A 72,089-nucleotide genomic window follows, 5' to 3' on the forward strand; every position below is an offset into this window, starting at 1 on the left:
GACTGTAAATATATTGGTTTCACGGTGTCATGGTTTAACACTAGAACTCCCAGGGCAGTCAATTTGACGGTTTTGAAAGTTTGACATGACATAACTCTGGTTTATTAAACTCTTATCTTCCTGGCATCCTGACTTTTTCTAAACCTGTGTCTTGTGTATTCCTATGTCTCTATTTAAAGATCTAAGTATTTCTACCTCTAACTACCACAGGCACTATTTTGACGGCCCTATTATTTACATTGATATTTTTTTTTCCCCGCGGCTGAGTATACGCGCGAGCGTTGCCTAGCAACCGCCACTCTAGAACGCAGTCTGTGAAGGAGATTGTTGGCATCCTACAAATAGCTTCTAGAAGGATGTTTTCTGAGGCATTGGAAATGCTTCAAAAATTAGATGATCGAGTTTCTGGGGTCGAGAGGGATTCTGATGGCTCTTGGTCAGCATTCAGTTCCAGTGACAGCGGGTCAGAGAGTGAGCCTCCCCCGGCTAAAAAACACGAGTCGTCCCATTAGCAGGAGGTTGTGGCGCATTATTTCAAGGTAGTAAAAGACTAGCCTATGTAACAATTTTATCATTTTAGGCTATAGTTGACAGATTAGTAAACTAATAATATATAAACTATAGCAACAGTGCCACAATCAGCGCTGGTTCAGAGACAGGGAGACGAGCCAGGTGATCAGTGCCCAGCTATAAACCCAGCAATCCAGCTGGCAGGAGAGAAACTACAGATCAAGATACTGATGATGGACATAGAAATAAACAATAAGTTAGGTCATAGATATAGTAGCCCAAGAACAACAATCTCTTCTGCGCTTTACTGCGTTTTCTTCGCGAGACGATCGCACACCTGGGAAGGAGGAGGAAATAGGAAAGGATGGCGCTGTGTGGACAGTAGTAGGGGAGGAAGAAAGTAGAGTGAGGCGTCAGAGCCAGAACACGTTGACAGAGCGCCAGATCCAAGATGCCCAGACTGCGTTCCTCTGCTTGGAGATGATTCCTCCTGGGACATGAGTGTGGATGAGCTGAAGGCATTTTTAGCACTAGTTTATGTCCGCGGAGTGAAAGGGGGGCGTAACATGGAGCTGTCCAGCTTTTGCTCAGATTAGTAAAGCTTTTTTTTTTTTTTTAAATGTACCCGCTACTCTGTATTATTTTTCAGTACTATATATAAATAAAAATAAAACATAATAGGTTTTGATCAAATACTATTAATTCTTGTCAAAACCATCATTTTATAGCGTGCAAGAAAACCTTTAGCATTCTGATCAATGTAATGTGATGACATCATCACCGCCTCGCATCCAGAATGCTCGCCGTCAAATTGACGGGCTTGGGAGTTCTAGCGTTAATTACCATATTCTAAAACACAAATGTATATAGTGATTTAAATGATTTAATTTAAAGCTGAAAAAGAATAGTTATTATATTGTTGATAAAAATAGCATATGTTTATTAATTTATACATAATATATAAAGCTTTTTGTTATTTTTGAGGATTTTCAATTACTTTGAATGCTTTTATTAGAAGCTTCATGCTTGTGATTGGTTATGATTTTAATCAGATTTTCTTGAATCTCTTTACTCCTGCCTTACATGTTTTCATCATGCTGAGCTGTGCTTTACATTAGATTATAAATGCGTTATCTAACCTCTTATCCAACCAGGTCCCTGAACAACTGACCATTAACAGAGTTTATCTACAGCCACTTCAGTGATATATTTCTTCCTGATTGGGAATAATACTCTCCTCCAATCGAGGATCTCCTTTGGAAACAAGTCAATGACGCTGAAGTTCGTTCCCCGTTGCTCTCTGCCCCGACTCCTGACCTGCTCTTTCTGCTTGTAGTGCCTGAATTTCACTACAAATGGCCGAGGCCGGTTGTTGTCGGGCTTCTTACCTCCGAGCCAGTTAACACGATGGAAAGTGATGTTTTTAAACTCGTCACTTGGGAGTTTTAGCTGACTTTGGAGAAATTCCCAGATAGTGGATTCAGAGTCCTCCTCTGCCCGTTCTGGGATGCTGGAGAAGACAAGGTTGTCCCACATGCCCCAAGCTTGTATATTCAGGATGGTCTCCCTCATTTCTTTGTTTCAGACAGCTGCATCATTCCATCGGTACATTTCTTTACCTTATCCCTCAGCGTTTGTTTCTTGGCTGTGAGCGAAGCTTGTTGTTTGTGGCTGAACTCCGGAGATTCCCTCAGATCTTGAAAATTCCTTGTGGAGAACCTCCACCAGGGTAAGACGAGCATCCAGGCTGGGTGACTTCTTGCCAATAGAGTCCAGGATATCAGCGTAGCTTTTCTCTGGAGAGATAGTGAAGGTGCTGGCCGAGCATTCTGAACTGGCGTATCTTGATGCTGTTGTGGTCATGAATGCAGATTTTTGTGTTTTGCCCATTACTATGTGGTCAAAACATTCATCTACCTAGCTCTCCAGGCTGTCTAAGGTTTCCTCTTCCAGTTTGTTTTATTGGGATATATGAGACAGTGGTTAGTATTTTTAAAAGTTTCTATGTTGAGCTTCAATTTACTGACTTGTTTTACTTGAGTTATTACTTGAGCACAGCTCTCACGAGATCTCAGCCACTCATCATGTCCTCACATTCATGCTTCTCACTTAATACTTCCAATTATTAAGTGCAAGCAGCCAAACAATCACATTTTCATAGTTTATTCTGAATATCTAAACACTCTGGGTGATTTTGGATATGAATGATACATTATATATTAATTATGATTGTTAAATTCTATTTTTTTCTAAATATTCATAATCAAATCATCATAATTTCACAACATGTCATTCTAACAAACACACACACACACACACACACACACACACACACACACACACACACACACACACACACACACACACACACACACACACACACACACACACACATCCTTGTACTTCTATCTTCATGAGGACTTTCAGTTACTTCCATTCATTATCCTTGATTTCTTGGGCCTAAACTCAATTCATGCCCTAGTCCTAAACCTAACCTCTGTCCCAAAATCGGAATTTGAAAAAGTGAGGACCAGGAAACGTCCTCACTTTGTCAAAATGTCATCACTTTATGATAAAAATACAAAAAATTGTTCTTAATCAGCAGCAAGTACAAGTACACACACACACAAGGCCAGTACATCCATTCATCGATGTGGAACCTTGGGAATAAGCGCCTCTTGCCCAAGGTGACTTCTACCTGTAGGAGGTCTGGAGCTAGAATTATATATCAGGATAAATACTATCCCCAGCATGTGCATCAACTCTAGACCAACAGTTTCCTGACAAAGCTGGTTGCATTTTAGCCACTAAATGTCACAGCAAGACAGAGAAAGACTAGAGGGGCTTGATTTCTGACGGCCGCCTCAACTGAAAGAAAGAAGACCTGTGAGCCAAGCTTTGACTGATTGATTGAAACTTTATTAATCCTCAAAGGGGAAATTCATTTGTCCCAGCATAAAAACACCCATAAAAACAAACAATATGCACTAATAAAAGTCTAAAAGACACACACAGAACCCCACTCCAACATGGGGCTGGTGAGCAAACTGCAGAGGCTTCTGGGCCACAGGAAGAAATACTGCTGGAGTCACTGGATTTGAAAAGCATGACAGTTATTTTTAATTAAAATTAAGGAAATTCAGTGCCATCCATGCCCAGATGTCACTAAGACAATCAAGGAGAGGCTAAACAGAAACATTATGTTTTAAAGGGAAATAGACTTGACAGTCATCAGCACAAAAATAAAACGCAACCTCAGGGCTCCAAGAATGGAGCCTTGAGGTACCCCCCAGGGGAGGTAAAATCATCCACCATGACCCAGAAACTCCTATCAGAGAAGTAGGACCTGAACCATTAAAGAGCTGGGCCAGTGATGCCCACCCACTGCTCCAGTCTGGAGATGAGAACGTTATGATCCACTGGATCAAAAGCAGCTGGTAAATCTAAAAGCAGTTCCCAGAATCCGTTGCTAAGAATACATCATCAAAAATCCCTAAAAGAGCCGATTCAGTGGTAAGTTTTAAACCCAGACTGGAACACTTCCATAATCATATATTTATCCAGTAAGGCTTCAGCTGGTTGTAAACTGTTGTTCCAAAATTTTGGACAGAAAAGGGTAACTTGGAGATCGGCCTAAAGCTTAACAAAGCAAAATGATTGAGGCCAGATTTCACAATAGTATGTTTAAAATTGTTCTGCTCCACGCTGGAGGTCAAACTACTGATAATAACTTTAAGGATAAAGAGGCCAAAAGAAGAAGAAAACTCCTTAAGACGACATGGAGGAAGAACATCACAGGGGGAGCCAGATGGTTTTATACTGATAACCAGTGTCTCTAGAGAGGAAAGGAAATAAGGCTCCCAGTGATCAAAGACAGCGAGGCAGGTGGCCAAGATGGACGGGTCATAGGAGGGAAGAGAAATACAGGCCCTAATGTCAACCTTGTCCAAGAAATTAAGAAACTAATTACAGAGTTTTCTGGAAGCTTCTAGAGGAACAGGTTCATGCACATTAAGAGCAGTGTTAAAGGAGACATCTGCAAAGTCCACTTTTTTACCCTTTAAATACATTTTGTTGTGAACTTTGAGTCTGTAGGAGAGCAGAATAGTTTAATTTAGTCTCTCCAGGTTCTGCGTAGATATCTTTATAATCTGTTTGCGTCGTATTTTCCCGGCAGTTTCAGCTCAGGAAACGTCTCATTTCTTCCTCCTTTTTCTGAAGCTAATCTACTGTTGATCATAAAAGACAACCAGATGCACCAGACTGTTAGCTGCCAGACAGGAGACACACACACAAACAAATCCTTACTCTTGATAGGAGCTGCAGTTAATGGAAACCTGGTATCAGTCTCCTCCTTCACAGTGAGCTGCTCTCCTTCCTGACTGGTCCAGAGTTCCTCCTGTTCCTCCTTTATCTGGAGGGGCTCTGGCTCCTGCTGATCCACATCAGGACTCTGTTCTTCAGGAGCCTCTTCTTTAACATCTGCTCCCAGCACTGAAACACATTACATGCATTATGAACAACTTTAACTTTATGTTTCTAAGCTGGTAAAGATTCACATTAGAGACAAATATCTGATCAGCAGTTTAGAGAAAACTGAACCTCAAGAATTGACAGTTTAGGTCATGTGCAGAATCTCATATTTAACCCCTGAATTAAATCACTATTATATAAAACATAATTGTCTGAGTTTTGCTGTGAAGCAGATGGTTTGTGAAATAGAGATTGTTAATTGAATATAGCACAGACAGCTGATATAGCAACATTTAGATATTTCGTATGAGGATAAGACAAAGGAGGCATAATTTATCATAAATCAACCCCTGGATTGCAGCAACTTGTTACCTAAACAATTCTTGGTATGTGGTAAATACGTATCAAGCGACATTAGTGGACAGTGCCTGAGAGAAATGCATCAGATTTATTCTATTTTATGATCAGTTGCAGTTTTAATTATCAATTAACACTATATCAATGAGGGTTATTATTTAATGTGTTACTCCATGCTTGTGGCTTTATGTTCAGAATATTTGATGTGCGTACGATAATATAAAATGCACTGCAGGAGCTCTCTCCACATCAGCAACAAGAAGATTACAGAACAGTTTCTGGTTATTCTATTGAACTTCATATTCAGCGAGATGTTTGAGTACAAACAAGTGCAATGTGCTTATTTGTTTTACAGCAGATTAGCTCATTCCCATTTATACTATAGTGAAATAAAATATAAGTTCTAATGTTTCCCTTTTGTTAGAATAGGATAAGAAAGCTCATCGACACACATTACAAGGATAAATGGCCCAAGGTCCGTCATGAATGACCTGTGGCTCAGTCCACTGGGTTTGATAGTGGAGCAGCCGGGAACTGGGTTGATTAGAAAGCTGCAGTAACATTTAGATTAAGGATGGACACCAGCTACTACACAACCTACCAGATAAACACCACAATGGTGACACATAGTCTACTGATAATCACTGGGGGAGGGTACATCCATTGCATTGGAGTGCCGGATATAAAACTACATGTGACCTTCTTTTGGGGCTCTTCGTCATCCTTTCACAGATGGCGACGGTCCGAGACGGGAGCCTCAGCGCTGATCTCTGCAATCATTCCTCTGCCTAATTTAGATTAAAGGAGCTAAAAGTTAGAAACTGTTTGAGAGTCGTTCCTTTAAGAGTCAGTGTTAGATAGAGTGTGATCACTTCTGGAGACCAAGGACAGGAGGGACTCCGAGACGTCTGACCACCAACAGGGTGCGGCAGCTCAGACAAAATTTTGTGAACAAAACAACATTTCAAGACACATTCAAGCTCTTTCAAGGTCCTGTGGTGAACATCTACCTTGACCAGAGCCCAAACACCAGCACTCCTTAGGAGATGGAAGAAATAGACATCTACAAATGATCTTTGCAAATTGAGGAAGTGTGTTAGAAGTTACTTTGAATGGATTTTCTCCATTTAGATAGCAGAGAGACGGTTGCACCACCTACCAGGAGATGGAGGTAATGTAATACCAAACATGAAAGGATGAATGTTTTCACAGTCCAGACTGTTAATGTGGCTGTTTTTAATTAATTCAGTCAGAATTCATTAATTTATAAATCAATTAATTTTTAGGTTACTTTAAATGTCTCTAGATAAATGACTGTGTTGTAATATAACATTGATATTTTAACATATTCATTGATGGATTAACTACTTATCATATAAGTAGCATTAAACATCTTCCTCAAACATTGAAACTGAAACAACATGAGATGTTTGTCCAAAACTCCTGCAGCTGTAATCATTCCCAACAAACAGATCTTTGTGCTTCCAGCGGCTCCCATACCGCTCCTCTACCGTAATACACCATGGATGGACGCATCTGATTTCTACCGTCAGCGATCGTGGGCTCACTTCACCGCAGTTAGATGATCCTCTGTCGTTTCAAACTCTAATATTTCTGAGCTGGGCTCCAGAAGCTCCTGCTGATGTTTCACTATCCTAACAACGAGTTCTAATTCAGAGGAATAATCCACCAGCAGACTGAAAACGGCTCCTAAACTTTAACTACCATCCACACAGTTGGCATGAAGAAGGAAACATCCAAACCTAATCTGGGCTGGAAAACATCATCCATCATCTGGTGTCTCTTCCTCTGCTGCGTCCTGCCGCTGTTTGAGCTCCTGCTTCCCTCCAGTTTCTTTGACCAGATGTTCCTCAAGCTGCTGGACTTCTTTCCAGAGTTCATCAACTGCTGCTGCTGCAGCTCTCTTACAGCTTTATCAACACTCCCGCTTCTGGGCTGCTGACGAACAGGGAACAAAGGATGAAGAACCCGGAAAAGATCCACGTGTTTGGGAAGAGGGGGCGGGGCCAGCGGAACCGGAAATAAATGTATTGTTGTTATTATGTATTACTGTTGCACGTGTGTTTTTACAATTGTTGACAAACACGATGTTTCAAAGTGAATATTTCAAAATACGGATGAAATGTGTTGAGACAAGGTAACAATTAAAATGTCGAGCAATGAGCCAGGAGGCCCCAAAGAATGAAAAACATTTGAACATTAGAACAAACTTCCAAGGAAACACAAATATTTCTAGTTCTACCTGCCTTCTTGTTCCAACAGGTTTGGATATCATTTACATTTAAGTCAGAATCCTTGTAGACTGCAATAAAGGGAGATTTTAGTCTAGAAAAGTTGCATTTATGAAAATAATAATGGATTAGTGATTAATTCTCAAAATTTCATATCATATTTAGGGATATAAAATGTTCAAATATCAGAAAAACAAACATTATCCACCATATCATGGATAAATCAGGAAATATATCCTTCCAAACATTTTTGATTCCTGAGTCACACGAAGAATGAGGGTCGCAGAGCTGTGGGTTATATCAGCATCTTTACATCACTGGAGGAAATGTTTGATTTAAATCTGTGTCATATTTGAACAAATACTCCTCATTGTTTTTTAGTTATGAATATTTGTGTAGCAACATCCAGACCTTTACCTCTTATATACTTTAACTGTTTCCAAACTGTAACGTCTCTCATCAGAAAAGAAATAAATCATTTCACACACATTTTATCAGCTGGAGAAATCAACCAGGCATCAATCAGACAGGAGATATTAATGTAGTAACTCAGAACCACTAGGAACAGCTCTCAGAACCACAGTTTATTCCTCAGATGAGATTAAAATAGGACAAAATGATCATACTTGTAAAAATGCCCATTTTCTTCTTAAACATATTCATGATTTAACTGTTAACTTATCAATGAAAAAACAGCTCAATGTATTTACCAGTAGAAAGCTTAATATCAATGATTTATGGTCAGGGTCAATGGACCTTATGGTCCATTAAAGGTGAAAGCAGAAGACTAATATTTTTCTTTTTAAACCATCTATGTGTGAGCATCTGGAATAATCTCTGCTGGTCCAGATGTGATTTTCACTGTCTGAGATTTTCTGCCTCTGTTTATTAATGAAACCAAATGTATGCATGAATTTCTTTGGATCAGAATCTGAGGAATGCAGCAGCATGGAGAGGAGGCTGGGTGTGAAGTTTGTTATGGAATGAGGAGATGTTGAGTCTGGTGTGGAGGGGGATGGACCTAGCAGGGGCTCTGCAGCTGAACCGGTTGAAGAACAGGTTTGTTCTCTGAACGACTGAGTGGGGTCTGTCTCTCTGTTTGGATCCTATATTTGCATATAGGGGGTCCTTTTTGTTGCAGAGGACAAAGTTTGTGGGGAGGCATGTCTCCATAAAACCACAAATCAGTTCTCATGGTACTCCCTCTGGGTCTTAATTATTACCCTCCGTTTTATTTCACAGTGACCTTACATCAGGAACTTATTTTAGAACCAGATCCACATGGAATGAACAATGAGATCTGAATACTGACTGTTAACTCATATGGATAAACCATTTAAGGTAAAACTGTCTGGTATCTCAGACTGCTTTCAGCCCAGATTTAGAGACCACCATCTCCAGATGTCAGTGTAAAGGTTTCAGCCTCACCTGATTTAGACATTCATGACAGTTTTCCAGTAACATCTGTAAATGGTTTATTCTTAATCTAAACAGAAATCAGCCAAAAATAACACAATTTTCTATTAAAATTATGACTAATAGGTTAATTAAACAGAATGTAGGAAAGATTCATATGTTTGTGACGCTGTAATTTTCAAATTCCACATTACATGTGGCAGAAACACAGTGACATCTGGAGATGATTTACTGTATAATCTGGCAAGAAACCATCCTGGGATTAACTTTATATTCAAATGATAATTGATATGGTGATCATATAGACAACACTTACAAATATGAGGGGCTTTTATTTTGAAATTCCATATTACATGAGGATTACATTTTTACACTGACATCTATACATGGCGTCCTCCTAATCTGGACATAATTAGCCTGAGATAAAATAGTTTTTTCCTTCATTATACATTTGAGAGGTTTCCATGTTTATGGGGCTTTAATTTTGAACCTCCATATCTCACATGGATGAACCTTTCACAGTCACAGCTGTAGATGTTAGTTTTGAAGTTTTTAAAATATGCTTGAAGAAGGGTCACTTTAACAGTTTTTACACGGCTCACACTGAGGACCTTGGAGACTTCGAGTAAGTGTTTTGTCTTCTCAGAAAGGTGCTAAACTTGTTTCAGATGCAAGTTTTAGATAGACTTTCTTATTTAATGTGTCTCTTTATTTTCATGACTGTTTATATTTTGGATTCTAACTGAAGGCATCAACACTGTGAATGAAACATATGGAATTATGCAGTAAACAAAAGGTGTGAAATAACTAAAAGTCTTTTATACTTTTAGACCCCCTTGCTTTGATGGCTGCTTTATATGGTATTGAGTGTAAGGACATAACAATATTTTCTCATAACCCTGTCCTGTCTGACCATTTCTTAATAACCATTCAGTTTAATTTAACCGAGTACTCCACACCCGAAAGAAAATTTCATTAGAAAGTTTATAGTAGATCATTATCAGACGATGCTGTAACGACCTTTAAAGAATCTGTTCCACTTTTAATTTCCTCATTATCACAGAAAAACACAGTGGAGGGCAATAATTTTGTTTCTGCCCCTTCACAAATTGATTCTCTTGTTCATAGTGTTACTTCATCATTGCGTGATGCATTAGACAATGCAGCCCCCTTGAAAAAGAAGGTAATCATTAATAGGAGGCTAGTTCCTTGGTTTAATTCAGAGCTGCGTACTTTAAAGCACAATGTTAGAAAATTAGAGAGAAAATGGCGCTCTACACACCTAGAGAATTCCTACTGAATCTGGAAAAATAGCCTACTGTTGTATAAAAAGACACTTTGCCAAGCTTGAACAGCTTATTTCTCATCATTAATAGAAGAGAACAAGAATAATCCTAGGTTTCTCTTTAGTACAGTTGCTAAACTTACATAGAGTCATAGCTCTGTTGAGCCATCCATTTCCTTAGCTCTTAGCAGTCATGACATTATGGGATTCTTCTTAAATAAAATTGATTCTATTAAAAGGAAAATCTTTGACAAACTCCCGAAGATGATTACTTCATCCTCAGCAAGTGAGACAACATTAGAAATAACTGCAGAACCTGATCTGTGTTTGGACTGTTTTGATCCTGTGAAGCTTCCTGAGCTATCAGAAATATTAGTTTAATCTAAGGTTTAGCCTAAACCGGCTCAGTTATGGTTGAGGTGCAAACACACCCTCCATTTCTGCTACCTGTATGACCGCCTCTCTTTTCCATTGGTTATAATCAGTCTGTGGTGGGACCCTTTGTCGGGTTCCTTGAGACGACATTGTTGTAAATAAGCGCCGTTTAACTAAATAATCTGAACTGAAACTATCTGTGTAGTTATGCTGCTATAGGCTTAGGCTGCTGAAGGACATAATGACCACTTTCACCCTCTTCGCTACATTCTCACACTACTCTCCAATTTTGCATTATTTGCTGTTATTTCAGCTTTTAACCTTGTTCTCTCTTTTCTCTTCCTAGAAGCTACACCTGGCCTGACTGTGTCTACCTGTGACACCTTTCTGGAGAGGGGAATCGTCCGAGCTTCTGCTGGCAACAACTTAATGCTCACCCTCTACCGATGATCCACATAGCCCTGTCTTTTAGTGTTTAACCCTTTGTCTCTCTTAGACATGGCTACTGACTGAGCTTCTACTGTAACTAATTATATGTGCTCTCTTTCAGACTCTAACCTTGAAAACTGGCTCAGAGTTTATCTGTTCTTTCTTTCTAGGTGAAACGACTAAAGGAGCTACATCCATTAACATTTACTTTTTATTCCCATAGAAAGTACTCCTGGATCAGTGCTTCTGTATTCTTTGTGTCTCTGCTCTGTTATCACAAACCCCCAGTCGGTCGTGGCAGATGGCCGCTCACACTGAGCCTGGTTCTGCTAGAGGTTTCTTCCTGTTAAAATGGAGTTTTTCCTCTCCACTGTCGCTACATGCATGCTCAGTATGAGGGATTGCTGCAAAGTCAACGTCAGTGACTGTCCACTGTCTCTACATGCTCATCTGGGAGGAGTGAATGCTGCAAGTCACTGACTGGATGCAATCTGCTGGGTTTCCTTAGACAGAAAAACTTTTTATTCAATTTGAATATATAACTAACTCTGACTGCACTGTTCAATGGTTAGGACTAATTGGAATGTATGTACCTGACTGTTGTGAAGTGCCTTGAGACAACATGTGTTTTGAATTGGCGCTATATAAATACAATTGAGTTGAATTAAACCTTCAACTTGTATGTTAGACCCAATCCCAACCAAATTATTTAAGGAAGTGTTCCCTCTGATTACCAGCCCCGTTTTAGGTATGATTAATTTATCCTTAGTAAATGGATATGTACCACAGGCTTTTAAGGTAGCTGTAATTAAACCTTTACTTAAGAAACCTTTGCTTGATCGAGATGACTTGAAAAATTACAGACCTATATCCAATCTTCCATTCTTATTTAAAATTCTTGAGAAAATAGTTGCTAATCAAATGTGTGAGCATTTACACAGCAATGACCTGTTTGAAGAGTTTCAGTCAGGTTTCAGAGCTCATCATAGCACTGGAACAGCTCTGCTGAAAGTCACTACTTCAGGTTTTTGCCAACCACCATTAAACCCAAGAAGAAGAAGAGCCACGTAAAGAAGATGAGACCTGCAAGGAGGAGATACAGAGGATCATAGCGTAGAGGAACACTGTACAAACTGTTTGACTCGAGCATAACATACCAGATAAACAACATCCAAAGTACATTTAATTACTTTTTGAGGTAACAAGAGGGGAATTGATAACATTGTTTAAGTAGTATTTGGAGTGATATGATTGAGAATGAAAAGGCACGGAGACAGGATACACGACATCTTTTAAAATAAGCAAATCAGGCGCAAATCAAATAGATTTCTCAGCAGCCCTGATGGCTTCCATCCTGGGACCAGGTAGGAGAGGGAATGTCAGACACAAACCAGCCAACCATCAACAGGTCAGAGTATCTACAGAAACAATCACTACTCAGTTGAGTAGTTACCTCATGTTTTCCATTATTTTGAAATGTTATGTGCTGCTCATGTGTGTTGTTCATGATAAATCTGTGGTTGTGTTTTTATTTTGAAAATACTCATTTTTGGTTTAATGTAGTTCCATTGAGGGAGGAGTCTGAAGCCACAGAGGCCTCTGCCTCTGACCAGGATGATGGTGAGCCAGAAGAACCAGTGCCAGGAGATTCCACTGACCTCTTCCCAGCTGTTTCCAGAACTGTTTTGCTCATCCGAAAGGACCCAATTCTACTTAACTGAAACCTACTAGTTAGCTGCTTTATATACCTTATTTTAACATTTTTTATTTATCATTTATTTGTTTTTGAATAAATCCATGCATGTTCTGTACCTGCTTCTTTCATATAGGTCTCCTTTAAATATATAATATGCAGATACAGTATTAAAAAAAGAACAGAAGGGGCAAAAAAAGAGCATGAAAATAAAAAAAAATAAAAAACAATTGGCAAGTACTAAATTTCTGGTGTATATAGGTGCAGAGGTGAGAAGGCAGAGGAATTGGTTTAGGGAAGGTCCTACGGTTTTCACCGCTCTGTTGTTCATCATGTTTAGTCTCTATACTTCACACTTACCACAGTGTCCTTCATGCTTACTATTCCAGACTGTCAATTTGATGTTGGATTATCATCTATTTGAAAGCGGTTTAATAAATGGGAGCACCCCACAACTTATTTCCCAATCTGGACATTGTTTGTAAGCGCGTAGGAACCTGGATCCGTCCAAACCCAGAAGGGAGCAAAGAGATGGAACCTGATGGTCGCTACAAAAAATATATATATTTGTTGATCTAATACTGGTTACATTAGGATAATGTGTTACAACTTATACATTTTCTTTTGACATTATTGATATATTTACAAATAATATATTATATTCTAGGGCTGCACGGTGGTGCAGTTGGTAGCACTGTTGCCTTGCAGCAAGAAGGTCCTGGATTCAATTCCTGGCCAGGGGTCTTACTGCATGGAGTTTGCATGTTCTCCCCGTGCATGCGTGGGTTCTCACCAGGTACTCCGGAGCTTCCTCCACAAGTCCAAAGACATGCCTGTTAGGTTAATTGGTCACTCTAAATTGCCCTTAGGTGAATGAGTGTGTGCATGGTTGTTTGTGTGCTGCCCTGCGATGGACTGGCGACCTGTCCAGGGTGTACCCCGCCTCTCACCCATAGACTGCTGGAGATAGGCACCAGCTCCCCCACGACCCACTATGGAATAAGCAGTAGAAAATGAATGAATGAATATTATATTCTATTTACATACAAGCAACAATATTTCTACCAATAAAAGCAGGAACATCAACATTAATAATAATAATTACAATAGTTTTAAGTGTGATATCCATTTCTAATCCTCTTTTTATACTTTTTAATGGTTGGACATTGCTTGAGCTCCACATTTGGAATATTGCAGTTTCATCACAATGGTGTTATTGTTCAAAAGTTGATGCCAACTGTTGTTTTACATTTTATTTGTTTTTTGTGTTACATTGTTGAATTGCAAATTATGTACACAAATCTCATCTCCTGTGTACTTAGTATATACTTAAATACAGGTAACAGAAACTGATTGTTCGATAAACAAATTCATTTTCATCTGTGGACCCCCTGAGATAGCCTTGGCCCCCCTAATTACCTAATTAGTTGACAATTATTTCATCATGATTAATCTGATTGTTTCCATCCTAAATTGGAGTATTTTTTTAAGCTGCAGCCACTGACCCGAACCAGCTCACTGACACAATGACAGCATAAAGCAGTTTTGGTGAGGACTTTTGTGTGTCCACATACAGCCACAGCAACCACACCTGAGGAAGCTGGGCCAGAACAAATGAAGAGGCCCACACCAGAGGGGACCAGCTCTTATATAAGCAGGCCAAGAACGAACCAATTAAGGAGAGCAGAGCAGCTAAAAGAAGCTGTGAAAGGACAAAGTTCATGCTGCATGTTTATTGCGGCTCTATGATCTAAAAGGGGCTTAAATTATGATTAAATCTTTTCTGCAATCATAACCAGCAAAGTTTTTTGTCTGTAAATTCTAGTGTGTTGGTTTAGATTTTACTTAAAGGCAAAGCTTTCACCACCTTCATCACACCCAAACTGTTCTCTTCAGTTGGATTTTTGTGTTTAATTGTGATGTAAGGGCAAAAATGTTATCAGAAGTATCTCAATCAAAGGGTTTGTCCCCTATGTGGATTCTCATATGTCTGTTTAAATGTGACTTGGAGATAAATCTTTTTCGACATACATCACAAGCAAAGGGCTTGTCTCCTGTGTGGATCCTCATGTGAATGTTTAAATGTGACTTGATGAAAAAGCTTTTTCCACAAGTATCACAACTAAAGGATTTCTCCCCTGTGTGGGTTTTTGTGTGCTGGTTTAAAGTTGTTTTTTGGGTAAATATTTTCCCACAAAGATCACACTTATAAGGTTTGTCTCCTGTGTGGATTCTCATGTGCTTGCCCAAATTTGACTTCTTTGAAAATCTCTTTTCACATGCATCACAATCAAAGGGTTTTTCTGCTGAGTGGATTCTCATGTGTATGTTTAAATCTGACTTGGAGGCAAACCTTTTCCCACAACCATCACAACCAAGGGACTTCTCCCCTGTGTGGGTTTTTATGTGCTGGTTTAAAGTTGTTTTACGGATAAATCATTTCCCACAAACATTACAACTAAGGGGTTTCTCCCCTATGTGGCTTTTTGTGTGTGGGGCTAAATGTGACTTCTGGGAAAATCTTTTTGCATGTAGCGACAGTTGACAGTCACTGGCGTTGACTTTGCAGCAATCCCTCATACTGAGCATGCATGTAGCGACAGCGGAAAGGAAAAACTCCCTTTTAACAGGAAGAAACCTCCAGCAGAACCAGGCTCAGTGTGAGCGCCCATCTGCCACGACCGACTGGGGGTTTGAGAGAACAGAGCAGACACACAAAGAGAACAAAGAAGCACTGATCTAGGAGTACTTTCTATGGGAAGGAAAAGTAAATGTTAATGGATGTAGCTCCTTTAGTCGTTTCACCTAGAAAGAAAGAACAGATAAACTCTGAGCCAGTTTTCAAGGTTAGAGAATGAAAGAGAGCACATAGAGTTAGTCAGAGTAAAAGCTCAGTCAGTAGCCATGTCTAGGAGAGAGAAAGGGTTAAACACTGAAAGACAGGGCCATGTGTATCATCGGTAGAAGGTGAGCATTAAGTTGTTGCCAGCAGAAGCTTGGATGATGCCCCTATCCAGAAAGGTGTTACAGGTAGACACAGAGTCAGGTTAGTTGTAGCTTCTAGGAAGAGAAAAGAGAGAACAAAGTTAAAAGCTGAAATAACAGCAAATAATGCAAAATTGGAGAGTAGTGCGAGAATGTAGCGAACAGGGTGAAAGTGTCTTTATGTCCTCCAGAAGGCTAAGCCTATAGGAGCATAACTACAGAGATAACTCAGGATAACCTAAGCCACTCCAACTATAAGCTTTATCAAAAAGGAAAGTGTTAAGCCTAGCCTTAAAAGTAGACAGGGTGTCTGCCTCACAGACTAAAACTGGGAGCTTGTTCCACAGGAGAGGAGCTCGATAACTAAAGGATCTGCCTCCCATTCTACTTCTAGAGACTCTAGGAACCACCAGTAAACCTGCAGTCTGAGAACAAAGTGCTCTGTTAGGAACATATGGAACAATCAGATCTCTGATGTATGATGGAGCTAGATCTAGAATTACATGCATTATGAACAAATTTATCTTAGAACTAGAGAAGAAAATCTGATAAATATTATCAGTGAACAGTACAGTAGGTAAAATCAAAGATGCCACAATGGTGTGATAACCTGGACTGTAAATATGTTGGTTTCACGGTGTCATGGTATCAATGTGAAATTCTAAAACACAAAGGTATCCAATGATTTAATTGTCTTTCTTTATGGTGGCGCAGTTGGTAGCATTGTTACCTGGCAGCAAGAAGGTCCTGGGATCAACTCCTGGCCGGGGGGTCCTTCTGAATTGAGTTTGCATGTTCTCCCCATGCATGCGTGGGTTCTCACTGGGTACTCCAGCTTCCTCCCACAGTCCAAAAACATGCTTGTTAGGTTAATTGGTCTCTCTAAATTGCCCTTAGGTGTGTGTTGCCCTGCGTTGGAATAAAAAATTACTGACTGTTTTGAAGATTTTGATAACTGTTGATGTTTTTATTAGAAAGCTTGATCCTTTTGATGGGTTATGATTTTACTCAGAATGTCTCTTTACTCCTGTCTTACAGATAAATGCTTTTTAAGGCAAACAAGGGCATTTTTATTTTAGGTATAATATACAACAAATCTAAGATCAACAGCAAAAGATAAACTTTGCTGCTGGAAGGTTTTAAAAACAGCTCATCTCAAGTCCATGATTCACTGGAACGTCTGTGCAGCACCTTTATGGCCAAACAACATCCGTAAAAACTCAAAAAAACGAAAGGAGCGATTTTCACTTCTGTTAATGGCAACTCATTACCTATTTTACAACTTTCAATTGGTATATGGGTTAGGTTGATTTTAGTGGCTCAGCACGAGCCCCAAGGGCATTGTTTTAACAAGTTTGGCTTAAGGCAACCTATAAAAAAACCTCCTAAAATCATTTGGAACCAGGCAACAAGACTTTTTACCACCAACGAAAAACCCAGAAATAAGGTGACTCAAATAATTCCCCACAATAAATTATTGTTCACAATAAATCTAGAATTTTATATGCTTTATTTAATTTTGCAGGTGTCAGTAACAGATTAACAATCAGCAAAATTGAATAATAGAAATAAATCAATCAACTTAACCTATCTTTCCCTAATGCTGAAACTGGGAAGGCTGAAGAGGCTTTGGAGACGGAGGCTCACCATGGATCCGACTGGAGTGATTTCTTCAGTAGGCCACAAGTGATTGTTTTCTTGGATGAGAGGCAAATCTTCAGTTTTCTTCCTCTAAGTGGACAGGCACTGATGCTCAGGGTTTCGATGGCAAAGTTGAAAAAAAAAATTTCAATTTAAAAAACGGAAACTTTGTTGGCATATGTTTCAAATGTCAGTAGCTTCCAGAGCCTGAATAGTTGAAGGAAACCTTTGAGGTGTAATTGAGGTTGGTTCAGGATTTCCAGAAGCCTGAAACTTAGAGCAATCAGTTGTTCTCTGACCAAGTTCACTTCAGTTGTCTTGGTAAAAATGCAACAAATGAAATTCAGATTCTCAATTCTGAGTTGCAGCTCTTCTCAGGGCACACGGGTTGATCCTCTCTATAATGCAGAATTGTCAGCGGGGCTGCGTCTCCGGTCTTATGATTCATCTGTAGCTTCTTTCTTTGTCCCATCTTGTTCGCTGGTCTTCTGCAAGGAAACGACCCCGTTTCTTTCTTTGGCAGAGTTTTTATAGTGCAGATAGCCTCACTGCTCATCCCCTGTTGCCGGGCAAGCTATCCCATCATTGAGTTACACGGTCACCGTGACTTTTCGGTGCCGTCTCCTGGCCTCCGTAGACAGAGTCGTAAACAGCCCCCAGCTGGCTCCCTGTGTTATGACTTTTGCCTGTTTTTTGACCTTCATGACTCCTGCTCCCATCCTGGTCCGATGACTTTTGCCTGTTTTTTGAACTTCAGACTGATGAAAACAGCATGAACCTGGCTTCTCGTTTCTCGCTCCCATGCTTGTTATGACTTGATCTTGCTCGTTGACCTTCCATCCATGCCCAGTTCCCATGAGCTGGCTCTCCTCTGCCCCTCCCGTCCTAATGTTATGTCTCTGCCGCCTCTGGCTCCCAAGCCATGGTGCCCTCCTTATCTGCTCAGCCTCAAGCTTTCTAACACACAATTTCTCTGCTTCTTGCTCTCATACCAGTTATAGCTAAAAAAAAAACCCATCACTTCATTTTTATGAATACATCACAATTGATTAACATTACCACTCTTCATTACATTTAAAAATTGTAGAAAAATAGAAAATCATCATACATGTTGCTTTGATTATACTTGTAGTTTTCTACTTCTGAAAAAGATAAGACAGTTAAGACTTCTGAAAAAGATAAGACAGTCACAGTTAATGTGTGACTTTAAAACTGTATTATAATCTTAACTGAGAAAAAGCGTGCTCATGCTCGAAAACCCTCCATTGTGGCAGAATTACAACAATTCTGCAAAAATTAGTGGACCAACATTCCTCCATAGGGCTGTAAAAGACTCATTGCATGTTATAGCAAACGTTTTATTGCAGTTGTTGCTGTTGAGGGTTAGCCCAACCAGTTATTAGGTTTAGGTGGCAAACACTTTTTCACCACTATCTATCTGGTGTATATCCACTCCCGGGCAAACTAAATAAGCGAGCTGCTGCTGCTTTTCAGAACAAGCAACTGGGACTTCCATGAATCTGCCACTATTGGCAAGCTAAACGGATAACAGACGTGAAAAAACATTGCTTCCTGGGACCTATGCAATATGGTGTAAAGAGGGTCTTAAATTATGCTTAACAATCATAACCAGCAAAGGGTTTATCTTTTATTTCATCAAAAAAGTGTCTCTCCAGTTTGGATTCTTGTGTGTATGTTTAAAGACGACTTGAAGGCAAAGAAGTTGCCACAAGCATCTGAACCAAATGTTTTTTCTCTCCTGTGTGGATTTGTCATGTGTTTGTATAAATATGATTTTGAAGCAAAACCTTTTCCACATGCATCACAAGCAAATGTTAATCTCCTGTGTGGATTCTCATGTGTCTATCTAAATTTGACTTCCAGGAAAATCTCTTTCCACATGCATCACAGGCGAAGGGTTTGTCTTCTGTGTGGATTCTCATGTGTTTGTCTAAATATGACTTCCAGGCAAATCTTTTTCCACATGCATCACAACTAAAAGGTTTGTCTCCTGTGTGAATTCTCATGTGTTTGTCTAAATATGACTTCCAGGCAAATCTTTTCCCACATGCATCACAACTAAAACGTTTGTCTCCTGTGTGAATTCTCATGTGTTTGTCTAAATATGACTTCCGCACAAAGCCTTTTCCACATGCATCACAACCAAAGGGTTTGTCTCCTGTGTGGATTCTCATGTGTGTGTTTAATTGTGACTTGAAGACAAATCTTTTTCCACATGCATCACAACCAAAAGGTTTATCTCCTGTGTGAATTCTCATGTGTGTGTTTAATTTTGATTTGACTGCAAATCGTTTTCCACATGCATCACAACCAAAAGGTTTATCTCCTGTGTGAATTCTCAAGTGTGTGTTTAAATCTGACTTGTAGTGAAATCTTTTTCCACATACATCACAACCAAAGGGTTTGTCTCCTTTGTGAATTCTCATGTGTGTGTTTAATGTTGATTTAAGAGCAAATCGTTTTCCACATACATCACAACCAAAGGGTTTGTCTCCTTTGTGAATTCTCATGTGTGTGTTTAATTTTGATTTGACTGCAAATCATTTACCACATGCATCACAACCAAAAGGTTCATCTCCTGTGTGGATTCTCATGTGTTCATCTAAAGTTGACTTCTGCACAAAGGCTTTGTCTCCTTTGTGAATTATCATGTGTATGTTTAAATTTGACTTGTAGGGAAATCTTTTTCCACATGCATCACAACTAAAGGGTTTCTCCCCAGTATGGACTTTTGTGTGTCGTTTTAAATTATATTTCCTGGTAAAACCTTGACCACACTCACCACAATTAAACGTTTTACTACCTTTCTGGACATTTGTCAGTGAATCTATAATTTTCTTTTCTCTGAAACAAGTCTCATTACCGGAACAATCTGAAGACATTAATCTTGGATGACATGTCATGTGACTCTGAAGAGAGCGTCTGTTAGCAAATTTTCCCCCACACTCAGAGCAGCTCAAAGATTTGTTGACAGCGTTTCTACCTGATCCTGGAGTCCTGCTCTCCTTCCAGTCCTCCTCACTGTCTTCAGTTTCAGAGACTGACAAGCGTTTAAGCTCAGAGTCATGATGCTTCACATCATCATCCTCTTCATCATCCTCACTGTCTTCAGTTTCAGAGTCTGACAAGTGTTTAAGCTCAGATTCATGATGCTTCACATCCTCTTCATCATCTTCACTGTCTTTAGTCAGTGAATAGTTGGAAAAGCCTCCATGAGTATTTAGATCTGGGTTTATGCTGGTTTCTGATGTTCCACAGTCCTCTACTTTAATTTCTGCTTTTATCTGGTCAGTTGAGCTGCTGATTGGAAGATCTCTGTCGTCTGTCTGGTGTTGATGAAGCTGAGAGAACAGAGGTTTCTCTTCATCCTCTTCACTCTTCATATGAACAACAGTTACTGGAAACCTGGTATAATCAGTCTCCTCCTTCACATTCAGTTGTTCTCCATCCTGGCTGGCCCAGATTCTTTCACTTTCCTCCTTTATGTGGAGGAGCTCCAGCTCCTGCTGGTCCATATCAGGACTCTGTTCTTCAGGAGCCTCTTTTTTAAAATCTGCAGACATCATTGAAAGACATTACATGCATTATGAATAACTTTACCTTGACAATGTTACAAAGATAATAAAGATTAGAACAATCTGATATACACTCACTGGCCAGCTGCTCGTTAACACAAATTTCCAATCAGCCAATCACATGGCAGCAACTCAATGTATTTCAGCATATAGACATTGTCAAGACAATCTGCTGCAGTTCAAACCGAGCATCAGAATGGGGAAGAATGGGGAAGAAATGTGATTTAAGTGACTTTGAACTTAAATGGTTAAGTTAATGGTTGTTGGTGCCAGATTGCTGGTCTGAGTATTTCAGAAACTGCTGATCTACTGGGATTTTCAAGGACTACCATCTCTAGGGTTTACAGAGAATGGTCCGAAAAAGAGAAAATATCCAGTGAGAGGCAGTTCTGTGGGAGCAAATGCCATGTTGATGCCAGAGGTCAGAGGAGAATGGCCAGACTGGTTTGAGCTAATAGAATCAGAATCAGAATCAGAAAAGCTTTATTGCCAAGTACGTTTTTGGACATACAAGGAATTTGTTTTGGCGTAGTTTGTGCAATACAGTACAAATTAAACAGTATAAACATATCTACAATATAATATAAATATATGTGCACAGTTTTAAGTGAGTGAGAGTAAAAGTAAAGCAGTATAAGATGCAAGAGCAATACAACAGTGCAGGTGATCATTGTGCAAGTAAAGCAGGAGTCCAAGCTGAGCGTTAATGTAACGCATAGAGTTACAGGTTACAAGTGTCCTGTCAGCAAAAAAAAAAAAGGGGGGGGGGGGGGAAGGGAGAGTGTCAGGGTGGTTTCCGGGCTTTGTTAACCAGGCTGGTGGCAGATGGGAAAAAACTGTTCTTGTGGCGTGAGGTTTTGGTCCGGATGGACCGCAGCCTCCTGCCAGAGGGGAGAGTCTTAAAGAGTCTGTGACCGGGGTGGGAGGGATCAGCCAGAATCTTCCCTGCCCGCTTCAGGGTCCTGGAGGTGTACAGTTCCTGGAGCGACAGTAGACTGCAGCCAATCACCTTCTCAGCAGACCGAATGACACGCTGCAGCCTGCCCTTATCCTTGGCTGTAGCAGCGGCGTACCAGATGGTGATGGAGGAGGTGAGGATGGACTCAATGATGGCTGTGTAGAAGTGCACCATCATAGTCTTTGGCAGGTTGAATTTCTTCAGCTGCCGCAGGAAGAACATCCTCTGCTGGGCTTTCTTGATGAGGGAGCTGATGTTTGGCTCCCACTTGAGATCCTGGGAGATGATGGTTCCCAGGAAGCGGAAAGATTCCACAGTGTCAATTGTGGAGTCACAGAGGGTGATGGGGGCAGGTGGGCTGGGTTCTGCCTGAAGTCCACAACCATCTCCACTGTCTTTAGAGCGTTGAGCTCAAGGTTGTTCTGGCTGCACCAGTGCAACAGATGGTCCACCTCCCAACTGTACGCGGACTCGTCACCATCAGAGATGAGTCCGATCAGGGTGGTGTCGTCCGCAAACTTCAGAAGCTTGACAGACTGGTGACTGGAGGTGCAGCTGTTGGTGTACAGGGAGAAGAGCAGAGGAGAGAGAACACAGCCTTGGGGGGAACCGGTGCTGATGGTCAGGGAGTCAGAGACGTGCTTCCCCAGCCTCACGCGCTGCTTCCTGTCAGACAGGAAGTCAGTGATCCACCTGCAGGTGGAGTCGGGCACACTCAGCTGGGAGAGCTTCTCCTGGAGCAGAGCTGGGACGATGGTGTTGAAGGCAGAGCTGAAATCCACAAACAGGATCCTGGCGTAGGTTCCTGTGGAGTCCAGGTGCCGGAGGATGAAGTGAAGGGCTAAGTTGACTGCATCATCTACAGACTTGTTGGCTCTGTAGGCAAACTGCAGGGGGTCCAGGAGGGGGTCGGTGATGTCTTTTAGGTGTGAGAGCACAAGGCGCTCAAAGGACTTCATCACCACAGAGGTCAGGGCGACGGGTCTGAAGTCGTTAAGCCCTGTGGTCCTTGGCTTCTTGGGAACAGGGACGATGGTGGAGGACTTGAAGCAGGCTGGCACATGACATGTCTCCAGTGAGGTGTTAAAAATGTCTGTGAAGACTGGAGACAGCTGATCAGCGCAGTGCTTCAGGCTGGCTGGTGAGACAGAATCCGGACCAGCAGCTTTCCGGGGGTTCTGTCTCCTGAAGAGTTTGTTGACGTCCCTCTCCTGGATGGAAAGAGCCGTCCTCGGCGTGGGTAGGGGGCTGGTGGGGGGGAACTTCAGGGTGGGGGTTGGAGGTGCCAAGGCCCCTCTTGAGGTTGGGGAGGTGGGGGTGGTGGATTGTGGCTGCAGTTATTGGGGGGTGTCGTGGGGGATGGTTGCAGGACTGTCCCTTTGTCTTTCAAAGCGGCAGTAGAACTCGTTCAGGTCGTTGGCGAGGCGTCGGTCGTTGATGGAGTGGGGGGCTTTCGGCTTGTAGTTGGTGATTTGCTTGAGCCCTTTCCAGACAGACGCAGAGTCGTTGGCTGAGAACTGGTTTTGGAGCTTCTCAGAGTAGAGTCGTTTGGCCTCTTTCACTGCCTTGCCAAACTTGTACTTTGCCTCTCTGTATATGCCTTTGTCCCCACTCCTGAAGGCCTCTTCCTTATCCAGTCTTAACCTTCTGAGTTTAGTTGTGAACCAGGGTTTGTCGTTGTTGTAACTCACCCTGGTGCATGATGGTACACAGCTGTCCTCACAGAAGCTGATGTAGTCCTGAACACATCCCAGTATGTACAGCCTAAACACGCCTGGAGATTCTCCACAGCCTCACTGCTCCACTTCCTTGTCGTCCTCACAACAGGTTTGCAGAGCTTTAGTTTCTGCCTGTAGGCAGGAATCAGGTGGACCATGATGTGGTCGGATTGGCCCAGTGCAGCACGTGGGACGGCGTGATAAGCGTCTCTGATGGTGGTGTAACAGTGATCCAAAATGTTGTCCTCTCTGGTCGGACATTTTATAAACTGTCTATATTTGGGGAGTTCGTGGGTCAGATTACCTTTGTTAAAGTCGCCAACGACGATTACTAAGGAGTCCGGGTTGGTCCGCTCCACACTCAGTATCTGGTCGGCGAGCATGCCCTGTGCGACCTGCACGTTAGCTTGCGGAGGGATGTAAACACCGACCAGGATGAACGAAGCGAACTCACGGGGGGAATAGAAAGGCTTACAGTTTATGATGAAGGCTTCCAGGTCTGGAGAACAGTGCTGCTGAATCACTGTCACGTCGTTGCACCAACCACTGTTGAGGTAAAAACAGATTCCTCCACCTTTCGCTTTGCCGGAGAGTTCCGTGTCTCTGTCCGCTCTGTAGAGCTGGAATCCTGCCAGCTGCAGTGCAGAGTCCGGTATTGATCCACACAGCCACGTCTCCGTGAAGCACAAAACTGCAGATGAATAAAAGTCCCTGTTTTTCCCCAACAGCAGTTGTAGTTCCTCAATTTTGTTGGGAAGTGAGCGCACGTTAGAGAGAAATATTCCAGGTAACGGTGTTCATAGTCCACGCTGGCGAAGACGTACCAACACCCCAGCCCGTTTCCCTCTCTTCCGGCATTTCACCGCGTGAACAAAGGTGAGCGCACCTTTGACCAGAATGTCCAGAAATTCCAGAGCAGTAGGCAGAAAAGTGGGAAATAACTCCTCTGGTGTAGTAGCCCTGATGTTCATGAGTTCTTCTCTGGTGAGAGAGCTCCGGGTACCATCACAGAAGACCGTTTTAAAGCAAAAAACAAAACAAAACAATGCGCACCAACACGCCGAGGCGACCATCTGCGGCGCCATCTTGGATCGTACAATAGAAAGGCAACAGTAACTCAAATAACCACTCGTTACAACCAAGGCATGCAGAAGAGCATCTTTGAACGCACAACACGTCGAACCTTGAGGCGAATAGGCTACAGCAGCAGAAGACCACACCAGGTGCAACTCCTGGCAGCTAAGAACAGGAAACTGAGGCTACCATTCGCACAGGCTCACCAAAATTGGACAATAGAAGATTGGAAAAATGTTGCCTGGTCTGATGAGTCTCGATTTCTGCTGCAACATTCGGATGGTAGGGTCAGAATTTGGCTTCAATAACCTGAACGCCTGGATACATACTGCCTTGTATCAATGGTTCAGGCAGGTGGTGTGGGTGATATTTTCTTGGCACATTTGGGGCCCCTTAGTACCAATTGAGCATTGTCTCAATGCCACAGCCTACCTGAGTATTGTTGCTGACCATGTCCATCCCTTTATGACCACAGTGTACCCATCTTCTGATGGTTACTTCCAGCAGGATAACGCGGCATGTCATGAAGTACGACTCATCTCAGACTGGTTTCTTGAACATGACAATGAGTTCACTGTACTCAAATGGCCTCCACAGTCACCAGATCTCAATCCAATAGAGCACCTTTGGGATGTGGTGGAATGGGAGATAACAACTGAAAATATGTCTTATATTCTAGGTTCTTCAAAGTAGCCACCTTTTGCTTTGATTACTGCTCCGCACACTCTTGGCATTCTGTTGATGAGCTTCAAGAGGTAGTCACCTGAAATGGTTTTCACTTCACAGGTGTGTCCTGTCAGGTTTAATAAGTGGGATTTCAAGCCTTATAAATGGGTTTGGGATCATCAGTTGTGTTGTGCAGGAGGTGGATACAGTACACAGCTGATAGTCCTACTGAATAGACTGTTAGAATTTGTATTATGGCCAGAAAAAAAAGCAGCTAAATAAAGAAAAACGAGTGGCCATCAATACTTTAAGAAATGAAGGTTAGTCAGTCCTAACAACAGGGAAAACTTTGAAAGTGTCCAAGTGCAGTCGCAAAAACCATTAAGCGCTACAAAGAAACTGGCTCACATGAGGACCACCCCAGGAAAGGAAGACCAAGAGTCACCTCTGCTGCGGATGATAAGTTCATCCGAGTCACCAGCCTCAGAAATCGCAGGTTAACAGCAGCTCAGATTAGAGAACAGGTCAATGCCACACAGAGTTCTAGCAGCAGACACATCTCTAGAACAACTGTTAAGAGGAGACTGTGTGAATCAGGCCTTCATGGTAAAATAGCTACTAGGAAACCACTGCTGAGGACAGGCAACAAGCAGAAGAGACTTGTTTGGGCTAAAGAACACAAGGAATGGACATTAGACCAGTGGAAATCTGTGCTTTGGTCTGATGAGTCCAAGTTTGAGATCTTTGGTTCCAACCACCGTGTCTTTGTGCGGCGCAGAAGAGGTGAACGGATGGACTCTACATGCCTGGTTCCCACCGTGAAGCATGGAGGAGGAGGTGTGATGGTGTGGGGGTGCTTTGCTGGTGACACTGTTGGGGATTTATTCAAAATTGAAGGCATACTGAACCAGCAAATAACAACTGGACTATAACAGCAGAGGACGGATGGATGTTTAGGTAAATGTTACCGATCATTTATTGTCACCGAGGTGGACTGCTAGGCCATATCACCCAGCCCTACGTTGTATGATGTAAAAGGGTCTTAAATTATGCTTAAATTTTTTTCCACAATCATAACCAGTAGGGGCTTTTCTTTACTGTAAATTCTAGTGTGTTTGTTTAGATTTGAATTTTTTGAAGTGTTTACCACATTTATCACATCCAAAACGTTTCTCTTCAGTTCGGATCCTTGTGTGTTTGTTTAAAGATGACTTGAAGGAAAAAATGTTACCACAAGCATCTCAACCAATGGGATTTTCTCTCCTGTGTGGATTTGTCATGTGTTCGTATGAATATGATTTTAAAGCAAAACGTTTTCCACACAAAAGCAAATTATTCTGTGTGGATTCTCATGTGTATTTTTAACTGTGACTTCCAGGCAAATATTTTTCTACATGCATCACAGCCAAAGGGTTTGTCTCCTGTGTGGACTCTCATGTGTGTCTAACTTCAACTTACAGCGGCCTGTCTTGTGTACCTTTAAAGGCTTTTGTGAGCTTCTGAAGGCAGGCTCAGAAGCTTCACTTTAGGAAGTTAAAATCCTCCTTTTATTTTATTTTTGTCAAAAACCTGGAACTAAGGAAGCTTAGATAGCTTTTATTCAAAAACCAACAACACCCGGCTTAATGTCGCTTCCCCTTTCCCTGGCTGAGCTGGGTTGCAACATTTAATGGGGGCGCGTCCTGGATCTTAATGTAATCCTGGTGACTGAACCAAAAAAAGTAAAAAATATACACACGGCCACTTGGGATGAACGAGACAAGTTTAACTCCCTTAACAGACCTGTTGTTACTAAATCATTTCAAGGCAGGAGGAAGCATAAAGCTTTGATTATAAAAAACAACTAAAGGTTTTATTAAATCCCCTTTATTACATTAATAACACAAACATATCTTGGTGCCACTACCAGCCACTAGGGGGCAATATTCTTCCCAAAGCAAACAAGAAGAACTAGTTGATTGTGGAGGTGTTATGGTGTAGTTAGTTTTGTTGATTGAGGTGGGTGCAGATGAAAGTTAAAATCTGGTAATTCAGCAGATAAACTGACCGACGATCAGGCCCCCAAGCACTAACTGCTATTTTTTTTAAAATAGTGTTGGCATGAAGAAGGAAACATCCAAACCTAATCTGTGCAGCAGAACTCTGGGCTGGAAAACATCATCCATCATCTGGTGTCTCTTCCTCTGCTGCGTCCTGCCGCTGTTTGAGCTCCTGCTTCCCTCCAGTTTCTTTGACCAGATGTTCCTCAAGCTGCTGGACTTCTTTCCAGAGTTCATCAACTGCTGCTGCTGCAGCTCTCTTACAGCTTTATCAACACTCCCGCTTCTGGGCTGCTGACGAACAGGGAACAAAGGATGAAGAACCCGGAAGAGATCCACGTGTTTGGGAAGAGGGGGCGGGGCCAGCGGAACCGGAAATCATGACTAAATGTATTATTGTTTTCCACACCTCAAGGAGAATAAAGTAGTGTCTGTACTTCCACTTAGAAAACGCAATCTTCCCTCCAGACCCGCCATTGTTGCAGCTTACATCTGCTAGTTTACCTGAGCAGGGCTGCTGGGGGCGTTTCTGTGTAAACTGAACTCTGCCTCTGATTGGCTTACTTTGAAATCCTCTTCTACCTTCTTCTTCTTTTATATTGGCGGTTGGCAAACAACTGAAGGAGGCATTACCGCCCCCAGCTGGTAAGGAGTGTGGACCTTTGAGTCTGTAGGAGAGCAGAATAGTTTAATTTAGTCTCTCCAGGTTCTGCGTAGATATCTTTATAATCTGTTTGGGTCGTATTTTTCTGGCAGTTTCAACTCAGGAAACTTCTTATTTCTTCGTCCTTTTTATGAAGCAAATCTGGTTTTGATCATAAAAGACAACCAGATGCACCAGACTGTTAGCTGCCAGACAGGAGACACACACACAAACAAATCCTTACTCTTGATAGGAGCTGCAGTTAATGGAAACCTGGTATCAGTCTCCTCCTTCACAGTGAGCTGCTCTCCTTCCTGACTGGTCCAGAGTTCATCCTGTTCCTCCTTTATCTGGAGGAGCTCTGGCTCCTGCTGATCCACATCAGGACTCTGTTCTTCAGGAGCCTCTTCTTTAACATCTGCTGGCAGCACTGAAACACATTACATGCATTATGAACAACTTTAACTTCATGTTTCTAAGCTGGTAAAGATTCACATTAGAGAAAAACATCTGATCAGCAGTTTAGAGAAAACTGAACCTCAAGAACTGACAGTTTAGGTCATGTGCAGAATCTCATATTTAACCCCTGAATTAAATCACTATTATATAAAACATAATTGCCTGAGTTTTGCTGTGAAGCAGATGGTTTGTGAAGTAGAGATTGTTCATATGAATACAGCACAGAGACCAGAAATAAACACATTTCATCATTTAGTTCAGTGATAAGAAAAAGGAGACATAATTTATCATAAACCAACAACTACTTGTTCCTTAAACAATCCTTCAATGTGTGAAATATGCATCAGGCGGCATTAGTGGACAGTTTCTGAGGGAAATCCAGCTTTAATTATTAAGTATCACTTTTATATCAGTGAGCGTTATTATTCAATGATGGGAACACGTGTTACTCCATGTTGTGGCTTTATGTTCAGAATATTTGACATGCAAACGATAGTTTAAAATGCACTGAAGGAGCTCTCTCTACATCAGCAACAAGAAGATTACAGAACAGTTTCTGGTTATTTTATTGAACTTCATATTCAGTGAGATGTTTTGTCCTAAACTAGAGGTCTGTCACCTTTACAATAAAAAGAACAATTATTGCCCTCAGTCCAGCTACATAAAACTAATTTAAAGACACAAACGTTACATGACCTTTTGAAAAAGACAACTTATAATTTCTGATAAATATCTACTATGTTAAAATGTGTTTTTATTTTTAAAGAATCTATTTTATTTTTAGGTTCTAAAATAATGAGAAACAAGAGGATGGACACATTTTCCTCTATTGGATGTTGATATTTGTGGAAAATTATGTAAAAACACCACAGAGTTTCTAACCTGATGACAAGAAAAATAGATGTTGGGAAAAGTTTGTGGAAATCTAAATAACTGCTAAAACCTGCATTTATTATTTTATCTTTATTTTTAAAAACAAACACACATCAGATCCATTGACTTATATCGGCTCACTTCACCTCAGTTAGATGATCCTCTGTCGTTTCAAACTCTAATATTTCTGAGCTGGGCTCCAGAAGCTCCTGCTGATGTTTCACTATCCTAACAACGAGTTCTAATTCAGAGGAATAATCCACCAGCAGACTGAAAACGGCTCCTAAACTTTAACTACCATCCACACAGTTGGCATGAAGAAGGAAACATCCAAACCTAATCTGGGCTGGAAAACATCATCCATCATCTGGTGTCTCTTCCTCTGCTGCGTCCTGCCGCTGTTTGAGCTCCTGCTTCCCTCCAGTTTCTTTGACCAGATGTTCCTCAAGCTGCTGGACTTCTTTCCAGAGTTCATCAACTGCTGCTGCTGCAGCTCTCTTACAGCTTTATCAACACTCCCGCTTCTGGGCTGCTGACGAACAGGGAACAAAGACTGAAAAACTCGAAGAGATCCACGTGTTTGGGAAGAGGGGGCGGGGCCAGCGGAACCGGAAATCCTTTCTTCTTCTTGTAGGATTTTATGGCGGTTGGCAAATACCTGTAGATGCGCATTACCGCCACCAACTGGTATGGAGTGTGCACGTACTCTGAACTACCACGTTCAAGAAACTACTATATTTTTCCACACAATACCACCACTAAGTCTTGTAATTCTCTTAAAACAACATCTTATTCACCAGTTTAAATCCTAGTCAACTTTTATGACACTCTTTTTCTTAAGTTTTGGCTGACTCAGACTTACTTAGACATCAGACACAATATTAATTTAGCCTATCGAAAATCCAAAAGCAGAGTTTTGATTAAACAGGTTCTGCTTACCTGTTTTGTAGTTTGGCTAGTCCGTGTCTGATGCCTGTTGGTCCTCGTCAGTGGTCCGAATTTCTTTCGCTTGTTGTTCCAAATCCCGGACGAGCCACCAATTGTTGAAGCCGTCTCTGCTTCCCCGGGTCCATTGATTTGGGTACAGGTTTCAAAGAGTGAAATAAACACAAGTACAATCTACTTTATGTTCGCCTCTGCAGAGTGAGAGATGGAGACTCCAGCCAAGTATCTGCGAGCCCAACTCTGATCAACTCTTGCTTCCAGCTCGTTTTATTCAGTGTCAAGGGTGTGTTCAACATATACATATATCATGTCCCACATGTATAACATAACATAACAGTCCCTTAGGTCCAAATAAGGAATACTTCTGATTGTAACATGCAACTCATCCTCCCCTGTCTCTGGCCTTCCCTATCCTCTTCTAATTTATGACCTTGCACTCTCTATGCTTCTCACTCCTTAAGGTTGACCCCCCCTATTTCCACACATTGCAGTTACACACATAGATAGTTTATATTACACACATAGATAGTTTATATTCTACACTTTAAACCTGAAACTGGAACTTCCTTTTATAGGGCGGGGCCAGGCAGCCTCCACTAACAGGGTGGGGTGATGTACTTTGAAATCACTCCAGATGACAATCATCATCTCTCTTGTGATCCACTAACAGGATGGTATTCTCTCTAGTTTCTTCAGGATGGTCCAAGCATCAGTTGGAGATAGATCTGGACTGCAGGCGTGTTTCTCAACAATAAACCAGAACAGGAACCCAAAGAGACCCAGAAAATGGTTCCTCTGTCTTCCTGTCCATCAGATATGTGTCTCCTTCTGATACCTTTAAAAGTCAGATGTTAATCTGCTGACAGAAGAACCTGAAGGAACAAAGTTATCTTCATGTTTTGAGCTTTTCTTCCATTTATTTATTCCAACAATTCCTGCTGGAAGACAGCCTCCCCTACCCACTGCAGTGGGACTGGTTTCTGCTGATCCAGGTTCTGATGTAGGCAGGACTTGAATTAATAGAACCTGAACAACAAACCTGACATCATTTTATAAAGTTGGTCCACTTGACCCAATCAGAACCTAGACTTTGGTGAGGTAGATCCAACCCTGACTCTGTGATGGACTGGTGACCTGTCCAGTGTGTCCTCAGCCTGTAGTCCATTAATGACTGCTGGGACAGACACCCCCTCCTCCTCTCTTGGGACTAAAGGTCAAATGAGTATTTGCAGGAGACTGAGACTGGCTGAGTCCATCACTGTTTTAACCTTTTAGACATATTTGATGTTCTGTAAAATAACAGTCAGAAAACTGGTAGCAAATACTGTTTTATTCTCCAATATTTACATTTCCATCATCTGCAGTTCAGCCACAGATAGTCTGGAATGATTCTTCTTTTAGGAACAGTCTCATCAGAAGTCATATTGTGAACTGATCTGGCTCATTAAAACATAGCAGATACTAACAGTGAGGAACTGAACAACCACCTGGGCAGTTAAAACAGCAGCTCCACTCACATCATCATTTTTCATCACAAATCAGTTCCAGAAACCCTGAGCTTCACAGCCCACAGATCCTGAGGAGGCAGCCTGTTTATCTGGGACTAAAGTACAAAACTGTTCAGATCAGATGAAGAAAAACTACATTAGTGACACAAACAAGAAACATGACAGAAAAGATTGGAGATAGAAATGTTAAAACTTCTTCTGATGGTGATATTAAGAGCCAGGATCAAACATTTACTGGAAGAGACGTAAAGAACCAGTAAGGTAAGGTAAGTTTATTTATATAGCACTTTTCAGTAACGAGACACTCAAAGCACTACATACAATTACAATACTATCACAAATAAAATAAACACTAATACAGACACAGAAAAACTACAATCCTTCTAAGAAATTAAAAAATCTATGAATCCTTCTGAGAAATCTAAAAATCTCTGGCCAACATTACAATGATACAGATAACATTAATAATCCTTTCGGTTTTACTGGTAAGAGCTGGTTCTAAACCAATCTTTCTAAAGAGGTAATTATATCATTAAGTCCTCTATGTAGGGGAAAGCATCTTGTGCTGAGAGAATGATCCTTGAGTTCTGACTAAGGAAGCTGAGTCACTGGTGTAAAAACAGCTTTTGTTAAAATTTTTAAGAAACTAGTAGTATTTTCTTTTCACTGGTAAATCTAAAAATCTATGAAAAGGAGCTAAAAATCTATGAAAAGGACAAGAATTGAAGAAATGAAATCTACATTTAGGTAAAAAATAAGGAGAATGGGAAAGCAACACACATAAGCAAAGATTTTGCAGGGGCATAGTGGACTCATGAGGGTGCCAATATTTAAGTATGATCATGTGTGCAAAGAATTAGACTGTCAACACTGACGAAGGTGCCATTGTTCTTGAAAAAGAGATGGAAGTTTTATCAAACGGCCATACAGTTCAGTTCACAGATGAGGGGGGTTGCTGGGGCAGAGCGTCGTGTTTACAGAACATCCAGGAGAAATTTTTTGATAAGAAGCCTGTGAAGGCCGTATCAGGGCGCCTCAATTAGACAAACAATAAATGTTTTGGTTCAGGCTGGCTGTGATTTTCCACCTGCCTTTAAAGTCTTAAAGGTATTGCTCAATTTCAAATCCAAATAGCCAAATTTCTGGTACTTCCGTAGATCTTGAGCTTACAACTTTCTCCAAGATTAAATCATATCACCTTTGAGTCCGGGAAACGCAGCCACCCTGCGATTCTGGATCGCGTCCAGCTTGCGATTCTGCTCTCTTAACATATCAGTCTGAGTGCTGAGAGCTCTGAAGATCCCTTCAAACATCCCAGGCAGCTTTGGAGTGCTTTGAACAGCTGCCGATGTTTTACAAATCTTTCAATAAGCCAGGTAACCGCCAACTCCAAAAAGCAGAAATCCTGTTATCAGAAATCCAATTATGTACAAATCTTCCACGTCCTCGACTGACATTGTTGTCAGGCACACAATCTTCCACTGCCAGGAATCCATTGCGTATCCGGAGAAGAACGGCCAGTCTGGATGAGGGTCCCCTTTACCCTGTCTTCCCGTCGAGAAAATTTGATCGATTGCGTTGAGAGACCAGCTGACCAAATCCATAATGAACATTAGGAGGAAATGCGAACAGAGGCTGTAAGAAAAACATAGCCAAAAAGCTGAAGCAGGGCAGAAAATGGGGGAGGATCAAGGATCAAGGAGAGAGTGGAAAAGCGTCTGACCCCACCGAGAGCAGAAAGAAAAGTAAAGAACCAGACTGAATGTGAAAATGTTTCTGAGTGAAAGAGACAGACATGTAGAGACTGAACTATCTGTTCAACAGTGAGAGTGTTTCTCTGACAGGAGGAGACTCTTTAGACTCAACACAGAAACACTGAGGAACCAGAACCGATCCAGAATCCAGGATAAAGAGGTTCAGAAAATGTGGTGTTGAAGGTGTGGAGGTGGATCAGTGAGTCAGAGGAGATTCTGTAGAAGGACAGAATGCCAGCAGGACAGTCCACATACACTGCTACTCTGTTAGAGACGGAGGAGGAGGAGGAGGAAATGTTGATACCTGTTTTCTTCTTATTATGTGAGACAGAGCAACCATCATCAGAGAAGATCAGATGCCAGGACTGATCATTACATCCAAACAAACAGTCATCTCTGTATCCTTTCCTCCTGATTCTTCTGTAACTCACTGATATATCAATTCTTCCTCTCCACATGACCTCCCAGTAACAGCGACCAGTCAGACCATCACTACACAGCAGCTGAGGAACATCAAATCTGTCTGGATGATCAGGATATGAATGAACCTCCTCCACACATGTCACCTTCCTGTTGTCTTCAGACAGTTTCAGGTATCTATTCATTGTGTTTGTGTCGATTGTGAGCTGACAGGAATCTGATGGAGAGAACAAACACAATCCAGCTGCAGTTATTGATCATTTATTGACACTTTGATGATGACTCCTGAATGAGTGATGGACAGTTTGAAGATGGTTGAATGTGAGCTGCTTTGTTGTCATAAATCCAATGAAAAACACACTTACACTTCCTCAGACCTGGTTTCAACCATCGGACTCCATCAGGCTTCCTGAAAGGAGGAGGAGGGTCAGACCATCAGTCTCTTTCAGCAGCAAACATGGACATTGTAATAGATCAGATCAGATTCCACTCTGACATGCTGCTGGAAGAACTGGATCTGGGTCATTTGGACTCTGTGACCTGCTGCATACGTTGTCTGGTCCATTGTGAGAGGAACCAGACTGATAAAGCAGAATCAACCAAGACAACATGACGCAGCCTGTACTGTCTGTCAGTTGCTAACAATGAACTATGCTGTATAAAGCTGCTCATGACTGAGGAACCTTGGCTCATGTCTGGGTCAGCCAAGCTGCAGTCAGCCGGGCCTCTGGACCCAATTCTCTTCATTTCCTACTTTTTACATTAAAGAGTCCAAATCAACCAAGCTGGCTTTTCCTGTCTCATTACTGAAGGTTCTGCCACAGCAGACATTACATGGCTCGGTTCTTCTTCACTCAGAATACAACTGTCCAACATTTGGACTCATCCATTTGAGTGGAGCATCTCTAAAGTTCTGTCCTGTAGTTGTCATGTTTCAGCCCAGTTTGAACTCATTCTTTTCATTTCATCTTTTTGAATCAGGCAGGAGGAGGACACCATCCAGTCTGGTTCTTCATCTCCAGTTTGAAGAACACTCACATCATCAAGGTTTATTTAGTCCAACATCCACACTGAGACTGAAGCTGATTGATGCTATGAGAGACAATCAAGCAGGTTCTTCAGCATCTATCAGCTCTGCTTCCTGGACAAGATGAGCTGCAGAAGCTTCATCTGCTCAAAGATCTTCATCAAAGAGTCCTGACCTGTCTGAGACTTGAACTATTAAAGTCCTCTGCTATGATAGGAGCAGCATCCAGGTGACTGTTCTGATCTTCACTGAGCTCATCATGTAGTGCAGTCAAAGCTAGATCTTTATCTGCCTGAGGTGGAATATAGACAGCTGTGTTAGTTACTGACGGAAAGGTTCTGATCCAGAAGGATGGTCAGAGCAGGTCAACTGATGGACAGATGCTCCAGATGTGCTAAATCAGAATGGGAAAGTCCTGATGTTCTCACCATCAAACCATCTGTTCTTAGATATGAGACACACTCCTCCACCTGGTGATGTTCCTGTCTTTGTTTTTCTGTCCACCCAGTGCAGGGTAAAACAATTGGATCGTATCATGGTGAGGTCCAGAACCACTGGGGTTCTCCATGTCTCAGATAAGCAGACAAGTTTAAAATCTCTGATGTTCTGCTGTAACTTTACTCTGGACACAAATGATCCAGTTTGATGTCCTGAAACTGGAGAACCAGCAACCATCATCCACTGGGAACTGGATGAAGGTGTGTTTGTTCACTGGGTCTGGTTCTGACTCCAGCAGGTTCTCCTGTCTTTGCTTTGTCACTATTTGTGTCCTCCTGCTTTATTCTTTGAAGTGAGGTGTATCTCTGGAGGCCATCTTGAGTCTACAGACTCTCCAGGAATTGGTGAGTAGATGGTTCTATAAGGTCCAAAAGAGTCAATGTTCTGTAAGTAGTCAGAACTAAAGTGTTTGGTTAGAAAAGTGAACTTAAAGAGACGTTCCATAAAACCAGAGTTGGGTCAGAGGGACCAGGACAGCGTTTGATCTTGGTCCCACATGATTCTAAATAAGACAATGAAACAGATGATGAACTAACTGCTGTCTGTTCCAGCTGAGAAACTAATGACTCAGAAGAATTTACCAGAAAATCATCAACTTAGCATTTAAACCATTTTAATTTATGAAACAGAGAATACTGTTCCTCATTAAAACCCAGAAGAACCAGTTTGATGAATCTTCACCTGAATATTTCCAGTGTACAGTCTGAACCAGACGGCAACTTCTCCCCTGAATCTTGTAGGTTGTTGTTCTGCAGGTCAACTTCTCTCAGACAGCAGGACTGGGAGCTAAGAACTGATGACAGAACTTCACAAGTTCTCCCTGAGAGGTTACAGGATCTAAGTCTGAGAGACAAAATTAAACAAGTCAGAAGAAGAACAAACAGATGTTATTTGGACATAAAAACTTTGTCTCAATCCATGAACAGTCAGGATAATCACAGTTTGTTCAGATAAAAATAGAAACCCTATATTGGGTCGGTATTTATGTTCCACTGTTACAACCCCTGCAGGACCCTAGTGGTTGGGTTGGGCCTTTATTTTTCATATACAGCACTGATTACATCTGAATACCTGGTAAGGTCCTTAGTTTTAAACCCTGACTGCCAACTAATTAGTCTCCGGGGTGGTCGTCTTGGCTGGAGTTGACCAGAAGGTTTTGGAGAGTGAGCATGTGACACAAAGCATGGATAGCAGATCTTGCATTGGGACGGCTGGTATAAAAATGATTTTTGACTGGACTGCTATGGCGTCTCAGGTTGAGGATAAGGGAGATGATGAGATGGATTTTGGAGATTGTACTTTAGTGCGTGGTAGTAGAGTGTCGGAAAAAAAAGAGAAGTTAAAAGGCAGATACTGTGAGAGTAGTAAAAAGGGGATTAGAAGAAAATAGTTCGGATGAAAACTTTGCGGTTTGTAAGAGGGTTGTTAGGGAGGAGCCCAAAATGATCATAAAGTTTAGGAAGGAGGATGAAGGTATTTAACTTCGTCCCTTAGCTCTGTCAAGAAAATTCCAAAAGATACTTGCTAAGATTCTTAGAGATGGAAAGCTATTAATTACAGTTGGGAGTGAAGAGCAGAAAAATAAAGTAATGAGCACCCAGACTATTTGTAAAAAAAATGGTGAATGAGATAAAGATTTTGGGAGAGGCTAAAGTAGCTAGAGGAGTTATCTCAGGTAATCCGGTGGGTGAAGATCTGGAAAAGATCAGATGCAAGATCTATGCAAGCGAAGTAAGCAAAATTAAAAGATTGATGAGAACAGTTGATGGCAAAAGAGTGGAAAGTCTTACGGTGATGTTGGAGTTTCAAGCACTTGTTCTTCCTGAACGGATCAAAGTAGGATGTACAGTGCCTTGCGAAAGTACTCGGCCCCCTTGAACTGGTCAACCTCTGGCCACATTTCAGGCAAGAGGTTCAAACATAAAGATACAAAAAGAATCAACGACAAGTGGGACACAATCATGAAGTGGAATGCAATTTATTGGATGTGTCAAACTTGTTAACAAAATTAAAAACTGAAAAGTGGGGCGTGCAATATTATTCAGCCCCTTTACTTTCAGTGCAGGAAACTCACTCCAGACGTTCAGTGAGGATCTCTGAAAGATCCAATGTTGTCCCAAATGACTGATGATAATAAATAAAATCCACCTGTGTTTAATCAAGTCTCTGTATAAATGCACCTGCTCTGTGATAGTCTCAGGGTTCTGTTCAAAGCGCAGAGAGCCTCATGAAGACCAAGGAACACACCAGGCAGGTCCGAGATACTATTTTGGAGAAGTTTAAAGCCGGATTTGGATACAAAAACATTTCCCAAGCTTTAAACATCCCAAGGAGCACTGTGCAAGCAATCATATTGAAATGGACCACTGCAAATCTACCAAGTCCCTTTTAAACATTCATCTCAAACAAGGAGAAGACTGATCAGAGATGCAGCCAAGAGGCCCATGATCACTCTGGATGAACTGCAGAGATCTACAGCTGAGATGGGAGAGTCTGTCCATAGGACAACAATCAGCCGTACACTGCACAAATCTGGCCTTTATGGAAGAGTGGCAAGAAGAAAGCCATTTCTCAAAGATATCCATCAAAAGTCTCATTTAAAGTTTGCCACAAGCCACCTGGGAGGCACGCCAAACATGTGGAAGAAGGTGCTCTGGTCAGATGAAACCAAAATCGAACTGTTTGGCCACAATGCAAAAAGATATGTTTGGCGTAAAAGCCTGAACACACCATCCCCACTGTCAAACATGGTGGTGGCAGCATCATGGTTTGGGCCTCAAGGATGTCAAGGACGTAGAAGATGTGTGCATATTTGGATTTTTGATAACAGGATTTCTGCTTATCGAGTGATTCGCAAAACTTGGGCGGCTGTTCAAAGCATTCCAAAGCTGTCTGTGATGTTGGATGGAGTCTGTAGAGCGATCAACACTTAAAATGTTAAGAGAGCAGAATCGCAAGCCAGACGCGATTCTTGAACAGAATCGCAGCCTGGCAGCGGTTGGACTAGAGGTTAAAGGATATAATCTTGGAGAAGTTGTACGCTCGAGACCTGCAGAAAGTACCAGAAATGTGGCTATTTGGATTTGCAATTGAGACATACCAGTAAAACTCTTAAGGTGGTAGGAAATTCACATCTGCCTGAACCACAACATTTATTGTTTGTCTAAATCTGGCGCCCCAATGTGGCCTTGGCAACTTCTGCGAACTGGCTATCGACAAACTATTTCCTGGATGTAATATAAACATGACCCTCTTCCCCAGCACTCCCCTACCAGCTGTGTGCTGATAGGACAATGCGGCCGATTGATAAAACTTCCACCTCTCTTCTCAAGAACAATGGCACTTCTATCAGTGTTGATAGTCTAATTCTTGCAAACACACTCAGACTTATACACTTGCACCCTCAAGATTTCACCGTACCCTTGCTAAATCTTTACTTATGTGTGTGTTGCTTACCCCTGCTGAGGTTTTTTCTGCTACTTCAGACTGTATTCTGCTAAGAATAGAGTCTGAAATATGACTTTTTTTCCCTCCTAGCTTACTTTACCTAAATGTGTGATTTCATTACTTCTCATAGATTTCTCAGAAGGATTACCAGAGAAAGCCAAATATTATTATTATTTAAAAAGTTTGGACAAAAACTGTCTTATACCAGCGACCCAGCTTCTCTACCTAGACTTCAGTGAGTGGCCATGACTGTTACTATTTGAATGATTGGACCACAGCTGCCTCATACCAGCTACCTCAAGGATTAATATTATAATTTTTCTTCTAGCACAGGATGAATTCCTTACCACAGAGGACTTAATGAGCTAATTACCTCTATTAGAAAGATTTGATTATAACCAGCTCTGAACCAGTAAACTCCCAAGGATTATTAATGTCATTTGATTTGTTTTTCTGTGTTTGATTTTCTGTATCATTGTAATGTTTTTCCTCATGTACAGCACTTTGAGTGCCTTGTTGCTGAAAAGCTTGACTTGACTTGACTTAGGAGGACAGGAAGAGAGAACAAATTGATCGTCTTAAGATAGAATGCTAGAATGCTACAAGCCTGTGGGGGCAGTGCTATGATCTGGGGTTGCACAGTAGGCACTAGGCATGATGGGTGCATCACTTCACCTGCCTGTCTTCTTACCCTGATGCGCCCATCACTCTGGAACAGGGTAAATCTGAACTCATCAGACCATATGACCTTCTTCCATTGCTCCAGAATTCAATCTTTATGCTCCCTAGCAAATGGAAGCGTTTTATATCAGTTAGCCTCACTGATCAGTGGTTTTCTTAAGGCTACACAGCTGTTCAGTCCCAATCCCTTGAGTCCCCTTTGCGTAGTGCGTGTGGAAATGCCATTGCTTTCACTATTAAACATAGCTCGGAGTTCTACTGTTGTTTTTCTTGAAATTGATTACACCAAACGTTTAAGTTATCGCCGATCATGATCATTCAGGATTTTTTCCTGCCACATTTCTTCCTCGAACATAATGGGTCCCTACTATCCTTCCAGTTTTTAAGAATACATTGGGAAGTTCTTAACCCAATTTTGGTAGTTTCTGCAATCTCCTTAGATGTTTTCTCTGCTTGATGCATGCCAATTATTTGACCCTTCTGAAACATACTGACAACTTTACCACAACAACGTGATGTGACTTTCAACATGGTTGTTTAACAAATGAGAAGCAAGTCATTGCACCATTTGGGGTTAAATAACTTGTTGCCAGCTGAAACATAATCATCCATGCAGTAATTATCCAATGGGAGGCTCCTACCTATTTGCTTGGTTAGATCCAGGTGGTGACTTTTATTTTGGCCAGGCAGTGTATAATGAGGTATTTAGCTGGAACTGATTGGGGAGCTGATAGAAATTAATTGAAAGCCATTTATACTGGATTAATTAGGTCAGTCTTGGGTTATGGGTGCATAGTTTATAATTCAGCAGCAGATACAAATCTACAAAAGTTAAATTATATTCAATATCAGGCTTTACGAATATGTACAGGTGCTTTTAAAACATCGTCAATAGCAGGATTACAAGTTCAAATGGGAGAAATGCCTCTGAAATTTAGAAGGGACCCGTTATCTTTGAATTATTAGTCAAATGAAGGACAAAGGACAAATAAATGACCATCCAACCTTAAAAGTGCTTACAACAGGTTGGGAAAAGGAAAATATAAAAAGCTTTGAATGGATAATCAATTCTAAAGCTAATGAAATTCAATTACATAAATTAGATATAGGTCAGACAGTTCAATTACCTACAATACCACCTTGGATATTTCCTGATGCTAAAGTAGATTTTTCATTATTAAAAAAGAACAATTATAAATTTTTATTATGAATAAATATACTGTTCAGGAATAAATAAACCTGTATTATAATTATGTAAATAGATATACTGATGCATCAACAATACAGCAAATAGTATAGGAAAAGCTTTTATTGTACCACAATTTAATTTTAAAGTTGGAAAAAGGGTAAGTGATGGAGTATTGGTTTATACAGGAAAAATGCTTGCTTTAATTTTAGCAGTTCAGTGGGTGGAAGATGTTAGACCATTAAAATCAATCATTTGCTCAGACTCTAGTTCATCATCGGACAGTTTGCAACATAGCCAGTCAGATAGTAGACCAGATATATGAATTGAAATACAACAAACACGTTATAGAATCAATATGATGGGCCTTACAGTTCATTTTAAATGGGTTCCAGCACATCACGGGGTTAAGGGGAATGAAATGGCAGATAGTATGGCGAAGGAGAGCACCAATCAGCTATTGGTTGACATTAATGTTAGGTTTAGTGTAAAAGAAACAAAGGGTATAATAAAGCAAAAAATGGAAGAGAGGTGGCAAAAGTCATGGGAGGAAGAAAGGAAAGGACATTGGTTTTATAAAATACAAAGGAAAATTGGAGAAATGAAAAGAACAGAAAGAAACAGGAGAGAAGAAACAATTATATCACATCTTAGAATTGGACATACTGGACTGGATAGAGCTTTATTTATAATAGAACAACATTTTTAAATCAGAGTGTGAGAATGGATTGCCAGGAGGCACTTCCAGATGATTGGAAAACTACAGCTAATGCTATCAGGGAGACAGGTAGGCTAGGTCTTTCTATGTCTTTTGGAAGGAACATTGATTAGAATACTTGGTGGCCCCCAAGCTGGCCCCCAAGGGCAAAGTCATGCTGGTGCCTTGGATACCCACACCCTCCACCCTCACAAATGTAATACCACACAACAGTAGGGTCTTGGGGTGTGGGATGATGGGCTTATGTGGTCAGGGGGCCTGCAGTAGACCGCTGGCTCCCGCCCCATGGACTGTGCCATGTTGATTGGAGTGTATCTTTATAATGAATTCAAAATTAAAGACCTTAAAAATTAGTACTTTTACATTATTTCCCCTAAATCAATGTGTTTCCAATGATTAATCTCACTTCAGAATGACAAGAGAACACTTCCAGATTCCACTCATCAATTCAATTCAATTCAATTCAATTCAGTTTTATTTATATAGCGCCAATTCACAACAAATGTTGTCTCAAGGCACTTCACAAACGTCAGGTACATACATTCCAATTAGTCCTAACCATTGAACAGTGCAGTCAGTTAGTTATTTATTCAAATTGGATAAAAGGTTTTTCTGTCTAAGGAAACCCAGCAGATTGCACCCAGTCAGTGACTTGCAGCATTCCCTCCTCCCGGATGAGCATGTAGAGACAGTGGACAGTCACTGGTGTTGACTTTGCAGCAATCCCTGATACTGAGCATGCATGTAGCGACAGTGGAGAGGAAAAACTCCCTTTTAACAGGAAGAAACCTCCAGCAGAACCAGGCTCAGTGTGAGCGGCCATCTGCCACGACCGACTGGGGGTTTGAGAGAACAGAGACACAAGAAGAACACAGAAGCACTGATCCAGGAGTACTTTCTATGGGAAGGAAAAGTAAATGTTAATGGATGTAGCTCCTTTAATTGTTTCACCTAGAAAGAAAGAACAGATAAACTCTGAGCCAGTTTTCAAGGTTAGAGCCTGAAAGAGAGCACATATAATTAGTTACAATAAAAGCTCAGTCAATCGCCATGTCTAGGAGAGAGAAAGGGTTAAATACTAAAAGACACGGCCATGTGGATCATCGGTAGAGGGTAAGCATTAAGTTGTTGCCAGCAGAAGCTCGGACGATGCCCCTCTCCAGAAAGGTGTCACAGGTAGACACAGAGTCAGGCCAGGTGTAGCTTGTAGGAACAGAAAACAGAGAGAACAAAGTTAAAAGCTGAAATAACAGCAACTAATGCAAAATTGGAGAGTAGTGTGAGAATGTAGCGAAGAGGGTGAAAGTGGTCATTATGTCCTCCAGCAGCCTAAGCCTAAAGCAGCATAACTACACAGAAAGTTTCAGTTCAGATTATTTAGTTAAACGGCGCTTATTTTCAACAATGTCGTCTCAAGGCACCCCACAAAGGGTCCCACTAATGATCATTGTTATACTAAAAACCACAAGGATTGGGATACCTCTCTCTGTCAGACTGATTATAACCATTGTAAAAGAGAAGGGGTCATACAGGTAGCAGAAATGGAGGGTGTGTTTGGACCTCAATCATAACTGAGCCGATTTAGGCTAAACCTGACTCCCCCTTACTCCGTCCAACAGGGAGGGAGGAAGGCTCCCTCCCTGATAACCTAAGCCACTCTAACTATAAGCTTTATTAAAAAGGAAAGTTTTAAGCCTAGCCTTAAAAGTAGACAGGGTGTGCGCCTCATGGACCAAAATCAGGAGCTGGTTCCACAGGAGAGGAGCCTGATAACTAAAGGATCTGCCTCCCATTCTTCTTCAAGAGACTGTAGTCACACCAGTAAACCTGCAGTCTGAGAACGAAGTGCACTGTTACGAACATATGGAACAATCAGATCTCTGATGTATGATGGATCTAGATCATTGCAGCAAATAATGCATATGTGCTCCTCACATATGTGAGGAGGAGAATTTTAAATTCTATTCTGGATTTAACAGGGAGCCAATGAAGGGAAGCTAAAATAGGAGAAATATGATCTCTCTTATTAATTTTCATCTGAACTCTTGCTGCAGCATTTTTAATCAGCTGAAGGCTTTTAACTGCATTTTGTGGACATCCTGATAGTAAAGAATTACAATAGTCCAGCCTTGAAGTAACAAATGCATGGACTAGTTTTTCAGCGTCACTCCTGGACAGGATATTTCTAATTTTGGCAATGTTCCGGAGGTGAAAGAAGGAAATCCTAGAAACCTGCTTAATATGGGATTTATATGACATGTCCTGGTCAAAAATAACACCAAGGTTTTTTACTTTGTTACCGGAGGTCAATTTAATGCCATCCAGGTTAAGTGATTGACTAAGCAGTTTCTTTTTTAAAGACTCCAGTCCAAAGACGACAACTTCTGTCTTGTCTGAATTTAGAAGCAAAACATTTAAAGTCATCGAAGTTTTTATATCTTCAGGACATGCTTGTAGTCTATCTAACTGGTTGGGTTCATCAGGATTTATGGAAAAGTAAAGCTGAGTATCATCAGCGTAACAGTGAAAATGTATCCCATGATGCCTGATAATTTGACCTATTGGAAGCATATATATAGTAAAGAGAATTGGCCCAAGTACTGAACCCTGTGGTACTCCACAATTAACCCTGGAGTTTAAAGATGATTTATCATTTACACAAACAAACTGGAATGTGTCAGACAGATAAGATTTAAACCAGCCTAGCGCTGTTCCTCTGATCCGTACAGCATATTCCAGCCTTTTTAAGAGAATTTTATGGTCGACTCTATCAAATGCAGCACTGAGATCTAACATAACCAGTACAGACACAAGTTAATTATCTGAGGCCATAAGAATATCATTAGTGACTTTCAGCAGAGATGTTTCAGTGCTATGATGAGCTCTGAAGCCTGACTGAAACTCTTCAAACAGGTCATTGCTGTGTAAATGCTCACACATTTGATTAGCAACTATTTTCTCAAGAATTTTAGATAAGAATGGAAGATTGGATATAGGTCTGTGATTTATTAAGTCATCTCGATCAAGCGAAGGTTTCTTAAGTAAAGGTTTAATTACAGCTTAAAAGCTTGTGGTAGATTAATCATATCTAAAATGGGGCTGGTAATCAGAGGGAACACTTCCTTAAATAATTTGGTTGGGATTGGGTCTAACATACAAGTTGAAGGTTTAGATGGAGCTAATATTTCTGATAACTACTTTTCTTATTAAGTTTTTTAATGGTCTGATGTATTCTAATCTTCATTAGCTGTAAGAAGAAAATTCTCATGATTAACAGAACTAAAATGCTCCTGCCTTTTATGCTACGGTCAACAGGTTAACAAACCATCCTGTGTCTGTAGCATCTGAACTCCACTCCAACTAGGCTTGCAATGAATTTGCTAACTTCTTTAATGAGAAAGTTCAGAAGGTTAGAGGAGTAGTCTGTACATCAATATAAAGTCCAGCACCAATACTATATCCAACAAAATCAAATTTTTGACAAAATTACACAATTCTACCAAATCAACTACAAAAATATTGAAGAAATTGTATATTAACTAAGCTCCTCCTCCTGCACTCTAGACATCTTACCCACAGCTTTCTTTAAGAAAGTTTTGCCTGTCATAGCCTTATCAATGTGCCACAACTTTCTTCAGCTTAATAAAAACAAAACTGAGGTTTATGTTGGACCAAAGGAAGAGCTAACAAGAGTCAGCTCACAGCTTCAGTTATTATAGCTAGAAACCACAAATCAGGCCAGAAATCTTGATGTAGTGATGGACTCAGAGCTGAACCGTCAGAGGTACATAAAGACAATTTCTAAATCAGCCTTTTATCATCTGAAGAACATTTCCAGGATTAAAGGACTAATGTCCCAGCAGATTCTTGAAAAACAAACCCATGCATTTATCTTTAGTCGAATTGATTACTGCAACAGTGTTGTCACAGTTTTGCCTAAAAAGTCAATCAGAGAGTGCCAATAGATCTGGAACGCTGCTGCCAGTGTCCTGACTAAAAGTAAGAAAATAGAGCACATCACCCCAGTTCTAAAGTCCTTCCACTGGCTGCCTTTATCTCTGAGAATGGACTTTAAAATGCTTCTGTTAGTTTATAAGTCACTAAATAGCTTAGCAGCAAAATACTTAAAAGATGTGTTGTTGCTGTATCAACCTTTCAGACCACTCAGGTCTTCTGGTTCAAGTCTACTCTGCGTCCCCAGAACCAAAAGCAAACGTCGAGAAGCAACATTCAGTTCTTATGCTCCACTAATCTCCTAGAAAACAGCAAAAATGCTCAATCTTTGAGTTATTTTAAATCAAGTCAAAACCCAATTGTTTAGAGTTGATTTAGATTCTTCTATTTAATAAAACATAATTAATTTCAGCCTTTTTTTACTTTCTTTTATGATGCCACTGCAATGTACTTTTTTATATTTTTGTCACTGAACAAAATTTTTATTCATCTTGTAAACCACTTTGACTTGTCTTGTTGCTGAAATGTGCTATACAAATAAATAAACTTGCTTTGCCTTACCTTACCTAATTGCTGTTGAAACCGATAAAGTTCTGGTTTGGTCCACCTCCATTTCTCCCCTGTAGCTACATAAGAAACCTTAATGCCCCCCAACAGCAGAGTTTATTCACAGCTGGGAGTCTTCTCTGTTTTGTTTTGGTGTCACTTGTTTAAAGTTGCCCTACAGAATGTTGCATTGAGCACTTAGTTCCACACATAAACATAGTGAATGTATTCAGGTACAAAACAAGACTGTATTCATAAGATACACATGTACCAAACTGATGTTCAGACTAATAAAGATGTAAAAATTGACCAGACCTGAGAGTTTCCAGTTTGCAGTTTGGACTTTTCAGTCCAGAAGACAGCAGCTCCACTCCAGAATCCTGTAGCTTGTTGTTACTCAGGTCCATCTCTTTCAGATTAGAGGACTGAGAGCTGAGAACTGAGGCCAGAACTTCACAGCTTCTCTCTGAGAGGTTACAGTTCTTCAATCTGAAGAGACAGAGATCAAAATGAATAAGAATAATTGTGATGGAATAAAACTAAATAAAAACATCTTATAGTATTAAACAAGACAGATGAAACTGCTTCATGAAATAAGAACTCAGAAACTCTAAAGCAATGCAATGCATGTCAGAACCCTGAAACAGAACAAAATGTGATTTAGACAAATTTCTGTGTACTGTGACCCACTTAAACTTTGAAAGATGTTTTAATCTGTACAGATTGAGCTGCAAACACAACCTGTTGTTGTTTTAGTGAAAATATCCTGCAGCTGTTTGCAAATAGTGGAAAACTAAATGATGTTTCCACATAACACTATTCCAGATTGGACCACATGTTCTGATGCATATTTACTCCTCCTTCAAACACTGTGGGACGAGCAGTAAAATAAAAATCATGATGGAAATAGAAGGAAAGTTATTACTAAAGGGACGAACATTAAGAGAACTGAACAGCAACCAGAAATCTGAATATTAATTATCAGAACCAAGCAGCAATATTTATTATAATAGGTGTCAGTGGGTCTTGAAGAATAAAAATGTTAAATGTTTTCTAAAACAACTTGATAAGTTTTATTTTTATTCAACACATTTTGAGAGAACTGACATTCAAACATTAATATTTATACTTTCTAATAAATCCTTAGTTGTTGAGCAGAACATCCAGGATAATAGTAACTCTTTCCTGGTTTTAGCTCCTGGTGTCAAAACCCAAATTCTGTCAGAACTTACAGAACTTTGTTTGAAGCTTTGACCACTGGCAGCAGCCTGAGAAGAGCCTCCTCTGAAGCAGAGTATTTCTCCAGGTCAAACACATCCAGATCTTCTCCTGATGACAGTAAGATGAAGACCAGAGCTGACCACTGAGCAGGAGACAGTTTATCTGTGGAGAGACTTCCTGAACTCAGAGACTGCTGGATCTTCTGGACCAGAGAACGATCATTCAGTTCATTCAGACAGTGGAACAGGTTGATGCTTTTCTCTGCAGACAGGTTCTCATTGATCTTCTCCTTGATGTACTGAACTGTTCCCTCGTTGCTACGTGATCTCCTTCCTATTTTTGTAAGCAGACCTTGCAGGAGAGTCTGATTGGTCTCCACTGAAAGACCCAGGAGGAAGCGGAGGAACAAGTCCAGGTGTCCATTTGGACTCTGTAAGGCCTTGTCCACAGCACTCTGATGGAGATTTGTTAGATTTGGTATCTTAAATAATTTAAACCAACCAAAAAAGGCTAATAAAGGATATTTCTTGTCCATCTGATTGACTCCATCCTTGATGAAGGTCAGATGGACATGAAGAGCAGCCAGAAACTCCTGAACACTCAGATGGACGAAGCAGAATACCTTGTCCTGGTACAGCCCTCTCTCCTCTCTAAAGATCTGTGTGAACACTCCTGAGTAAACTGAGGCTGCTCTGATATCGATGCCACACTCTGCCAGGTCTGATTCATAGAAGATCAGGTTTCCTTTCTGCAGCTGATCAAAAGCCAGTTTTCCCAGAGACTCAATCATCTTCCTGCTCTCTGGACTCCAGTGTGGATCTGTCTCAGATCCTCCATCATACTTGACCTTCTTCACTTTGGTCTGAACCACCAGGAAGTGGATGAACATCTCAGTCAGGGTGTTGGGCAGCTCTCCTCCCTCTCTGGTCTCCAACACATCCTCCAGAACCGTAGCAGTGATCCAGCAGAAGACTGGGATGTGGCACATGATGTGGAGGCTTCTTGATGTCTTCATGTGGGAGATGATGCTGCTGGCCTGCTCCTCATCTCTGAATCTCTTCCTGAAGTACTCCTCCTTCTGTGGGTCAGTGAACCCTCTGACCTCTGTCACCATGCCAACACACTCAGGAGGGATCTGATTGGCTGCTGCAGGTCGTGTGGTGATCCAGAGGAGAGCAGAGGGAAGCAGTTTCCCTCTGATGAGGTTTGTCAGCAGAACATCCACTAAGGTGGACTCTGTAACATCAGTCAGGATCTCCTTGTTGTGGAAGTCCAGAGGAAGTCGACTCTCATCCAGACCATCAAAGATGAACAGAACCTGGAAGTGTTCAAAGCTGCAGATTTCTTTGGTTTCAGTAAAGAAGTGATGAACAAGGTCCACCAAGCTGAACTTTTTCTCTTTCAGCACATTCAGCTCTCTGAAGGTGAATGGAAATATGAACTGGATGTTCTGGTGGGCTTTGTCTTCAGCCCAGTCCAGAGTGAACTTCTGGCTTAAGACTGTTTTCCCAATGCCAGCCACTCCCTTTGTCATCACTGTTCTGATTGGTTGATCTCTTCCAGGTGGGACTTTAAAGATGTCTTCTTGTCTGATGGTTGTTTCTGGTCTGTGTGGTTTCCTGGATGCTGTTTCAATCTGTCTGACCTCATGTTCATCATTGACCTCTCCAGTCCCTCCCTCTGTGATGTAGAGCTCTGTGTAGATCTGGTTCAGAAGGGTTGGACTTCCTGCTTTAGCGATCCCCTCAAACACACACTGGAACCTCTTCTTCAGACCAGATTTAAGGTTATGTTGACAAATTGATGCAACATGTTCTGAAGTGGGAAAGAATTTAAACAAATGTTAAATTTATATTCAAAAGGATTTTAAATATTAATGTTGCATCTATAACATATCACTTAACAAATATTTTTATGCTGCAGAAATCCTCTTACTGCTCTGCAGACGTTCAGCCAGGTCCTCCTGCTTCATCTTCTTCAGGAAGTTCAGTGTGATCTTCACAAAAGCCTCTCTGTTGCTCCTCCTCTTCTCTTCATCCTCACCTTCCAACACCTCCTCATCCTCCCACTGACTCTCTAAGCCTTCTGGGTCATCTGGACTCAGAACCTTCTGGATCTTCTTCAGCTCGTTCTTCACAAAAGTAACAATGTTGTCCTCCAGCAGCTGGAACAGAACAATATATGAAGGACACATCAGACTGAGATCATGGAGCCAAACATCAGGTCCATGTTGGACCGACTGACAGTCCTCTGGTCTAAAAAGTGCAGCATGGAGATGACTGTAAACAGAACCGATGGAGAAGTAGTTGTTGTACATGTACAGACCATAAATATGGAGTCCAGCTGTGTTTGATGCTGCTGGGCAGACGGACCACTGGGAACCTCTGAGTTCTGCTGGTCCACTCTGTGAAGGAACCAGGAAGCATTAGCTCACATTCTGTAGAACAACAAACAGACAAAGACGAAGGTCCATGTGGTGTCCTGCTCCAAAAGCTACGTGTCTTTTCTCATTCAGGGACAGCTGTCCCCAGAGGGGAAGTTCCTACCTGAGTTGTTATACTTATTTTTATTGATACTTTTTTATTTTTTGGAAAAATGTAATTGTTATGACTTCAAGATCTTTTATTTGTTTATACATTCGGATTATATGGCATTAAAGTTCCATTATTTTCAATACTACCTGAACTTAGAATAACTTTATTGCAGGAGTTTGCATGCAGGAGCGTGGCCTTCAAAACATTTCTTCCAAAGGAACTGACACTCCTCAAAGTATTATCTCACCCAAGATTTCTTTGACTATGGAAAAATGAATATTGTGTCCACCTGAAGGCAGAGAGTTGAAGATAAATAGAGACACCTTTTCTGTATTAGGTTAGTTCAACTGTGGGTGTTATGGGTGAGACATGAGTACATGCTGTGCTGAACAATGAAAATGTGGAATCAAAACATTTCAAACTGATGATCTTTTATTGTTGATGACATTTAGTGGCTACTGAAGGAGACTGTGGAGCAGTTTGCTGATAATAAGACTGATGATCATTTTGAATGAACACAAATGTACTTTAGAAGCTGTTGATTTCACTGATGTTTGCAGATAACAGTGAGAGATCATGTTTTCCATCAGATTTAGTTTGGATTATTTAGTTGACATCTAATCCTTGAATCAGCATCATGACTTGCCTACATGTGCAGTCACCTTAAGCTCTGCAGAAGCACCAACTCTGATGAACTAATGTGACACAAGGTGATACAGAATGATTCAACTGGATGGAAGAACAACTGATTTTAGCTCCAATATCATCTAACAAGATCATTTCATATCATCACAATAATACAATGGTTTGATTATTTCCATGATTTAGCATCCATCACACACTGCTTCACATGTGAACACAGACATGTGTGAGAAAGAGTTGTTTTCTCATTAATATGTTGGAATGAAGATAGTTTCAACTAATTAGTTTGAACATTTAGAAACAGCTCACCTGTTTGCAGCTGAACGTTGAGCTGATTTAAAATCATTAAGTTCTTCCTTTGACCTGTTGCTCTTTAAGGACACACAGCTGGGTCCAGGTTCTGGTTCTGATCGTTTCCTGTGAATAAAGATGGTTTGGTGATGTGAGAGCTGAGCTCTGACATGGAGAAGAGTCCTGGACAGTTAGAGATGGTGATCTGACCTCTGAACTTTGCTCTGGTCCTCATGTTCTCCACACAGAGTGGTTTTAGAGGGAGGGACTCTGTCCTCTCTGTCCTCACACTGATCCATGCTGCTCAGTTCACATCAGCTCACACACATGGAGCTGCAGCCAAGAACACACATGATGAAGATACATTTTCATTCACTGACACACACCTGTAGCTACAAATGAACAGTCTAGGTAGTTGTTGTTCCTCTATTCCAGAAACAAAGATTGTGACACTAAACCATATTTAACATTAATAATAGAAAGAACAGATTGTTGGACGTTTGTTAGAGATGAAAAGATTGTTTCAATGAATGAAATTACTGCAGTTTGACTGTAAAGTGAAGGAGCTGCAGACTGAAACACTGCATGATGTGAAGATATTGATCAGTCAAACTTCTTCTGCTGCAGCTCCACAAAATGAAGCAGAACAAACTCTGAACATCTGGACCTGCTGGATTTCTCAGTCATCAAACTATACAGATGGATTATATGTTCCATTAAAGCTTCACTCCATTTAATAACATGAAACATTTTAACAACGTTGATGTCATCTTATTTTGAAAGGATTGACAGGAAGCAGCTATTCTGTGACTTTAAAGGTGAAAATGAAAGTTTGATTTAATGACCTGAAAACGAAGCTGTTAGTTTAGTGAAAAACAAACATCAGCTGCTCATCATGTTGACTGTTTCAGACAATAATCTAATAATCCTGTAGATGTTCCTTCATTTACAGTAAAACTAAAACTTGGTTCTGAAATAAGAGGAGAACATGTTCTCCAAACACCAGAGAGCAGAAACACACTGTTAAATTATTAAAGTTCACATCAACTTTAACTATGAAACAAAGTAAACTTACGGTTTCTTTAAGCAAGACAGAGAACAGAAGAAGAGTTGAACAAAACAGACTCTGAAGCAGCAGAGCAGAAGGAATTTAATAACTTCCCCTTTATGTGGAAAATACAGATTCACAGTTTAAATATGTTTAAACAGTAGAAATAAATGTTTAAAACCCTTCTCCATAAAATCCTAATATGGTTTAATCAGAAATTAGATTTAAATAAAACAAAAATCTATCTGGTCTATTTCATTCTGACATGTAGACCAGTTTACACACCTTCACCATAAAAGGGTAAAAACGTAAATCCCAAAATTTACTTTAAGAATAATAAATAACAAATTTTCTGCACATAAATAAAATTAGTTTATGGTCTGCTTCTGTAATTAACTGGGGTAAAACTGAGATCCTAGTTTCCCTTCTTAGTAAAATATATATTCCATCTGTCCATCCTTGAAGGTCCTGAAGGTCAGAGTCATCCTGGACTCCACTGTGTTCTTTGATTAAGGCTCTAAATTCATAATTTTTTCTGCCTCTCCATCCATCCTCAGACTCTGAGGAGGAGACTTTCATTCATGCTTTGTTGTATCACATCTTCTGCTTTAACTGATTCGCCTCAGAAGTCAGAACTCAGATTTGGGAATGAGGTCAAACCTGATGATCAGGTTCTAGTTGCAGTTGGGAAAACTAAACAATTTAGTAGTTGGTACAATATTAGTATAAATCCAGTAATAAAGCATATCTTTCTATCTCAATCATTCAAACACTAAAGGAACATGTTCATAGTCAAAGATGGTCCAGTACTGTCTGCACCACTGGTTCAATATGATACAAACCATCAGAAGCACAAATAAACAGTTTGTTCCTGCAGCTTTCAACACACTGAATGTTTTATATGGAACTGGAGATCAGGGTTGGTAGCGACCTCTGACCTTCAGAGTCCAACTTCATGAACTGCTTTATTATATTTTTATAACTTAAATTTAACTTCCGAATAAAAATGAAAAAGCACATATATAATGTACCTTAGAAAGCCCTATAATTGCTTGAGTATGTTCTAACCCTGACCCGATAACACCTCATTCCAGAACCTCTGATCTGCTGGCTCTGTTCTGCTCTCTGTTCTTCCATCATGGATATGACTCATTGTTTTAGATGATGTGGTTGATGAACTGGACTGAACCCAGTTCTCTGTGAGACCATCTGGACTGGCAGACTAGCTGTGGTTTAATCCAGGCTGAGACACTTCCTGTTCTTACATCACTTCCTCCTGAACACCATCAGACCTGCTGATGCAGCATCTGATCGGTTCAGACTTTGTGACGGTGTGACAGCCTCACAGTCAGATACTGTTCTGCTCTTTCAGTCATTTTAATGGTTTCCAGCTGGAACTGGGTTTTACTGAGCCTGGGTCAGACTGATGCTGACAGAACAATGTTTGCTCAGTAGTTGGGTCGACCTCAGTTTGCTTTTTAAAACTAACAAAGTGTGAGGGAACGACTCCAGAGAGACAGAGCAGAAATGTCTAATCCTGATTTATTGGAGCCATATTTTTACAGGATTTATATTGTTATCTCTGACTGGAACCCAAAGAAAAACAAGATGTTCCCTCAACATGAAACTGAGACCATCTTCATTGAAGAAGTGGGAAATATTCTGGTTTATCATGTGCTTCTGCTCTGGTTTTAAAAACTGCTGAAGAAGGAGACCAACTCAAACTCTGGGAACCACCATCAGGGACTTAATGCATCGTCAGCATGACCCTGCTGTGAGCAACACGGGTCCAAATACAGAATAACAGAGGAACCGTGAAGAGAAGGTTCCACTAATTCAGCTGAAGAAATCTTTAACTTGAAACATTGGTGCTTTCTGAAGCTGGATTCAGACTCTGAAGAACAGAGTCTTTATAAAGCTGACTGTGTCTCTGGTGTTTGTTAAAGTTCTGCTGTATTCTGTTGGACCATCAGTGTTTTATAATATAGATCATAGAGAACATGACCCAAACTCCCAGATCCTCTTTCATGGTTTCATGTTAAAGTTTAAGATTGGATAACAGGAACTGAAAGAAGAACAAACATCCCAGACTCACAAATGTGATGGAAGTACAGTGTTGTGAAAAAGTATTTGCCCCCTTCCTGATGATGCCACCTAAACCTAATAACTGGTTGGGTCCTTACCAGCTACAACTACAAACAACCGTTTGCAATAATTTGCAATGAGTCTTTTTTCCGCGCTGCAGAGGATTGTTGGCCCACTCATCTTTGCAGAATTGTTGGAATTCAGCCACATTGGAGGGTATCCAAGTATGAATGACCTTTTGAGGGTCATGCCACAGCCTCTCAATAGGATTCAGGAAAGGACTTTGACTAGGCCATTGCAAAGTCTTCATTTTGTTTTCCTTCAGTCATTCAGATGTGGACTTGCTGGTGTGTTTTGAATCATGGTCCTCCTGCAGAACCCAAGTTAATTTCAGCTTAATGTCACCAACAGATTGCAGGACGTTGTCCTTCAGGATGTTTTGGTAGACATCAGAATTCATGGTTCCATTTATCACAGCCAGTCTTCCAGGCTTCCTGAAGCAGCAAAACAGCCCCAGATAATCACACTACCACCACCATACTTTACTGTTGGTATGATGTTCTTTTTCTGAAATGAGGTGTTACTTTTACGCCACATCTAGTCAGACACACACCTTCCACAAAGTTAAGTTTAGTTCACAAAGTTTTCCCAGATGTCTTGAGGATCATCAAGATGTTTTAAGGAAAAATTGAAACAAGCTTCAATGTTCTTTTTGCTCAGCAGTGGTCTTTGTCTTAGAACTCTCTTCCTTATAGTGGAGGCATGAACTCTGACCTTAACTGAGGGAAGAGAGGCCTGCAGTTCTTTGGACGTTGTTGTGTGGTCTTTTGTGACCTCTTGGATGAGTCGTCGCTTCGCTCTTGGGGTAATTCTGGATTGGCTGAAGGTTCACCACTGTTCCATGTTTCTCCATTTGTCGATAATGACTCTCACTGTGGTTCGCTGGAGTCCCAAAGCTTTAAAAATAACTTTATGATCCGATTCAGACTGATAGATCTCTCTTACTTTCTAAGTTTTTCCTGAATGTCTTTGGATCTCGACATGATGTCTAGCTATTCAGGATCGTTTGGTCTACTTCTATTTCTCAGGCAGGTCATATTTAAGTCATTTCTTAATTGAGAACAGGTGTGGCAGTAATCAGATCTGGGTGTGGCTAGAGAAAGTGAATTCAGCTGTGATAAATTTCAGTTATGTTTTAACGGTGGTGGGAGGGCCTTGTAGGTTTGGACTTTATTTCTTCCTTAATAATATAAACCTTCTTTTTAAACCTGCATTTTGTGTTTACTTGCCTTGTCTTCAACTAATATTTAAATTTTGTTGGATGATCTAAAACACATTTTACACCACTGTAAATGTAGTTCACCTCATTTAGTTTTTATCTTCCTCCTAAAAGATCGGAACCAGTTTGTCTTGTTTGATCTTCACCTTTCTAAGACAGTAACAGACATATCTCTGACAGACTGTCTATGACCAGATATCTGTGATCTTTAAGGTGTAGAACCTCCTGAGAACAAACAGATTTCTGGCAGAAAACTTCTTCCATCTCCATCTAAGAGGTGATGCTGCAGAGGAAGTCCTGAACTCTGTGTGCCTCCAGATCTTCTGAAAGTTGTGATCTTTCTGTCAGAAATCAGGATCACTGACGTGTTTTAAAACTGCCTCCAACAATGTAGAAATGATGCTCCTGCAGCTCTTGGATCTCTCTGTTCTCCATCCTCAGCTGATGTTCTACCTTCTGCTGCCTTGCCAGGAATTAAGTTGTGTTGGATGAAAAACTCTAAGCCTGATTTTTGATCTCCACTGAATTACTGGTTGGTGTGAAATAAATCTGTGACAGAGCTTGAAGCAGAACATGGAGTTTCAGTGCAGAGCTATAGATCTTATAAGATGATCATGGACCTATCAGGCTGACAAGAAGAACGACCAGCTTCTCTATAACTCAGATATTCCTGTTTAACCTGCTGAATGATGTTATTCAGAAATTAAGATCCATGAAGGTCTGGATCTCATCTCACCCAAACTAATTTAGGAACCAAACTTCTGATGCTGTTTACAAGCTGATCCAACGTTTTATTCTCAGCAGAATCAGACAGAGATCAGAAACCAACCTTTGAAGCAGTGCAGAGATTATGGATCACTCCAGAACCAGAACCCAGAGTTTGTGTCCTCCAGACAGCAAATAAGTCCTCCAGTTTGTCCAATCAGAGACAGCAGACTGTCCTCTGTCTGATCCAGGACAGAATGACAGAATGTGGACAAAAACAACAGGTGTGTCATATTTAGGCTCCTCCCACTAGGATGGCTCCGCCCTGATCAGCTCTGACATGGTTTCATTATTAATAACCCGAGAAAGATGAACCTTCCCCAGAAACTCTCTGAGCCTTCAGACTGAAGCTTCTCTGGGTTTAATGACCCTGACAGCTGAACAGAGAGCTGCACTCTGAACCCTGGTGAGATGTCTCCATCTAGTGGACAAACACAGCAACTGCATCCAGACAACAGATTTCAATAACAGTTTAGCCTGGATAAAGATAATCTGATTTATTTACGAGCTCATTTAAATACAACAAGTGTCGTCAATGGATGAAAGAAGAGAAATAAAATAGAGGAATAAATCTAAAAAAAAAATAATAAACTGTCAGAGATGGTTTAAGTTTTACTGTTTAATAAATAAATCAAACATGTACAGTAAAAAAAAAAGAAGAGAGAAGTGATTATCCACGAGTTACTAATGAAACACAGAGGACATAAAGAGAGAGAGAGGGAGGTCAAAAGACTGTTGGGTTCAACTCTCCATCTTGTCTGTCTGGAAGTCTCACTCCTCTCCCCGTATGCCCGCCCACATCATCTGGTAAAAACTAAACATGTTGAACTGATCACTTAATCCAAGAGTTTACATATGAAACAAAAACTAATTATATTGTATTAAATCAGCTTTGTATCTATGCTATTTATGAATTCTTATTTAACCAAACATATAACTATGTTTCTGATATAAATAAAAAGTAAATCAGTAAACAGTTCCAGTTGTACATTTATAGTCTTTATAACATTTAGTTTATGCTCCTGCACCTTGGTTTATCAATGCTCTGTTTCATAGAGCTCAGGTAAACCTCCTTGGTAACTCACAATGATTCTGTTAGTGAGAAGTTTTCCCTTGTCCTCATACTTAGGTTTCCTGGCTTCATTCTTTATTTTTCATAAAACACTGAACTTTTCTGTTAAATGAAATCATTATGATGAACACCTTGACCCTCACAGACAGATCTGACTTCCTTTGCATCAAGAATAAAGGTGTTTGTCTTCTAGCAGCTGTTGTCAGTGTTGTAGATGCTCTTCTGTTTCATCACTGCTTCAGTCCTTTTTTATCTACCTGCTGTCTTTTAAACTTCTAATATCGTTTAAGTTCATCTCACCTGAGTTCAGGCGTCCAGGATTTATTCATGGACTGGAAGACAATGACCTGCAGAGGTAGCAAACAGACAAGCAGGAAAAATGCAGGATCTTCATCATTCTCTGCTGAAAGAAAAACAAAGAAACATTTGTTTGTTGGGAAGCAGGTCAGAGTTGGTGGAAGATGGATGGAGATAAATCAGGACAATCCTGGAAGAAAACCTCTTTAAAGCTGCAGAAGACTGGAGACTGGGATGGAGGTTCACCTTCCAGCAGAACAACAACCCTAAACATAGAGCCAGAACTACCAGGGGATGGTTTACATCAATGCATGTTTATGTGTTAGAACGGCCTAGTCAAAGTCCACACTTTGACAATAAACTTTAGGGAAGCTGAATGTGAATTCATGCCACACTTTATATCATCATCATCATCAACTTTATTTATAAATTGCTTTAACAGCAGCCACAGCTGAAACAAAGTGCTGAGCATCAAATAAAATAACAAAGGTAAGCAAACAACAATTTAAATAACTTAAAAACTCAATACAGTCAGTCAGTCATTTTCTACCGCTTATTCCATAGTGGGTCGCAGGGGAGAAAAACTCAATACAAACATAGTAAAAACCAAACAATAAAACAAATAAAATTAATACCTATAAAATCTGAGTGAAAAGTCCCAGTTGTGTTGAAGGCCAATGAGTAAAAATATGTTTTTAAGCGAGTTTTAAAAATGGACCGCAAAGGTTCCAGTTGAATGAAGGTAAAGCATTCCAGAACCTAAGGGCCCCAATAGAGAAGGTTCTATTCCCTCTAAGCTTCTGCTCAGAACCAGGAATGACCAGAACCAGCTGGTCAGCGGACCGAAGTGACCCAGTGGGAATGTAGTGGTGGAGAAGCTCGGTTAAATAAGGCGGAGCAAGGTGGTGTAAAGCTTTAAAAACAAACAGAAGGACTTTAAAATGGACTCTAAAGTACACAGACAGCCAGTCTTTTAGATTATTATTTATACAAAATTAGAAAAAACAATCCGTGCATCATGTTTCTTCCACTTCACAATTAAGATCAACATTGTGTTGGTCTCACATAAAAGATAAATACAGTGCCTTGCGAAAGTATTCGCCCCCCTTGAACTTTTCAACCTCTTGCCAGATTTCAGGCTTCAAACATAAAGATATAAAATTCAAATTTTTTGTGAAGAATCAACAACAAGTGGGACACAATCGTGAAGTGGAATGAAATTTATTGGATGTGTCAAACTTTAACAAATAAAAAACTGAAAGTGGGGCGTGCAATATTATTCAGCCTCCTTGCGTTAATACTTTGTAGCGCCACCCTTTGCTGCAATTACAGCTGCAAGTCTCTTGGAGTTTGTTTCTATCAGTTTTCACATCGAGAGACTGAAATTCTTCTCATTCTTCCTTGAAAAACAGCTGGAGCTCAGTGAGGTTGGATGGAGAGCGTTCATGAACATCAGTCTTCAGCTCTTTCCACAGATTCTCGATTGGATTCAGGTCTGGACTTTGACTAGGCCATTCCAACACCTGGATACGTTTATTTGTGAACCATTCCATTGTAGATTTGGCTTTATGTTTTGGATCATTGTCTTGTTGGAAGATAAATCTCCGTCCCAGTCTCAGGTCTCTTGCAGACTCCAACAGGTTTTCTTCCAGAATGGTCCTGTATTTGGACCCATCCATCTTCCCATCAATTTTGACCATCTTCCCTGTCCCCGCTGACGAAAAGCAGGCCCAAACCATGATGCTGCCACTACCATGTTTGACAGTGGGGATGGTGTGTTCAGGGTGATGAGTTGTGTTGCTTTTACACCAAACATATCGTTTTGCATTGTGGCCAAACAGTTCGATTTTGGTTTCATCTGACCAGAGCACCTTCTTCCACATGTTTGGTGTGTCTCCCAGGTGGCTTGTAGCAAACTTTAAACAAGACTTTTTATGGATATCTTTGAGAAATGGCTTTCTTCTTGCCACTCTTCCATAAAGGTCAGATTTGTGCAGTGTACGACTGATTGTTGTCCTATGGACAGACTCTCCCACCTCAGCTGTAGATCTCTGCAGTTCATCCAGAGTGATCATGGGCCTCTTGGCTGCATCTCTGATCAGTCTTCTCCTTGTTCAAGATGAAAGTTTAGAGGGACGGCAGGGTCTTGGTAGATTTGCAGTGGTCTGATACTCCTTCCATTTCAATATGATTGCTTGCACAATGCTCCTCGATATGTTTAAAGCTTGGAAAATCTTTTTGTATCCAAATCCGGCTCAGTTATGGTTGAGGTGCAAACACACCCTCCATTTCTGCTACCTGTATGACCCCCTCTCTTTTCCAATGGTTATGGTCAATCTGACAGAGAGAGGTATCCCAATCGTTGTGGTTTTTAGTATAACAATGGCCATCAGTGGGCTCTAGTTGGACAAACTGTCTACTTTTAAGGCTAGGCTTAAAACTTTCCTTTTTGATAAAGCTTATAGTTAGAGTGGCTTAGGTTATCCTGAGCTATCTCTGTAGTTATGCTGCTATAGGCTTAGGCTGCTGGAGGACATAATGACCACTTTCACCCTCTTCGCTACATTCTCACACTACTCTCCAATTTTGCATTATTTGCTGTTATTTCAGCTTTTAACCTTGTTCTGTCTCTTTTCTCTTCCTAGAAGCTACACCTGGCCTGGCTCTGTCTACCTGTGACACATTTCTGGAGAGGGGCATCGTCCGAGCTTCTGCTGGCAACAACTTAATGCTCACCCTCTTTCAGTGTTTAACCCTTTCTCTCTCCTAGATGTTGGGATTATGAATCTGACAATATTAATTAATATTTAATATTAATATTTTATCAATAATATTTCGGTCTGTTAAGGGTTGTCCTGTGAATACCAGCCCAGTAAGGCGGTGGTATTAGGACAAAATAGAAAGGTGTGAGACGAGCTTTGACATCATTGAACAGCATAAACTCTAAACATATATGGAATGAATTCACACAATTTCTTAAAATGCAAGAATTTATTAACAAAAATAAGTCAACTCAAAGTCAAACATTTCAATCAACAAACTCTTTACTTTGCTAAAACAATCCAACTAAACTACCAAGCAGAATGAAAGAATAATGAAGACTAATGGGCTATGTACAATATAAACAAGTTGATTAAAGATGATTGGAAATCATGACCAAAAAGAGTGATGCAACATTACCATGCAATGTTTATGTTTGAGAACCAAGGATTATCTTGAAGAATCTGGAAATGAAGTTAAGTTAGTCTTGGAACCAACTTAGACAATAATCAGCAAACGTTTAGACAACCATTCACAATGTAAGATCAGATAAAATATTATTTTAATAAAATAATGTTTTAAATAATGATCTGCTGAATAAAACCAACTTTCTGGATGACCATTTCTCAATAGTGTCTAATTAGTTGCCTTAATTTATTGAAATAATATTTGAAGAAATATTATTAAGGGAGTATTTTGGAAAAGAACCAAATCTTTCTGGCAAAATGGGGTTTAATGGTGTTTACTTAGTTATCAAATCTAGTAAATGATGTTTAGGGACTATTATTTACTGGATTGAAGAGTAACCTTTCTGTTAAATACTCTTTAGTAGCAAGCACGTGTTCTTACCGGTTAGCAGTTGAGCTAACAAACGAAGCTGATAGCTTAGCCCCAGAATCAACAAATATCTTTAAAATACCAGGGTTAATAAAAGGGTTAAAATGCATAAGCGTGGACGGCGCGTTATGAGCAATGTTCTGTTTAAAATCACCCTTTAAATAAAGTTTGTCTTAACTTTAAAAACCACAAAGAACACAACCTGAGCACGTGTGCTGCAGATAGCTATCTTGGTTCTAGCAGGCTGAGTTCTTTGTGCTGCAGATAGCCTGCTAGCCCAAAGATAGCTGAGTTCAACACAAACAAAACCAAACTTCATAAAATGAAAAACGTTTACATCATTTCAATCTAAATATCTCTCTATCACTCTCCCCAAAACACTTAACCTCATGAACTGTGGTGAGGAATGTTGTCCAAGCAACGAAGTTTGAAAAAGGTATCCACAGTGAACAATGGTTAGCCACAGCTGACCTCCTTAGCTTTGGGGGGTTGAAAGTGCTCTGTGAACAAAAGGGTTAGCTCTCTGCTAACCTCCAGCTGTGGACGAAAAACAGCTCGTTGTGTCCGCCAACCACACTGCACGTTACCGTAACCACGGTGATGGGGTCTCTGCTGTCTTCCTTCCAGACTGGGAGACCACTCCTCTCGGCTTCATAGAGACCGCGCGTCTCTGTAGGGAACTTCTCTGGGACAGTTTGCTTCTGCAGGCCTCAGAGAGAAAGTAAGCAATTCTTACACCTTAATTTCCCCGTTCATGAATGAAAATACCAGATACACAGACAGTATTTTATTCGTACTTATCTTTGCATATGATTGATGATCGTATGACATCCTTGGATCCAGTTGAAGAGTTTATGTCTGTTTGCCAGCAAAGAGACAGCGCACTTTGTCCCCCTCCTATCCCGATGAAAACCGGCTTGGAAGAGGTCGGCTTGTTGGAGAGGGGGTGCTCTTATTCAGACAGAGGCATCATGGGAAGTCCACTGTTACCCCCTTTCCTCAGTTGATGGAAGTCAGTTAAATTCAATTTATTTTGAAAGTTCCAGAAAAGTCCGTACCGGAATTTAATGTTGAAATCCATGGCTGGGTCCCAACATAGATATGGCTAGTGACTGAGCTTTTACTGTAACTAATTAGGCCCGAGCAGGAAAACTGCAATCGCTCGAATTCTTATTATTATTCTTCCGGGGACTTTTGGCGGCGCAATATGGGGACTTTGCCATATCCCAAAACTCACCAAATTTTACCCAAAATTGTCCCCCGCGTGAAATTTTTGTTCTTTAATGTCGTCGTCAGTGGGCGTGGCCAAACCACTTAGCCACGCCCCCAAACGCCCGAACCGTAAGTCGTAGAGATCTGAAATTCGGCACAATGCTAGAACTCCTCAAAACAAGAAAAAAAGTATCTTGGGGGTATGCCCTAAAATGCACAGGAAGTCGGCCATTTTGGGTCAAAGGCCGATTTTTGCCCGCTTTTCACTTTTACTCAACTCGAACTTTAACGAACTCCTCCTAGGCATTTTGAACTATCGGGTTCATATTTGGTCAACGTGCAGTTCAGGCATGGGGGATTAAAAGTTATCAAAATCGTGAGTTTTTGGCCATGTTTAGGGGGCGTGGCAGGGCCACGAACTCGGCGTTCGCGCTGAAAGTTAAAAATTGCTATAACTTTCCCAAGAAAATTCCAAATCACACCATAGTTGGCATGAAGGAGGACCTTCGGGTTCCCGATGATACTATGAGGTCAAATGCTGACGTCATCAAAGCCACGCCTCCTCAGAACCGGAAGTCACTTTTTTCACTTGGAAAGGTGCCTCTCTGACCCTCTTGATCCAATCAACTTGAAAGTGTGTCAGAAGACAGATAACTAGTGGGTCTAACTTCGTTTGAAGCACAGTGACTTTTCTTAAAAGGGCGTGGCCATGGCGGTGCGGCGAAGTCAGACGTCGCGCCATGGCCATACGTTTGCCTCTAAATTCCACATATATCATCTGATCTGCACCAAATTCAATGTGATTGAACCTTGTCAAGTCCCCAACAGAGATTTGATAACATATTCGGTGGGCGTGGCCTAATTCGTCCACAGCGCCCCCTAGAATATTTCAAAAAATCAGCCCCAAGACATGCTTTGACCGAGGAATCTGAAATGTGGTACACTTATGTATATTCTCAGGACCTACAAAAAAGTCTCTTGGAGCATTGGTCCAAACCCAACAGGAAGTCGGCCATTTCGGATTGAAGTTGCCATTATGACCCAATTTTGCCCGTTTCTAGCCCGCATATCTGGGCGAACTCCTCCTACAGCTTTTGACTTATATATGTGTATATGTGTATGTATATATATATGTATATGTATATATATATATATGTATGTATGTATGTATGTATGTATATATATGTGTATATATGTATATATATATATATGTGTATATGTGTATGTATATATATATATGTATATATATGTATGTATGTATGTATGTATGTATATAATGTATATATATGTGTATATGTGTATGTATATATATAAGTATATATGTATGTATATATATATATATGTATATATATATATATATGTATATATATGTATATGTATATATATGTATGTATGTATATGTGTATATTTGTATGTATATATATATGTATATATGTATGTATATATATATATATATATATGTATATGTATATATATGTGTATTTGTGTATGTCCAAAGACATGCCTGTTAGGTTAATTGGTCACTCTAAATTGACCGTAGGTGTATGAATGAGTGTGTGCATGGTTGTTTGTGTGTTGCCTTGCGATGGACTGGCGATCTGTCCAGGGTGTACCCTGCCTCTCGCCCATAGACTCCTGGAGATAGGCACCAGCTCCCCCGTGACCCACTATGGAATAAGCGGTAGAAAATGACTGACTGATATGTATATATATATATATATATATGTATATGTATGTATGTCTGTATGTATGTATGTATGTATTCAATTCAATTCAATGATGTGCAGTAAAGTCTCCACATCATTTAATTTTTGCTTTCATATAGAACATCTCCTCAAGTTTCCTTAATTCAAGTTTTTTACAAGGATTGTAAAAGTTTATAATCATTATTTCCTTCCCTTCTATCCATATCTCAATTGCTACATTTTCCAAATCTTCTTTTCTTTTAATTATTTTAGAAGGAATATCTTCCTAAATCAAAGAGATACTCCCACCTCCATCTCTATTTTTCCTATCAAATCTAACTGCAATATATCCATAAACCAATTATTCCTCCATTTGCATACTTTCAGTTGTTTTTAGGTTAACTTTATACACCCATGAATGTTGTGTCACTTTTTCCACCTTGACGTCCGTATTGGACCCAATCAGAAGATTTACATCTCTTAGTATCTTAGATTTAATTTCTCCAACTTGTGCTTTAAGTATTTTTGTTACCTTAAGTTGATCAATTTTCTTCATTCCCTCTTCTTCAGATCTTACTGTAACATTCATAGATAGATATTTTAACACATTTCCCCTCTCTTTATTATGTTCACTATCAGTTCCTTCACTTCTATTTGTCCTCTTTCTTTCACTAGCACTCCACATCTCTCCACCCTTCCCCACCTTTTCCAACTCTTTCTCTTGACCACCAATCTCTTCCTCCTCACTATCATTCAAACTATTCCATTTATTTATTTATAACTCCACTGATTCAATGTTTGAGGTTTTAGAGGAACTCTCTGGTCCTCCATGGACACAAGAGGCTCAACACTTGACGACTTCTTCAACAGCAGCGAGACTCAGCAGCCTTTCAACCAAACCACAACCACGGCGTCTCTCTCACCTCCACCAACTTCTTCATTTGTTGCACAGTCACACAATGTCTTAGAATAAGAGATGATCTCTGAAAGAAGCTCTGACTTCCTGTTTGTCAAAGTGATTCTTTGGATGACTTTATGGTCAAGCGTATTTAAAGAGACAGTAATAATTTACCTTATGATTGTATTCAGAACCTTTGAACATTTTCACATCTTGTTACATTACAGCCAAAACTTCATGTATTTTATTTATCTTTTATGTGAGACCAACACAATGTAGATCTTAACTATGAAGTGTAAGAAATATGATGCATGTTTTTCAGTTATTTATAAGTAAAAATATGTGTGGCATGAATTCACAGTCAGCTTCTCTAACTCAATACTTAACAGAACCACCTTTCACTGCAGTTACACCTGAAACTGGATTTCTTGCTCATTCTTCTTTGCAAAGGAGGTCAAACTCAGTCAGATTGGATGGAGAGCATCTGTGAACAAAAATTGTCTTGCCACAGATTTACAATAGAGTCTGAACTTTGACTAGACCATTCTAACACATAAACATGCTTTGATGTAAACCATCCCCTGGTAGTTCTGGCTCTATGTTTAGGGTTGTTGTTCTGCTGGAAGGTGAACCTCCATCCCAGTCTCCAGTCTTCTGCAGCTTTAAAGAGGTTTTCTTCCAGGATTGTCCTGATTTAGCTCCATCCATCTTCCATCAACTCTGATCTGCTTCCCAACAAACAAATGTTTCTTTGGGTTGTTTTCAGCAGAGGATGATGAAGATCCTACATTTTGCCTGATTGTCTGTTTGCTGCCTCTGCAGGTCATTGCCTTCCAGTCCATGAATAAATCCTGGACGCCTGAACTCGGGTGAGATGCACTTAAACGTTTAAAATACACAATATAATTAGTTTTGTTTCATATGTAAACCCTTGGATTAAGTGATCAGTTCAACATGTTTAGTTTTTACCAGATGATGTGGGCGGGCATACGGGGAGAGGAGTGAGACTTCCAGACAGACAAGATGGAGAGTTGAACCCAACAGTCTTTTGACCTCCCTCTCTCTCTCTTTATGTCCTCTGTGTTTCATTAGTAACTCGTGGATAATCACTCTCCCTTCTTCTGTTTTTACTGCACATGTTTGATTTAATAAATAAACAGTAAAACTAAAGCCGTCTCTGAGACATTTTATTCTTTTATAAGAATTATGCTGGAGGTTATAGGAGCATCAGGCTGAAGTTTCACTTGTTCATCATCAGGCCTGATTTACCTTCTTTTTACTGGCTCAGGTTTATTTTAGAATCGATTTTTATTTTTTTGTTTGTTTTGTTTTGTTTTCAGGTAGTTTTACATGTGTGTAGTAACTTGTTCTTAATCAAAAAAGCAAAACGAACCTCAGCCACTGAGAGGCTGCTGAGTGGAACTTAGTTGACGCGTCGTCCTCCTGGATCCAATGAATGAACACTTGAGGTTCTATAATTGTAGAGCATTTATTGATCAGGTGCTCTCAAACAAGATGTGAATTGTAATGTTTTACACTTCAACTTACAACCAATGGATTTTACATTTTGCTGCAACGCAGTGATCAACAACAGACAACGACGACGGTCAAAAACTGTATGTTTCCACCGATCAGCACACCTGCTGCACGGATACCTGTGACTCCATTTAAACACATGAAGCCACCCACTGTGATTTTCAGGTATTACACCAAACAAGAAAAAAACTAAATACACAAAAACCAACAAATATGGCTCTAATAGTGTAAATCTAAACCAGTGGTGAGACTTGTTATCCTAATTTGTGATTTTATTGTTTTTTTATTGGTTCTGGACTGTTTTTCTTCTGTGTTTAGTTCTATTCTATTTCATTCCTCTTCTTTTATCCATAGATGAAACTTGTTGTATTTAAATGAGCTCATAAATAAATCAGATTATCTTTATCGAAGCTAAACTCCTGTTATTGAAATCTGTTGACTTTTTTAGAGAGGATGCAGTTGCTGTGTTTGTCCACTAGATGGAGACATCTCACCAGGGTTCAGAGTGCAGCTCTCTGTTCAGCTGTCAGGGTCATTAAACCCAGAGAAGCTTCAGTCTGAAGGCTCAGAGAGTTGCTGGGGAAGGTTCATCTTTCTTGGGTTATTAATAATGAAACCATGTCAGAGCTGATCAGAGCAGAACACACCTGTTGTTTTTGTCCACATTCTGTCTTTCTGTCCTGGATCAGACAGAGGACAGTCTGCTGTCTCTGATTGGACAAACTGGAGGACTTATTTGCTGTCTGAAGGACACAAACTCGAGGTTCTGGTTCTGGAGTGATCCATAATTTCTGCACTGCTTCAAAGGTCAGTGTCTGATCTCTGTCTGATTCTACTGAGAATAAAACAGCAGAGCAGTTAAAATAGTTTGGGTGAAATGATATCCACACCTTCATGGATCTTAATGTCTGAAGATGTTCTGTTCATGTTTCACTGTTTCTGGTTTGATTTTAAAGCTGTGGTTCTATTTCATCATGTTGGGCATGAGAGCCACTGGTCTAAAATCATTGTTTACCTGGGGTGTACTTTCTTAGGGACTGGAATAACAACATATTTGTAAGAATGTCCTTTGAACTGAGGAGACAAATGTAGAGATGTTTTACCATAATGGAAATAATGCCTGAATGTATTGTTCTTGTGTTGATGATTGCTTCATTTCAGATGGTTTCCCCTCAGATGGTTTAGGAGGATCAAAGTCTCATTAATATCCAGTCTCCAAACAAAGACTGAATGTGAAGAATCTTATCTCCAACACAGAATCTTTCTTTTTTTTTAGAAAGAAACTTAAGAAACTTTAAGGTGTCTCTCCTATCAGTGAGTCCTTCCTGCCTTCGTCTAGGACTTTCAGTGATCAGTGACTTGTTGAGGAGAACCAGTTTTAACTGTGAAGAGAGACTTGACTGAACATCTGCATGGTTTCTCTGTCAGTCTGAGATGTTTACTGCTTGGTAGCAGCTGACCTGTTGTCTCCGGTTTCATCCATAGTTCAGTTTCACTTCTAGAGCTTTAAATAGAAAAGTCTGGCCCTCAGTGACTTGTGTTTAATCTGTTACAAGCTGTTCTTAGCAAAGCAGAGAGGATCAAACATCTCTCCTCAGTTCTGACAGTAAAAGCACCATGACTTGTCGTGGAAAATGAAAAAATGATCAACTTGAGGATGTTTATAAGATCTTCTCTGAACTGTTGGTCTGATATAGAGATCCACTCTAAATCTAAACGACTCACTGATTTAGATGTTTTCAGCCCTTTGAGAACTGAGGTTCCTGAAGAAAGTGAAGCTTTGTGGTTCTGCTAAGATCTAAAACTGTTTGAGAACCAAAAATCTACTTTCAAAACCAAATAGTCACTTAGAAGGTTCCTGACAGTAGAACTGGAGACCAAGTAAGCAGAACTATACAGAACACCAAGAGAGAATTTAAGTACACCCTTTCATCAAACTTTTTGACAGGTGGGTGGGACTTCCGGTGAGGGCGGGATTTCCGGTGGGGGCCATATGGGCGCCATGTGGTTGCTACGTGGGCAGGAGGTCACGTGGTCAAGCAGGTGGTGTGTCCAAGGGGGGCGTAACAGTGGATGCTGATTGGTTGTCGTCATTAGGGGCAATACCTTAAATGAGTCAATTAAAACACAGGGGTGTGTTTGTTATAAATAGAACAAGACAAATATGGTATTATCGGAAACTGTTTGGCATCAGCACCAATTAAAAATAGAGGGGGTGTGTTTGTAAGCATCGTTAAACCTTGAATAACCCAATGAAAACAATAGGGCGTGCCTTAGTGTTTACTTTAAATACAGAGATAAAACTCTGCACTTTACATGCAGCATTTGTTGGAAAAAAAAAAGGACACCCGTTCAACAATGGCTAGAGTTAAGAGAGTTTATCGTCAAGCGGAGGAGAAACGCAACGCGTGCCAAGATGATGATGATGAACAAGCAACTGCATCATATACTTCCTCAACGGAGATACCTATCGGAATTCCCGTCGTGACATACTCTACCGATGATGAGGATCCAAAATCAACTTCAACAACCATGGTTGAAAATCAGACCTCGGTTCGGCCAAGAGGTATGTCAGTTCTGTGCGAAACCCCAGTGACCGTCTACCAGTATTCATCCCGTGAATTGAATGCTCCTAAGAAATCAACATACTACATCTGCAGGGTACAAAGACCCCCGTTCAAGACTCTGCAGGAAGAATGGTCTTTGGAGCCATATGGCCTGGTTGGCAGCTGGGGTTATATTTTCATGTATGAAATAGGAGAGCTTTGCCTGTATCAATTGGATCAAGACGAGGTATTTAATGGATCACTGGCTCTGTGTACACTCACCCACAGCGACTGGGCTGTGTTAAAGCTTGCAATCCCGCACCTTAATGATAGCCCTGAAACAGTCTCAAGGCAGGAGAGGGAGAAAGAAGAAGAAGAAGAAAATGAACTGTCTCCTCGACCTGTAAAACGGGCGAGAATGTTTCATATACCATCCGATGTTGAAATAGCTGAGAGAGAACCTCTCTTTAGCGCAGTGTGGGGGTCAAAAACCACAGCAAATGGCCGCTGGTCTTTTCGGGCAAGCAGACGCAGGAACAACCGGACGAGTCCCTCAGATCTGTTTGTGTTGGAGGCTTTCAATCAGGACTGCGGCGTATTCAAGACAATGCTGGCTCTGCCGTTTGAAGCTTGGGCAGAGAAGATGAGTGAAATTGGACATCGTCTTTCCGACCTTTTCCAAAAGTCACGAAGTTGGATCGATGTCATGTCAGTGAAAAAAACGCTGACGTTTCCTGTTTTACGTTTAGAACGAACCCTCTTCTGAGGACACGCCCCTTCCTATGATATATATACGGGGGGATAACTGCAAGCTCACAGACACTGAGAATCGTATCATGAGAATGAGTGGACCGACACCATACAGGGATCTCTACAACCACCGAGCAGAGATCCACTTCTCTCCTGAGCACGATGAAAGCTTCAACATTGGACCATATCATCCGCCTTCCCCTGACCTCTTCTCACCATCCACCTCAACATCCTCATTCTCAGAGAACCACTACAGTCCTGCATCACCTACAGGATACAACATGAAATATCTACCGCTTTCTCCAGACCTCTGCTCACCATCACCGCTATTCATGGCTGAGTCTGTAGACGCAAATGTCCTGCCTGAAGACATGAAGGTGGTCGTGGAGGAGGAGGTAGCCACCGGCTACTCACCCTCTACCGAAGCCCCTACACAAACCCTGGGACCGATGGAGGACCCTCAGCCTTCAGCAGAGGATGAGAGTAACCAGGAGGACGAAATTGACGGTTGGTTCTCAACCACCCTCATCAATACGGTGAAAACAGCGATACTTCATTTATTCAACATAACCTCTTTGAACTATCTCAGAGAAACCTGCTATGGATGTATAACGAACCACCCAAGCCAGCGTCAACACCATTGTCTGGAGGTACTGGGGGAGGATTATTACCAAGTCAACTTTCAACGCATCGTACGACGACTCGTAACCCCCAAACTCATTCCTGCTATTCAGAATCTTCTGGTACTTCGAAGCATACAAGCGGATGACTTCAGAGTGAAGACGATTGCCAAGACGGTTTTATATGAACTGAAATCGGTACAAGGCATCCACAGTGCAATAGCGCACGTTTATGATCGCATGGTCGATGAGAAACATCTCAAACAACTTAACTCTGTTTCAGAGTGCTATGGACTGACAAACTGATCTCACATGTTTGATGACTTGTTGTTGTATCATTTTTTTTTTTAGTATTCCAGTACTTTAGTTAATCTGCATTATATGATTTTTCTTCTTTTTTCTTTTTTACTATTAAATACAATTAAAGTAGGAACATAGTAACCTTTCCCAAAAAGTGTTGTTTAAAAAAGCTAGTAGTGTTTGAATTCATCTGCATTTTATCTGATTTTGTTTTCTGGTTGTTTTTTGTTTATATTAAATAAAAAAATAAAAATAAAAAAAAAATAAGGATAAATCTACCCTCCTGTGTGTTTTTTCTCATTATTTAACAAGTAATCGGCAGAGATGGCAGGAAGACGGCTGATGAAGAAAGTATATTATAGCCCTTCAAATCCGGGAAGTTTTGGGGGTGTAGATAGGCTGAGGAGGGTTATGCAAGATGAAACGGGAAAGAAGGTTGCGGTTGAAAAAGTTAAAGATTTTTTATCAGGAGAAGATACCTATACTCTACATAAACCTGCAAGAATAAAGTTCCCGAGAAACAGAGTTTTTGTCACCAGACCATTGAGGCAGTTCCAGGCTGATCTCTGTGACATGCAAGCTCTGGCCATGGAAAATGATGGTTATAATTATTTATTAACAGTCATTGACATCTTTTCAAAAAGGGCGTATGTACGAGTTTTGAAGAGGAAAACAGCCGCTGAGGTGGTAAAGGCATTTGAATCAGTTTTTACAGAAAGTCAGATCCCCAAAAAACTTCAGACTGATGCCGGTAAAGAATTTTTTAACAAGAAATTTAAGGTTTTAATGGAGAAACACGGTATTGAACATTTTGCCACAGCGAGTGAAGCAAAAGCTTCAGTGGTCGAGAGATTTAACCGCACATTAAAAACAAGGATGTGGAGATATTTTACAGCTAACAATACCCGGCGGTACGTTGATGTACTGCAAAACCTAGCTAGAAGCTACAACCATTCCTACCACTCCAGCATTAAAATGAGCCCTATGGAAGTGACCCCTGAAAATGCCTTTCAAGTGTTTCAGAATCTGTATGATGTCAAGTCCAACAGATATTGCAAGGACTCAGTGACAACGTTTAAACAAGGGGATCTTGTCAGAATATCCAAGGTCCGTGGAGTGTTTGACAAAAAATACGAACAGAGTTTTACGGATGAAGTGTTTACAGTCTATGACCGGATACCCCGTTCTCCTCCTGTATACAAACTCAAAGATTTGGATGGAGAACCTATCGAGGGTTCCTTTTACGCTGAGGAACTTCAAAAAGTAAAAATATTTAACGACAAGATGTATCAAGTGGAAAAAATATTAAAACGACGTACGGTCAAGGGAGTCAAACAGGTTTTTGTAAGCTGGAAAAACTGGCCTGAGAAATTCAACAGTTGGATCAAGTTTGATGAACTTCGAAACGTATAAAAAAGGTTTGCACTAAACCTCACAGTTGACACAGCATCATGAACCGTCAGGTAGAGGATGATGGCTTTTACGTTACTCTTCCATCTAATGCTAGCATGGAAGTGTTTAAAAATAATACCAGTTCAAGTTTCCGTGTAAATTTAGCTCAACATATTGATTTAGAAGGCCAATG

The 72,089-nt window shown here is 40.6% G+C and overlaps 2 protein-coding genes across 3 annotated transcripts; both read right to left on the reverse strand.

Annotated features, from left to right (window-relative positions):
- Positions 1-18,006: 18,006 nt before the first annotated feature.
- Positions 18,007-30,038, reverse strand: LOC124865218 (eukaryotic translation initiation factor 5B-like). The gene is made up of 4 exons (XM_047360175.1): positions 29,779-30,038; positions 28,355-28,540; positions 20,205-20,990; positions 18,007-18,155 (listed from the first exon to the last, which is right to left on the reverse strand). The coding sequence occupies exons 1-4, from the start codon at positions 29,915-29,917 to the stop codon at positions 18,007-18,009; spliced, it is 1,260 nt and encodes a 419-aa protein (XP_047216131.1). The 5' UTR covers positions 29,918-30,038.
- Positions 30,039-33,359: 3,321 nt separating this feature from the next.
- On the reverse strand, positions 33,360-56,189 carry LOC124865217 (protein NLRC3-like). Of its 2 annotated transcripts, none has more exons than XM_047360174.1 (10): positions 56,056-56,189; positions 51,025-51,147; positions 50,833-50,940; positions 49,673-49,751; positions 49,283-49,511; positions 47,359-49,162; positions 46,442-46,615; positions 36,276-36,437; positions 34,435-34,478; positions 33,360-34,286 (listed from the first exon to the last, which is right to left on the reverse strand). In XM_047360174.1, exons 2-10 carry the CDS (start codon positions 51,111-51,113, stop codon positions 33,757-33,759), a joined length of 3,219 nt encoding a protein of 1,072 aa, XP_047216130.1. In that variant the 5' UTR covers positions 51,114-51,147; positions 56,056-56,189; the 3' UTR covers positions 33,360-33,756. The 2 variants fall into 2 exon arrangements, with proteins under 2 accessions (XP_047216130.1, XP_047216129.1); XM_047360173.1 differs by lacking the exon at positions 56,056-56,189 and adding an exon at positions 51,890-51,957 and having other exon boundaries at positions 33,361-34,286.
- Positions 56,190-72,089: the final 15,900 nt, after the last annotated feature.

Source organism: Girardinichthys multiradiatus, unplaced genomic scaffold (assembly GCF_021462225.1).
Source record: "Girardinichthys multiradiatus isolate DD_20200921_A unplaced genomic scaffold, DD_fGirMul_XY1 scaffold_45, whole genome shotgun sequence".
In the NCBI taxonomy this organism is placed as follows: Eukaryota; Metazoa; Chordata; class Actinopteri; order Cyprinodontiformes; family Goodeidae; genus Girardinichthys; species Girardinichthys multiradiatus.

Excerpts from the sequence above, each read along its gene's own strand:
- LOC124865218 (XM_047360175.1), bottom strand. The coding sequence starts at position 29,917 with ATGAACTCTGGAAAGAAGTCCAGCAGCTTGAGGAACATCTGGTCAAAG. Across the intron at positions 28,541-29,778 it reads TGTTTTCCAGCCCAGATTAG|TGCTGCCAGCAGATGTTAAA; the intron begins GTTTGGATGTTT and ends AATGTGTTTCAG. Across the intron at positions 18,156-20,204 it reads TTGTGGTGAGTGTGGTCAAG|GCAAAAGTCATCGGACCAGG; the intron begins GTTTTACCAGGA and ends TTCAAAAAACAG.
- LOC124865217 (XM_047360174.1), bottom strand. The coding sequence starts at position 51,113 with ATGGATCAGTGTGAGGACAGAGAGGACAGAGTCCCTCCCTCTAAAACC. Across the intron at positions 49,512-49,672 it reads AGCTGGACTCCATATTTATG|CTGCTGGAGGACAACATTGT; the intron begins GTCTGTACATGT and ends GTTCTGTTCCAG. Across the intron at positions 49,163-49,282 it reads GGCTGAACGTCTGCAGAGCA|AACATGTTGCATCAATTTGT; the intron begins GTAAGAGGATTT and ends TTCCCACTTCAG.